General features: G+C 44.8%; 1 protein-coding gene across 1 annotated transcript; it reads left to right on the forward strand.

Moving 5' to 3' along the window:
* Positions 1-1,538: 1,538 nt before the first annotated feature.
* On the forward strand, positions 1,539-35,756 carry LOC145339318 (transmembrane protein 151B-like). Its single transcript, XM_080183744.1, has 2 exons — positions 1,539-1,625; positions 34,344-35,756. Exons 1-2 carry the CDS (start codon positions 1,539-1,541, stop codon positions 35,754-35,756), a joined length of 1,500 nt encoding a protein of 499 aa, XP_080039870.1.
* The last annotated feature ends 36,333 nt before the right edge of the window (positions 35,757-72,089 follow it).

The raw sequence follows: 72,089 nt of genomic DNA on the forward strand, positions 1-72,089 counted from the left end.
TATGTTCTTATGTTTTTACAACAATCGACAATGGTTTCATGGTCATCATTAGACCTTTTGAATTTATTAAATTCAAAATTCACCATCTGCCATGATGGGATTCAAACATGGGTCTATGGATTACTAGTCCAGCGACAATACCACTGCACCACTGCTAGACCAGTTTTATTGCCCATCCCTAATTGTCCTTGAGAAGGTGGTGGTAAGCTGCCTTCTTGAACTGCTGCAGTCCAAAAGATGGATTAGCCATGCTAAATTGTCCTTAGTATCCAAAGATGTGTAGATTAGATGGATTAGCCATGCTAAATGCACAGGGTTATGGGGATAAGGAAAAGGGAGGGCCTGGGTAAGATGGTCTTTCATAAAGTCGATGCAGACTCGATGAGGCGGATGGCCTCCTTTTGCATTTAAGGGATTCTTATGGCTCTATGGTTTGGTCCATATGGTGTAGGTACACATACAATGCTGTTAGGGAGGGAGGTGTAGGTTGTTCTTCCAGCAACAGGAAAAGAATATCACTACAGTTCCAAGTCAGGATGCTGTATAGCTGAGAGGGGGTCCTTAAGATGGTGCAGTTCCCATGTTACTGCTGCCCTTGACTTTTTTGGTGGTTGAGGTTTTTAGGGTTTGGAAGGAACTGTCGAAGAGCCTTGGTCAGTTGTTGCAGTACCTGTAGATGATACACACTGCTGCCACTGTGCATCAGTGGAGAAGGATTGAATGTTTATTATGGTGGATAGGGTGCTAATCAAGCAGGCTGCTTTGTCTTGGAACTGCCACTCTCTATCTGGGATTGGATCTGCTTGACCTTCCCTGACACTGCTCTATGTTCCCCTGTATTTGCTTCACATTCCCCTGTATCAAGAGGGCTGCTTCGTCCTGGTGTTGAGCTTCTTGAGTGTTGTTGGTGTTGCACTCATCCAGGCAAGAGGAGAGTGTTCCATCACACTCCTGACTTGCGACTTGTAGATGGTGGAGAAGCTTTGGAGAGTCAGGGAGTGAGTTATTGGCTGCAGGATTCCCGGATTCTGACTTGCTCTGGTAGTCAAAGTGTGGGTAGTCCAGTTCAGTTTTTGGTCAGAGGCAACCCACGTGTGTTGACAGGTTGACAGTGTTGGCTCGCTTTTTCTCCCATCTTCTCTTTTTCAGTGACTTTCCTCTCCCTCCGCCCCCCCCCCCCCCAACTTTGTTTTATTCTGCTGTCATTTTACTGTGCCTCAGTGTCCACAAGGGTGACACAGTGATTGAACTACATTAACGTGAAGTATATGTGTCCGTGTGTGAGAGAGAGGAGGAGCTGGGCACAACCCAAAGAGGTGAGGCTGCAATGAGAAAGGAGTGTGTGAGAGACACAGAGAGAGACCCTGCATACATGAAGGCGGCTTGGGACCACTTTGCAACCTTGGAGGAAACCTGACTGTAGGAAATCCACCCCACCCTCCCAAACCCAGCAACATGCAGCTGAACGGTGGCTCCGGGCTTGGTGCTGCAGTCAGCGAAGGTTTAGCCCGCCTGGGCTGGCCTTGAATCCAGCGCAAATGCAGCCGCAGAGGACGGTGTCGCTGCCGCCTGCAGCCAACGGCATCCCGGGCCAGGAGGATGCATCTGCGGAGGTCCGGGAGGAGGTGAGCCCAGGGCAGGACAAGGGAGTAGAGGGGAAGGATTAGTAATAGCCCCTGCGAGGTGCAAGCAACACCTGGGTGGATTTTATTTTTTGGTGTGGGGTAGGAAAGTTGCAATGAATTTTGTTAAATAATTTATTTTAAAATACCACACACAAAGCTGAATATATGCATATTCTGCAGATCATTATCGTGCAGGTGTACTCATCCAGGGGAAATGGGGGTGGGGCGGGGGGGGTAACTCTCCTGTCTTAAATGCAGTGTTTGCTTTAATTGTGTTTATTTTTTGTTTTGCTGAAGTGATTTGTTAAGTTTACGGCGGCGTTTCGGGTTTAGGTTAATTGCAAGCCTTTGTGATAATGGGATATGTGATTGGAATTGAAAGAAGGGAATGAGATATCCCCCTGCAGAGGGAGAGAGACAGAGACGAGAGGGAGTGACAGTACAGACCCAGAGAGAGAGAGAGTGTGTGTGTGTGTGTGTGTGTGGGGGGGGGGGGGGCGCAGAGACACTTGACATAGTGTGACAGCAATCCAGATGGAGAGTCTGAGGGCAAGAGATGGGTATAGACAGTTTGGTCGATGGATTGAATGCACCAGTCCCCAAATGGAGAGAGAGAGAAACGGAGAAAGCGAGACACGGAGAGTGTCTATTTCTCAGAAATAGTTCCCCAGCTATAGGAAGGAGAGACCTGTGTATAACCAGAAGCGGGAAGGAAAGCTTGGTAGGGAAACCCTGAGATTCCTCTGGGAAGAAAACAGCTAACATAGGTTAAGGAGGGGGACACTGACGGGGGAAACACCTTGAAGAGGCAAAGCGGAGGATGTTTACCTCAGTTCCAGGTTAAAAAGGTATGGGGAATGCCCAGGACGTGGGAATGTCAGAGACCCCGCGGTCTCCGAGTTCAGAGGGACTCCCCAGAGGGTCTGAAGCAGAGCGAGAGTAGCCAAGTTGGTGTGGAAGGGATCCTGTTAAAACGCCATCAGGGAGATAAGAGGCAAGAGCCCTGGTCTTACCGGTGACTGCTGTGAGTGTGTGTGTCAATGCCTCACTGTGCACCGGCTGAGATATGCCTGCCATGTGTCTGTGTGTTTTCTCGTACTGCAGTCTTCTCACTGCAGTTTAATGCAGGGGCCTCTGATGGGAACCGGTGAAGCGTTTAAAAGACTGGGATTTGTTGTCTGCCGCCACCACCAGCTGCTTCCATTTTAGCACACCTCAGATCTATTACCCCCCCCGCCAGGCAGTCGGCTGATATACCTGCGATTTAACTCATAGAGCCGGGGAGGATACACCATCAGGATGATGTCATTGAGATACAAGAGCAGAGCTTTTTGTTTGGACTTGTGTGGGGATTGTGCACTCTATCTGGGATTGTACACATTACCTGAGATTGTACATATTATCTGGGACTGTCCACACTATTTGGGATTGAATGCATTATCTGGGATTGTACACATTATTTGAGATTGTACACATTATCTGGGATTATACCCAGTATTTCATATTGTACCCAGTAACTGGAATTCTGCACACTGTCTGGAATTCTGCACACTGGGATTGTCTCAGTATATGTGGAAATGTACCCAGTATGCCTTTCATTATACCCACTATCTGGGAACATACCCTGTACCTAGATTGTAGCCTGTATATTGGATTTATCCCATGTGGGATGTTGGAATATCTTCATGGAATCATCAGCTGTCTAGAGGGTCATTCAGCCCATTCTGCTTGTGCCAGTTTTTTGAGTGAGCTGTGCAATTTAGTGCCAAATTCCAATTTCCTCCTGTAATCCTTTGAATTAGTCCTCATAACTATATGTCCAATTGCCTTTTGAAAATTCCTATGGAGTCTGATTCGATTACGTCAGCTGGTGTATGTGGATCCTCTTATTGTCCCTTGCATTTCTGTTTCCCATTATTGGAAGTATCTGATCACTAGTTACCAATCCACTTACCAGAAGAAACAGTTTCTCCCTACTTCCTCTATCAAAACCTCTATCAAAAAGAATACCTCTTTCAAATTTTCCCTTAATCTTGTCAACTGTCAGAAAAGTTCTACTTGCTCCAACTCTCCCCAAAACTGGAGACCATCAGCCTGGTAAACCCCTTTCCAAGTTTTTCACGTTCTTCTTAAAGTGTGGTGCCCAGAATTGTACACCATGTTCGAGCTGAGGCTTAAGAGTGGAAGTGTAAAAGTTTAGTATGACTTCCTTGTGTGCACACTCTCCCCTTCAACCCATCGCCCACAGTATGAAAGGCAACAATTCCAAAAGCTTTTCTTAACTGCCTTATCAACTTGCCCTACCATTTTTAATAATTTGTGAATATGCATCTCCAGCTGTCTCTGTTCTTGCATTCTTTAAAAATAGTACCAATTAGATTATATCATTTTTTCCACATTCTTTCTCTGAAAGTGTATCATTTCACACGTAGCAGCACTAAATTACAATTGCGATGTGTCAGCTCATTTTACCATCTCCTCCTGGAGTCGCCGACTATTCTGCTCACAATTTACTACATTGGCAAGTTTTGTATCATCTGTAAACTTTGAAACTGTACTCCTTATATCCAGGTCCAGCACATTTACATATAAAACAAAAAAAGCATTTATCTTACAATCAACCACAACCAGAGGAGACCTCACTCTGTAATCTTCCATAGTCAGAAACACACCCTTTCATTACTATTCTCTGTCTCCAATCCCTTAGCTAATTAACTATCCAAGTGACATTGTTCCTTTATTCCCACATACTTCCATTTTATGTATAAATTAATTATGTGGTACTTCATTAAATGCTTTTTGGAACTTCATATTTACAACAGCTAATCCACTACTGTCATCAACCTTCCCCGTTATTTAATAAAGAATTGTACTTACTATCCATGATTATTCCCCTTATCTGAATTCTGATTGGTTTTGGGGGATGTACTTGATATTCAGGATTGTCCTCATCATTTTAGACTTCACTCCCTACGTGGGATTGTTCCCAATACATTTTTATTTATTTGTTCATTGAATGTGGGCATCACTGGTTAGGCCAGTGTTTATTGCCCATCCCTAATTGCCCTTGCAAGGATGGTGATGAGCCGCCATTTTGAATCACTGCAGTCCCACAGTGTTATTAGAAAGGAAGTTCCAGGACTATGTCTAAGCGACAGTGAAGCAAAGGTGAAATATTTCCAAGGCAGGATGGTGCGTGGCTTGGAGGAGAACTTCCAGGTGGTGTTCCCATGAATCTATTGCTCTTGTCCTTCCAGGTGGTAGAGGTCACAGCTTTGGAAGATGCTGTTGAAAAAGCCATGGAAAGTTGCTGCAGTGCCTCTTCTACATGGTATACATTGTTGCTATTGTGCATCAGTGGTGGAGGGAGTGAATGTTCATTGTGCTGGATGGGCTGCTCATCAAATAGGCTGCTTTGTCCTAGAATTGCACTCTCTGAGATTGTATCTGCTCAACATTCCCAAGTACCTGTTCCACATTAACCTGTACCTGCTTTATGTTCTCCTGTCCCTGCTCCACAATCTCTTGTCCCCGCTCCACGTTCTCTTGTCTCTGCTCCATGTTCTCCTGTCCCTGCTCCATATTTCTCTGCACCTGCTCCATGTTCTCCTGTCCCTGCTCCACGTTCTGCTGCCCCTGCTCCACATTCCCCAGTAACTGCTCCACGTTCCCCTGTCCCTGCTCCACGTTCCCCTGTCCCTGCTCCACGTTCCCCTGTCCCTGCTCCACATTTCCCTGTCCCTGCTCCATGTTCCCCTGTCCCTGCTCCACGTTCCCCTGTCCCTGCTCCACGTTCCCCTGTCCCTGCTCCACGCTCCCCTGTCCCTGCCTCACGTTCCCCTGTCCCTGCCCCACCTCCCCTGTCCTTGCTCCACGTTCCCCTGTACCAGGTCCACATTCCCCTGTACTTGCTCCACGTTCCCCTGTACTTGCTCCACGTTCCTCTGTCCCTGCCTCACGTTCCGCTGTACTTGCTTCACTTTCCCCTGTACCTGCTCCACGTTCCCCTGTACCTGCTCCACGTTTCCCTGTACTTGCTCAGCGTTCTCCTGTACCTGCTCTGCATTCTCCTGTACCTGCTCTGCACTCTCCTGTACCTGCTCGACTTTCCCCTGTACTTGCTCCGCATTCTCCTGTACCTGCTCCACATTTTCCTGTACCTGCCCCACGTTCCCCTGTCCCTGCTCCACGTTTCCCTGTACTTGCTCAGCGTTCTCCTGTGCTTGCTCTGCATTCTCCTGTACCTGCTCTGCATTCTCCTGTACCTGCTCTGCATTCTCCTGTACCTGCTCTGCATTCTCCTGTACCTGCTCGACTTTCCCCTGTACTTGCTCCGCATTCTCCTGTACCTGCTCCACATTTTCCTGTATCTGCTCCACGTTCCCCTGTCCCTGCTCCACGTTCCCCTGTCCCTGCCCCACGTTCCCCTGTCCCTGCCCCACGTTCCCCTGTACCTGCCCCACATCCCCTATCCCTGCTCCACATTCCCCTATCCCTGCTCCACATTCCCCTGTACTTGCCCCACATTCCCCTGTACCTGCCCCACATTCCCCTGTACCTGCCCCATGTCCCTTGTCCCTGTTCCACGTTCCCCTGTACCTGCTCCACGTTCCCCTGTACCTGCCCCACGTTCCCCTGTACCTGCCCCACGTTCCCCTGTACCTGCCCCACGTTCCCCTGTACCTGCCCCACGTTCCCCTGTACCTGCTCCACGTTCTCCTGTGCCTGCTCCACGTCCCCTGTACCAGGCCCACGTTCGCCTGTACCAGGCCCACGTTCCCCTGTACTTGCTCCACGTTCCCCTGTACTTGCTCCACGTTCCGCTGTACCTGCTCCACGTTCCGCTGTGCCTGCTCCACGTTCCGCTGTGCCTGCTTCACGTTCCGCTATGCCTGCTCCACGTTCCGCTGTGCCTGCTCCACGTTCCCCTGTACATGCTCCACGTTCCCCTGTACTTGCTTCACGTTCCCCTGTACCTGCCTCACGTTCCCCTGTACTTGCTCCACGTTCCCCTGTACCTGCACCACGTTCCCCTGTACCTGCACCACGTTCCCCTGTACCTGCACCACGTTCCCCTGTACCTGCACCACGTTCCCCTGTACCTGCTCCACGTTCTCCTGTACTTGCTCCACATTCTCCTATACCTGCTCCACATTCTCCTGCAACTGTTCGACATTCCCCTGTACTTGCTGCGCATTCTCCTGTACTTGGTGCGCACTCTCCTGTACTTGGTGCGCATTCTCCTGTATCTGCTCCACATTCTCCTGTACTTGTTCCACATTCTCCTGTACTTGTGCCACATTCTCCTGTACCTGCTCCACATTCTCGTGTGACTGCACAACATTCCACATTCTGTTCCATGTTCCTCTCTTCCGCTTAATATTCCCATGTTCCCATTATCATTGAATCAGAAGAAAATACAGATCAGAAGTCGATTCGGTTCATCATGCCTGTGCCAGCTCTCTTAGACAGCTATCCAACTAGTTCCACTTTCCCCCTCAACTCCAGTTAATCCCACAAGTTTGTCCCTTTCAAATATTTGTCTGATTCCTTTGAACAATATTGTTGAATCTTCTTTCAACCAATGCAATGTTTTCTCATGTTGCATCTCATTATATTGACAATTACTCAATTTGATGTCCTCTGGTTATTAACCTTTCTCCCACTGGAAGTAACTCCTCGTTATTTACTCTGTCAAAACTGTTCATGATATTGAACAGCTCTATCAAACTTCCTCTGAACTTTCCCTGCTCCAGGGTGAACCACAGCTTCTCCAGTTTCTCCACATAACAGAAATCCCTCATCGCTGATACAATTCAAATAAATCTTTTCTGCTGCCTTTTTAAGGCCTTGAACTCCTCCATAAAGTATGATGACCAGAATTGGATACAGTACTCCAGCTAAGTCCTAACCTGTTGTAATAAATGTTTGGTATAGTTTCATTGCTTTTGCATGCATATGCCTATATTAATAAAGCAATGAATGCAGGTGCAGCAGGCAGTAAAAAAGGCAAACGGTATGTTGGCCTTCAAAGCAAGTGGATTTGAATGCAGGAGCAGGGATGTTTTGATGCGATTATGCAGGGTCTTGGTGAGGCCACACCTGAAATATTGTGCGCAATTTTGGTCTTCCTTTCTGAGGGAGGATGTTCTTGCTCTAGAGGGAGTGCAGAAAAGATTTACCAGACTGATTCCTGGGCTGGCTGGACTGACATATGAGGAGAGATGGAATCGGTATTTACTGGAGTTCAGAAGAATAAGGGGGCAATCTCAGAGAAAACATATAAAATTCTAAAAGGACTAGATAGGGTGGATGCAAGAGTATTCCTGATGGTGAGGGTGTCCAGAACCAGGGGTCACAATCTGAGGATACAGGGCAGAACATTTAGGACAGGAATGAGGAGAAATTTCTTCAACCAGACAGTGGTCAGCTAATGGAATTTTCTACCACATAAAGTAGTTGCAGCCAAACCATTGAATGTTTTCAAGCAGCAGTTGATATAGTACTTGAAGCAAAGGGGACCACAGGATATGGGTGTAAGGTGGGATCAGGCTGTTGAATTGGATGATCGGTCATGATCATAATGGGTAGTTGAGCAGGCACAAAGGGTCAAATGGCTTCCTCCTGCTCCTATTTTCTATGGTTCTATGGATCCCATATGTTTATTTTGACAGTTTTTTCAACTTGTTCTGCCAACTTCATAGGTTTGTGTATGTACACCTTCAGGTCTCTCTATTCTTGCACCTCCTTTAAAATTGTGCCATTTAGTTCTCTTGCCTTTCATTCCTCTTACCAAAATGAATCATGTCATACCTCAATGAATTAAAAATTCCATCAGTCACATGCCGCCCAGCTCACTCATCTGCCTATGACCTTCTGAAGTCTCTTCCCATTCTTCTAATTGTTCACTACTTTTGAACTCTGTGTCAGCAGCAAACTTTGAAATCATGTCCTGTATACTGAAGAGTGTGTTTTTAACCCAGATCAAAAGGACAATGGTCCTGAAGCAAACCCCTGGGAATCAAATCCCTTCAGTATGAAAAGCAGTGGTTCACCACGACCCCCCTGCTTTCTGTCCCTCAACCAATTTTGTACCCACAATGCTATTGTCTCTTTGGTCCCATGAGTTTTAATTTTGCTAACCAAGTCTTTGTGGTACTTGGACAAATGCCTTTGAAAGTCCATATACACATTATCAACTCAATTATCCTCATTAGCTCTTTCCATGACTTCATCAAATAACTCAATCAGTGTTCAGACATAATTAGCTTTTAAAATATCCATGCCAACTTTCATTTATTAGCTCATATTGTTCCAACCACCAATTCATTTTATCCTTGAGTATTATTATTACTGCTAAACATTTGCCCACCACTCACGTTAAATTGACTAGCCTGGCGTTGCTAGACTTGCCCTTCTCCCATTTTTAAACAGGGATGTATTTTTTGCAATCTTACAGTCTTTTGGGCATGCTCCAGTACTGAAGGATGACTGGAAGATCGTGGCCTGAATCTCCTCAATTCCACCCTTAACTTCCCCTGCAATTGTGAATGCATTCCATCCAGTCCAAGTGATTTTTCTACTTTGAGAACTGCTGACCTTTTAGTCACCTCCTTCTTTATCTATCTTTATCCTATTCAATTTCTCTACTATCTCTTCCTTTATTGTATGTTAGCAGCATCCTTTTGCCAGTGAAATGAGATACAAAAAAATCATTTTGTGCTTCCACCCTGCCTTTTGCCTTCATAGGAATATTTGTTTGATCCCTAATTGACCCCATCTTTCTTTTGTCTACCTTTTTAATTATAATATGTTAATGGACTTTTGGGATCCTTTTAATGTTAGCCAAAAATTTGTTCTCACACTCTCTCTGTGCCCTTCTAATTCCCCACTTCATATTTTCTCTGTTCTTTCATTAGTCAGCCTGGTCCTCTGTTTCATAAACATCACATTTGTCAAAAGCTTCCTTTTGTCTCATTTTAATTTTTATAACCGTCTGTCAGCCGGAGAGCTCTAACTTTGGGTGGCTTTCCTTGCCTCCTTGTAGAAATGTGCCCATTCAGTCATCCAGCCATCTCCTCCTCTTGTTCATTTACTGTCCCTGCCAGTTTTTGATTCCAATCCACCTGTGCCAGCTCTCTTTTCAACTCACTGAAGTTAACCTTCCTTCAGTTAAATCTTTTCACACTTCATTGCATCTTGTCGTTTTCTATAACAATTCTAAACTTGACGGACATGATCACAGTTTCCCAAATGCTTTCCTACTGAAATATGCTCCATTTGACCTACTTCATTCCCTAGAAGCAGATGCAGGCCTGTTTCTTTCCACAAAGGCTGAAAACATAACGACCAGGGGCGTTCTCTTGTGCACATTCCAGTAATTTCTCCCCTTCTTTACCCTTTGCACCTCATGTTCCCAGTCTATGAGTGGGATTTTCTGATCCTGCCTGTCACAGAACCAGAAATTACCACCCAAAGTTAACAGACATATTGCTGTTCAGTCAAATTTTCCATCTCGCCAGTGGTGGATGGAACAATCCCACCCAATTGAAGGCCCCCGTTATCACCATTTTGTAGTTCGTGTCATTTGGCTGATTATATTTGCTTGTCCATCTGGTAGCCCATAAGATACACCCAGTAATCTCATAGCCCCTCTCTTGTTCTTTAATTCGAGCCACATGAATTCTGTGCTTGACTTTTCACATACATAATTATTCTCAAATGCTCTGATAGTTTCTTTATCAGAACTGTCAATTTACTTTTCTCTATCCAACCTCTCCTTTGTTTCCCACATCTCTATGCACCTTATTTTTTCTCTTTACTGTTTCAAACTAATATCCACCCCACTGTCCAATAGTCCATACACTTTCCCAGAGCACAGATATCCTTCCCAATAGGACACTGCTCTTAGCTTTGGTGAGCTGAGAGCAATGTCCAACATCCAACTTGAAGATATTCTTTCTCCCCCTCAAAACTATTAATATCCAGGGATCCTGATTCAACTAATTCCCTCCATACACGCACACACCCACTCCCACACACTGACCCCCTCACTCCATATCATTTCTCCAGTAAAACATTAACATGTCCTATGTTACCATTCCTCTGCTCAACAGTGTGAGACACTGGGAAGAATCTGAAATTATCTTTGTCATATCCTCCTGAGCTTCTGATTCCTCTCTGCAAGACCTCAACCCTTTCCTTCCAATGGCAACAGATCTAACTGGACCATGTTTTTCTGGCAGCTAGCTTCTGCCCAACAAAATGTCTTGTGCAATGACATCTGATATCCTGGCATCACACTTCTAACTGGACTGAGGATAACAACAGCTTAGGAGTGCAAAAAAGGGCCATTGACTGAAGGGGAGGAGGGCACAGCAAAGTGTGATTGCAGCAGTCATTTTCCCCTCTGCTCACTCCCCCTGTTTACCTGCACCTGCTATGCCTGTTTTCCTGTGTCCGCTCTGCCTGTTTACCTGTGCCTGCTGCACCTGTTTTCCTGCACCTGCTCCATCTGTTTCCCTGTACCTATTCTGTCTGGTTTCCTGCACCTGCTCCGTTTTCCTGCACTTGATCTGTCTGTTTTCCTGTATCTACTCTGCCTGGTTTCCTGTACCTGCCCTGCCTGCTTTCCTGCACCTGCTGTGCCTGTTTTCCTGCCACCTCTTTTACCTGTTTAACCACACCCATTCATCGCATCTACTTTGTTTTGCCATGTCTGCTTCAGCTTCTCCTATACCAGCTCCATAATCTTTCTGCCTGTTCTGTGGTCTTCTAAAGTTTTAAAGCTTATTTCTTAGTGTCACAAGTTGGCTCATGTTATCACTGCAATGAAGTTACTGCGAAAATCCCCTGGTCGCCACACTCTAGGGCCTGTTCGCATACACTGAGTGAGAATTTAGCATGGCCAATATCCCTAACCAGCACGTCTTTCGGACTGTGGGAGGAAACCAGAGCACCCAGAGGAAAACCAAACACAGGAAGAACATGCAAACTCCACACAAATAGAGACCCAAACCTGGAACTGAACCCAGGTCCCTGGTGCTGTGAGGCAATTCTGCTAACCACTGTGCCTCCATGCTGTCCTGACTGCTCTGTGGTGATCTTATCCGCTCTGTGTTCCTCTGAAACTGTGCCATGTGCCTATATCTGCTCCATTCTTTTCTATTATTCATTTATGACATATGGTTTCACAGGCAAGGCTAACATTTAATTGCCCGCCTCTAATTGGCCTTGATATGACTGTGGTGAGCCTAATTTTGAAATGCTGCAGTTCATTTTCCTCACCTTCCTCTTTATCTATTTCATGTTCCCTTCTGTCTGTTATACTTTCCTTGTTCCTGTGTACCTGATTAACGTTGGTATTTTCCTGCTTTTGTACTTGCTCCAAGTTCCTTCTTCACATTTTACCATGATGTTCCATTTTTCTATAAATCTGCACCATGTTTTTTTTAAAATGGTTCTTGAGGTGTTAGTGTTGCTGGCAATGCCAATGTTTAGTGACGGTCCCAACTGAATGGCTTGCTAGACCATGGGGAGACCATGCAGACGCTATGACAACGGATGAACGAACACTGCTCGACAATCACCAGGCAAGACTGTTACCTCCCTCTTGGCGAACACTTCAGCGGTCACGGGCATTCAGCCTTTGATCTTCAGGTAAACGTTGTCCAAGGCGGCCTTCATGACATACGACAGCGCAGAGTCGCTGAGCAGAGACTGATAGCCAAGTTCTGCACACAGGAGGACGGCCTCAACCAGGATCTTAGGTTCATATCACACTATCTGTAACCCCCATGACTTGCCTGAGCTTGCAACATCTCATTTACTGTCCTGTCTGGAGACAATACACATCTCTTTAACCTATGCTTAATGCTATCTCCACTCACATTGTCCACACCTTTAAGACTTGATCAGCTGATTAGCTGTAAAGACTCACATTCTAATCAGTATTCTGTAAACTGTGTGTGCCTTTATATGCCCTGATTGTGATCAGAATTCCCCACTCACCTGATGAAGGAACAGCATTCCGAAAGCCAGTGGCGTTTACTACCAAATAAGCCTGTTGGACTTTAACCTGGTGTTGTGAGACTTCTGACTGTGCAGAGGTTCAGACATGGACTGATGAAATCTGCTGTCACTGGCACACATCTGTCCCTGCGCAGTGACACGGAGCAGCAACATGTGCCTGTAACAGAGGCTGCAGTTGCACACATAGCAATGGCTCAAGGATGTGCATTGCCCACAGCTGCACACTGACCTGCATAATCCGTGCCAGCATTTGTCATGATGGGTATCTCACACAACCCTAATCGGGTCACACAAGGCACCATGGATTGTGTGGTGTTGCCAAGTGGGAGTACTGGCCCAAATGAGGGATTGGAATGGTGCTGGGTTTATGCAGCCAATGATAATAGAACATAGAACATTACAGCGCAGAACAGGCCCTTCGGCCCATGATGTCGCGCCGACCAATTAAAAAAGCAATGACCCTCTAACCTAAACCAATCCCTTTCCATCCATAAACCTATCCACGGATCTCTTAAATGCCCCCAAACTAGGCGCATCTACAACTGCAGCAGGCAGGGCATTCCAATCCCTCACCACCCTCTGGGTAAAGAACCTACCTCTGACATCCGTCCTATAACTACCACCCCTTAATTTAAAGCTATGCCCCCTCGTGCTAGCTTTCTCCATCCGAGGAAAAAGGCTATCACTGTCCACCCTATCTAAACCTCTAATCATCTTGTATGTTTCAATAAGGTCCCCTCTTAGCTGCCTTCTTTCTAACGAAAACAACCTCAAATCCCTCAGTCTCTCCTCATAGGACCTTCAGAATTATAGCATAATCCATCATTCTATGCTCTTTCCAAACTCCACTGTGCAGATGGATCTCGGTTTGCTTGATTTGGAACTGGCCATTGTAGTGGCAGCAGGGGCAGAGGAGGAGGAGGAAGAGGAGGAGGAGGCAGCTCAGGACGTGCTGGGCGTGGAGAGACCACTGCAGGTGTACCCACTACCAGTCCCTCAGGAAGGAAGGGAGGGGGCTGCCGCTGAGGGTCAGGAGGTGGGCGAGCAGGCTCCCAAGAGAATGCACAGAAGGCAGAGGGTACCCAGGCCAAGGAGATACAGGCCCCGTAATTCATTCGAGGCCTTCTCAGAGTTGATTGCTGTTGCTGGCTGTGGCTCTCCAAGACCACGGTGTGACACCTTTGTGAGGTGCTTGTGCACCTGGCAGCTCAGGGGAAGGGCGGCCACCCGCTCCCTGTTGATGTGCAGGTTATGGCTGCCCTGAGTTTTTATGCCTTTGGCTCACTTAAGGCACCCAGTGGCGACCTAGTTGGGATCTCCCAGGCTCCTGATGTGCGCGGCTGGTCACAGATGCCCAGGCAAGTCACCATATAAATTTCGATGTGGGCCTTACACAGCACAAGGCCTGGACTATGGACTTCGCTTCCATTGCTGGGATTGTCAGTGTCCAGGGAGCAGTGGATGGGATACACATTGCTTTGCGGGCCCCTCATACAAGACTGCACTAAATTGCCAACAGGAAGGCGTTCCACTCCCTGAATGTTCAAATTGTCTGCGACCATCAAATAAAGATCATGAAGAGAGTGTCTATGACAGCTTTGTGCTCAGACAGTCAAGACATCCCTGGGTTCTTTGAAGACCAGCCCAGGCTCTCAGGATGGCTACTAAGCGACAGAGGTTATCCGCTAAGGTCATGGCTGATGATGCCTGTGTGGAGGCCTGAGGCTGAGGTGGAGACCCACTACAACGAGGCTCACGCAGCCACCTGGTTCATTGTAGAAAGGTGCATCAGCCTGCTTAAGATGCGGTTCCGCAGCTTAGACCGCTCTGGAGGGCCCTCCTGTATGATCCTGTGCTGCTTCGTGCATCATCATCATTCTGCACAGCACCCAGCAGCGGGGAGACCAGCTGGAGCAGGAGAGGAGATGGAGAAGGAAGAGCGGGATGAGGAGCGGTGAAGGAGCGAGGTGGACGTCCCACCATATGAAGAGCCGGAGGAGAGTGGGTGGCAGGGAAGGGCAGCGAGGGAGTCTTGATTGCAGCCCGCTTCACCTAGCTAGTGCTGGGCAGTGAGGAGTCTGCAACCACCACAGATCCACCACACTCCAGGAGCAAGTGCAGCCGCTATTCTCCCTCCAAACTTGGGCCCTTAAACTTCCACATCAACCTCCCCCAGCCTCTGTCATCCCACCACCCTACCCCCAGAAATATCCAAATCTGTTAATGGGCCTGAGTTGGCAATGGTTGTGTGTCTTGGTTGAAGGCTGGAGGATGATGATGACGACTCATTGTTTTGCACACTGGGATCCTGCCCCTGATGCCACTCAAGTCTGACTCCTACCTGTACTCTGAATGCATGCTGCCACCCTGATCCATGTAACTGTAAGGCTGGGGACACATGTTTTTTGGCCAAATGGGGCAAGGGGAGGGGGGCACTTGCATCAAGGGTCTGGTGGAAGTTGGGGAAGGTAGGACAGGCACACTCTAACATGTGGCTGAGTCTCGCAAGGCACAACAGACAGCACCTCGATGCTTGGGAATGGGAACCACTCAGCCTTGTCGAGGGGGGTGGGGGAAGGAATCAGAGACATATTAGTCACAGCTGTGAGGTGCAATTAACATTTTATTGTGTTCTTAACATTATTGATTAATATTGACTCCTAGTGACCTTCACCTGTGCCGTCTAGTGAACTACAACTTTCTTACTTTGTGCAGTCTATTGCTTCTTGTTGGTGCTACCCCAGAAGGCATATCAGAAGATATCAGAAGTGATGCACGCCCTGTTGCCTGTGATGCCCTTGCCAGACATCCCCTGGGAGGCTAGGACCCCGGCCAACTTGCAGATTGCACTGTTTTGGTGCCATCCTGTTCATCTCGCTGGCCCTGAGATGCCCCAGTGTGAGGAAGGGTGGAATTGGAAAGTATCAGAACTTCCGGGATCTCCTGAGTGGAAGGCCCCGGCATGAGCCAATGTCTGTGCTTTGCTCACCCAGTACCTCAACACTAAAGGTACCCACTGTGGTGACAGTCTCTATGTTGGTGGGTTTTGTTGTACATGCTGGCGCTGCTTCAGTGGTGCTGCCCTTGGAGGATTCCTCAGTGCCTCCCTCAGGTGTCTTCCAGGGGGTTGTGGACTGTTTGCTCCAGAGCAGCAGGGGCGATGGCAACACCTGAAGGGCCAGGTTCCTCTAAGTCCAGAGCTGCAATAAAAAACAGACATTAGGGGAAGGGAGGCATAACATTCTTTGCAGCATCACACTTACTTCAAGGAGGATCTAGGTTGAAGGTGGGCTTCTGCTCACTTGCATGCTGGACGCCGATCTGGCTGCCCGTGCTCAATTAGAAAGGCTCATCACCCCCTACCAGCTCCATGGCACGCTCCTCGATGCTGGTCAGCTGTTGCAAGTACGTAAGGCGACACACACTGGTGGGGCACACCCCCACCAGCCTGTGTTGCCTCGCGTACATTGTGAATATTCCTGTCGGAACGTAAAATGGATAGCAAGTATTAATATATTGCTGTGTCTCGGGCATTGTGCTGGCAGTTTCAGGGACAGTGGTCACCGCTGAGGGGGCGGGGAAGGGGTTAGATTCTGTTCCTGGGGGAAGGGTCACTTGTTGCATGCCCTTCAGGTGTCTAAATAGGGTTTGAGATCCATGCCAAGCATGTGCGGGGTTTCAAGTGGGATGCACACTCATACTTGCTGCTCGAAGAAGGTCGTACATTTCTTTCCGACACTGCCGGCCAGAGCACAGTGTCAGGCTTCTAGCATTCATCACTTCTGCCACCTCCTCCCACAATGCTGTGGCGGATGCACCCCTTGGGTGAGAGTCCTGGCTGGGGAAAATCCGCTCACGCCTCTCCTCCGTGGCATCGAGCAGGTGCTCCTGGTCGGCCTCTGTGAATTTGGGTGCAGGTTTGCGCACAGACATCTTTGTGGCATGACTGGCTTTGTGACCATCCATGAAGCTTATTAACAGCTCTGGCTTATTAGGGGAATGCAGGTTCAGTGAGTGTGGCCAATCAAGGGCCTGTTGGCAACCAATGCTTGTGAGAATTTTGAAGGCTGCATTCTGTTGAGTTTCATGCATCCCTCAGGGTGCTGATTGAATGGCAGCCAATAGGCTGTTGTGTTCAGGGAGGGTGCAATAGTCAACGCTCCCATTCAAGAGAGGGAATGCTCGCAAGTTGGGGTTATGCATGTCAGCACAACACAAGTTCTCTGCAGGGCAGCACTGAGGACAGTATGTTCAAGGGATGGAGGGATTGGGAACCCACATTATCCAGAACCATGGAGGCATGGTGTGAGTGGCAGCCATGTCTGTGTGTGAGGCAAGACAGGGGCTCTTGCCCCACATGTCTGTCGGGGGGGGGAGGGGGGACCCATCGCTGTCTGTATGGGGGAGGGGGGGGCAGCAATGTCTGAATGGGGGAGGGGGGGCAGCAATGTCCATATGGGGGAGGGGAGCCAGTGATGTCCGTATGGGGGGAGGAGAGCCAGTGATGTCCGTATGGGGGAGGGGAGCCAGTGATGTCCATATGGGGGAAGGGGGCCAGCAATGTCTGTATGGAGGGGGCCAGCAATATCTGTAAGGGAGGGAGGGGGCCATCGAAGTCTGTATTGGGGGGAGGGAGCCATCAATGTCTGTACTGGGGGGAGAAAGCCAGCAATGTCTGTACTGGGGGGAGGGAGCCAGCAATGTCTGTAATGGGGGGAGGGAGCCAGCAATGTCTGTACTGGGGGGAGGAGGCCAGCAATGTCTGTACTGGGGGGAGGGAGCCAGCAATGTCTGTACTGGGGGGAGGGAGCCAGCAATGTCTGTACTGGGGGGAGGGAGCCAGCAATGTCTGTACTGTGGGGAGGAGGCCAGCAATGTCTGTACTGGGGGGAGGGAGCCAGCAATGCCTTTATTGCAGGGAGGGAGCCAGCAATGTGTGTATGGGGTGGGGAGGGAGCCAGCAATGTCTGTATGGGGGAGGGGGGCCAGCAATGTCTGTATAGGAGAGGGGGCCAGCGATGTCTGTGGGAGGGGTTGTGGATACCAGCAGTGAGGCCAGTGATGTTTGTGTGGGGGTGTTGTGAGGGCCAGTGATGTCATTGCAGGGTTGTGGGGGCCAGTGATGTCAATGCAGGGTTGTGGGGGCCAGTGATGTCAATGCGGGGTTGTGGGGGCCAGTGATATGTGTGGGGTTTGGATTGCAGTGATCTGGATGCTGGGAGGTCTTTTCAGCGATCTCCAGCGATGTGCACATGCACAGTTCCCGCTCATCCCACTGATTTCAGGCTCTTTAGTGTGAATAGGCCCACCCCCTGAGCTTTTAATAATATTCATGATTGTGACCTTTGCATTGCACAAAGTGGGGAGATTCGGGTCTGATGTTGCACTGAAAAAACAGTTGTGATCGAGACCAGTTTTCCCACCAATTCAGCACTTTGGAAGAATCGCCCCCAGGTCTCTGGAATTTTCATCTGGGCTTCTTGGATCGTTGGTCCAATAAAATTATCACTTATATAACATCTGCCTGTATACCTGCTTCATGTTCCCCTTTACTGACTCCATAAGAATAAGAAATGGGAGGAGGCGTAGTCTATTATTTTTTCAAATTTGCTGCTCCATTTATTAACATCATGGCTGATCTTCTATTTCAAATCCACATTCTAAAGATTCACAATCCTCTGAGTGAAGATATTTCTCCTCACCTCAATCTTAAATGGCAGCTCCCTTATTCTGAGTTGTTGTCCAGTTTTCTAAATTCCGCTTCCAGGGAAAGCATTTTCTCAATGTTTACCTTATCAAGGCCTTTAAAATTTTATACATTTCAATTAAATCAACACTCACTCTTCGAGTCAACCAATCTCTCTTCATAGGACAAACCGTCATCATAACAACCAGTCTACTCAATGTTTGTTACACTCCCTCTGAGGCACATATGTCCTTACTTATGTAAGGAGACCAAAATTGCATACAAAACTCCAGGTGTAGCCTGATCAATGTCCTGTAGATTTATGCTAAGACTTCTTTACATTTATATTCTAATCCCCTTGTAACAAAAGATAGAATACCATTTATTTTGCTGTACCTGCAAGTTAGCTTTTTGTAATTTGTGTGCACGGCTGTGCAAATTCCACTAAATGCAAACATACTTTCGTGCTTTGCCACATTGTATTCCACTGCCATGTTCTCGTTCACTCATCTTACCTATCTGTATTCCTCTGCAGCCACTTTGTGTCCTAGTCACTTACTTTTTCACCTAACATAGGCAAACTTGAATAAGCTCCAGTCAGTCCCTGTGTCTCAGCCATGAATATCGACTGGAAATAGCCGAAGTGCAAATATTGATGCTTGGAATTCCCATGCTGTTATGTACAGCTGAACAACCTGAAAATGATCCCATTTGTTGCTATTTTGTTTCTGCCCATTAAGCAACCCTCAGTCTATGTTAATTCATTACCATCCTCAACCTGCACGCCTCACATCCATCCCCCCAACTCCCAATCCCATGAGTGTTAATTGTGTAACTATCTCTTATGTGGTATCTTATCCCATGCTTTTTGAAAATCCGAGTGCACCACATCCATTGGTTCCCCCTTATCAGTTTATTAGTGATATCCTCAAAAGACTCCAACAGATTTGTCAAACATGATTTTCCTTTCATAAATCCCTGTTGACTCTGTTTAATCACTGGATGATTTTGTCAGTGTCCTGTTACCACATGCCGAGTAAGTAACCAGCATTTTGCCCATCACTGATGTTATGCTGACTGCCCAGTAGTTCTCCATTTTCTCTCTTCCTCCTTTCTAAACAGCAGGGTAATGTTTACTTCCTTCAAGAGGATTTTTGCACGCCATCCCATTAAATATTCTTTGTTTACTTTCACAGATGTCATTAAATTGCACATTCCTGCTGGACCCTAGGTTTCCCCACTATTTTTAGAATGTTGCTTCTGTTTCTACCATGAGGTCACATACAAAGGGATTTTCCAGCCTCCCAGCAGTGTGTTTTTGAGCGGCATGGCTGGCTCGTCATTGGTCACTGACAGGATCTTCCAGTCCTGCCAATGTCAACAGCATTTTGTGTGGTTCACCCATCTTGATGCTGGAGAATCCGCTGCTCAGGGTCCATCCTGCTGGAAAGTCCTGCCCCAATTATTTTTTAATATCTCTGCTATTTCCTTTTTTCCCTGTTATACTTTAATCTCTCTCTGTTTTGAATAAACCCACATTTACTATCACCAGTCTCTTCCTTTTTATCTTTATTTTTGTTTTTATTTCTTGCCAATCCACTCACATTTTCATTTTTTCTCTTTCCTTACTAATGTTATAGTCCTCCTTAAAAGACCATAAGATAAAGGGGCAGAAGTAGGCCATTTAGCCCGTCAAGTCTGCATCACCATTCAATCATGGCTGATGGGTTTGAAAAACCTATTCTCCTGCTTTTTCCCCGTCACCCTTGATCTCTTTACCAATCAAGAATCTCTCTCTCTCTGTCTTAAATGCACTCAGTTTGCTGAATTCAGACAACCTATAATCTTTAGGCTTGCTATTCTTTATGACAACATTATAAACATTTCTTTTGATTTAATACTACCTCTAACTCTTTTTAGCCTTAGCTGGACCACATACTGAATAAATGATTGTTGCAACTTGTGTGTTAACTTGAAGTGCTAGCCATTGCTTGTCTGCATTCATATTGTTCATGTTCCCCTGCACCTGCCCCACATTCTCCTGCACCTGCTCCACATTTCTGTAAGATAGGACCATGCTTCTGTGAAACCTGAAAAAAGTATTGCTAGATGAATATGTACAGGCAAGACATCTACCCACTTCTAATCAGCCTTCAGTTACTAGTTGTGAAACTGCTTTTGATATGATGTTGTCCATTATTCTTCTCCCGGTTCCTTATTAACCACTCCTTTTGTTTCATCTTCTCCACATTCTCCTGTTCCAATGTATCTACTCAATGTTAACATTTACCTACCCCATTTGCTTTTCTACAGGTTGCATGCTCTTCCGTAACATTTCCCTTGGGCCTGCTCTGCATCCCTTGGTATGAGCATTGCTGTCCACCCATACCTGCTCCACATCACTTGGTACCATTTTGCTGTCCACCTGCATCTGCTTCACAAAGCTCTGTACCTGATCCAGGTTCACTTGAACCTCTCTGTCTTCACTTGTTCTTGTTCCATCTTGCTCTGTACCTGCAGCGATCTCCTCTGTACCTTCTCTATATTATTCACTACCTGTTCCGGTGAGTGTGTATATGATCAGTGTTTCCTGTACCAGCTTCCACTGTACCATGTTCCACTCTGTTTGCACCAAAGTCCTATTTACGTGTTTCATGTTCTTCACTATCTCCTCACCTGCTTCATGAATTCCCTTACCTCCTTCATGTGTTGCTATACTTTTTTCATATTCCTCCATGCCTGCTCCAAGTTTATCTACACCTAACCCACGTTCCCTTGTTCTATGTTTTTCTGTGTTTTGTGTTCCCATTTATTGCTCCAAATTCCAATGTTCCTGATCAATGCTCCTGTGTATGTGTTTCAAATTCCTCTTGATTTGATTCCCTCTACTTGTTCCGTAATGCCCAGAGCCCTGCTCTATGTTCATTGATACCTCCTCCAGGAGCAGCACTGGGCATACATTAAAATCAGGTGGCAAATGTTGAACCAACAACACAAATATACTAAACAGCAGAAGCAGCATGCTGTAGACAGAGTTAAGTAATCTCAGAATCAACTGATCAGATTAAAGTCCTACAGTCCTGCCACACCAAGTCATGAATGGCGGTGGACATTTAAATAACTCACTGGAGGAGGAGATTCCACAAGCATCCCTATTTTCAATGAAGGAGGAGCCCAGCACATCTGTGCAAAAGACAAGACTGAAACATTTGCAACAATCTTCAGCCAGAAGTGGCCAAGTGGATGATCCATCTTGGCTTCCTCCCGAGCATCACAGAAACCAGTCTTCAGCCAATTCAATTCACTACTGATATCAAGAAATGGCTGAGCATATTGGATACAGACAACTTCCCAGCTGAAGATTTGTGTTCCAGAACCATTCGCATCACTACTCAAGCTGATCCAGTACAGCTACATCACTTGAAACTACCCAACCATAATGAGGAATATTTCCTAGGCACTTCTTCTCCACACAAAGCAGGACAAATCCAGTTTGGCCAATTACTATTTATCAATCTATTCTCAATCATCAGCAAAGTGACGGAAGGTGTCATTAACAGTTCCATCAAGCAGCACATACTCAGCAAGAATGTGCTCAACGATATTCACTTTGGGTTTTGCCAGGGCCACTCGGTTCCAGCCCTCATTATAACATTGGTCCAAACATGACATCAAGCAGCCCTTGTAAAATTGGAGTCATTGGAAATCAGGGAAATTCGCCACTGGTTGGCATCATACCTAGCACAAAGGAAGATGATTGTCGTTGATATTGCCCAGTCATCTTGGCTCCTATACAGAGTTGCTGGAACTCCCCAGGATATAATTCTAGGCCAAAAAATCTTCAGCTGTTTCATCAATGATCTTCTCACCATCATAAGAAACGAGGATATTCGCTGATGGTTGTGACTGTGACTTCATGCATTTAGGGTATGCTGCTATATGGAAAGCCACTTTAACATCACAAAAGTGCTGACTACCCAAAACCTGTTCACCACTTACAAGACAAGATTGTGATGGAATACTCTCCACTTGCCTGTATGAGTGCAGTTCCAACAATACCCAAGAAGCTCGACACCATGGAGCATGAATCAGCCGAAATGATCAGCACCGTATCCAACATCTTAAATATGCATTCCCTCCACCATTAACTATCTTGCTATTGCTTCTTCAGCACCATCTTCTACATCTGCAAATTCTACTATATTTAAGAACAAAGCCAGTATTTGTATTGGGAACATCACCATCTACAAGTTCCCCTTCAAGCTACATACCATCATGATTTGGAACTATATCACCATTCTCTTACTGCTGCTGGGTATGAGTCCTGGAACTCTCTCCCAGTAGCATTGTGATTGTGCTTATATCAAATTGACTGCAGTATTTCAATTAGATGGCTAACCACCACCTTCTCCAAAGAAATCCCATGGAATAGATGTAAAAAAAGGCCTCTGGCCCTGCTCCACATTTCCATGTGGATGCTTCACATCCTCCTGTATCTGCTCCACATCTGCATCCCCCTGTATCTGCTCCACATCCACATTCCCCTGTCCCTGCTCCGCATTCCCCTGTCCCAGGTCCACATTCCCCTGTACCAGGTCCGCATTCCCCTGTCCCAGGTCCGCATTCCCCTGTCCCAGGTCCGCATTCCCGTGTACCTGCTCCCCATTCAGCCATATTAATGAGGTGGGACCATGTTTCTAAGAGAATGTTGCTAAACAAATATGTAGATTTGCAGTTCATGGAACTGGCAGAATTCAGTGATTGTTTCACTAAAAGTTTTATGTAAGTAGTTATGTAAATAGGGGAGGTCAGGATAAACAGGCAATAGGGCAGTAAAGGAACCTTTTGTTTAAGGGAGGTCCCAAGAAATGTCCTGTTCCAATGAGATTGCACCATAAGTTCCCACATTGCAGAATACAGAGATGAGAGTCATTGAGGTTTACAGCATGGAAACAGGCCCTTTGGCCCAACTTGTCCATGCCGCCCTTTTTTTTGAAACCCCTAAGCTACTCCCAATTGCCTGCATTTGGCCTATATCTCTGTATACCCATCATATCCTGTAACTTTCTAAATGCTTTTTAAAAGACAAAATTGTACCCGCCTCTACTATTACCTCTAGCAGCTTGTTCCAGACACTCACCACTCTCTGTGTGAAAAAATTGCCCCTCTGGACATTTCTGTATCTCTCCCCTCTCACCTTAAATCTATGCCCTTTAGCTTAGAGTCCTCTACCTTTGGGAAAAGATATTGACTACAGTCTATCCAGGTTCTCCTTATAACTCAATCCATCAAGTCCTGATAGCATCGTAGTAAATCTTTTCTGCACTCTTTCTAGTTTCATAATATTCTTTCGATAATAGGGTGACCAGAACTGCACACAGTATTCTAAGTGCGGCCTTACCAATGTCCTGTACAACTTCAAAAAGACGTCCCAACTCCTGTGTTCAATGTTCCGATGAAACCAAGCATGTCGAATGCCTTCTTCACCACTCTGTCCACCTGTGACTCCACTTTCAAGGAGCTATGAACGTGTACCCCCAGATCTCTTTGTCTGTAACTCTCCCCAGTGTCCTACCATTAACTGAGTAAGTCCTGCCCTGGTTCTGTCTACCAAAATGCATCACCTCGCATTTGTCTAAATTAAACTCCATCTGCCATTCATCAGCCCACTGGCCCAATTGATCAAGATCCTGTTGCAATCGGAGATAATTTTCTTCACTATTCACTATGCCACCAATCTTGGTGTCATCTGCAAACTTACTAACTGTGTCTCCTATATTCTCATCCAAATTAGTAATATAAATGACAAATAACAGTGGACCCAGCACTGATTCCTGAGGCACACCACTGGTCACAGACTTCCAGTTTGAAAACCAACCCTCTACAACCACCCTCTGGCTTCTGTCAAGCCAATTTTGTATCCATTTAGATACCTCACCCTGGATCTCAAAATTGATGAGCTCTGGGGAAAACACCAGTAATGAAAACTGGGAGATAACATCACTGTCAGCCTTGTGTCAGTGGTACCATTCTCTCCTCTAACTCAGATGATCATGAGTTTGAATCTTATAAGCAAGATTTAAGCATAAAATCCCACTGGCACCCAGTGCAATAATGAGCAAATGTTGCCATTATTAGAGCTGCATTTTTTCAGATAAGACATTAAACTGAGGCCTTATCTACCCTCTGATATTGATGCCAATGATCCTGTAGTGCTATTTGTAGAAGAGCAGGCGAGTTTTGCCATCTCTGGGACTTTGTTGTGTGCAGATTGACTGTGTTGTTTTCTTTACTAGATAATGATTGCACTTATTAGTAATTGATTGGCCGGGATTTTCCCTTCCCACCCACAATGATTTCTGGCAAGACTGGAAAACTTGGAAAGCGGGAATGGAAAACTCTGTCCATTGTCAGTAATTCACATTGGAGTGTAGTGAAGTTACAAATGGTGCTTTGAATGGAAGTAGATGAAGAGGGCTGGCTGGTAACATCCCGCAGTTTTAGGGAGGAGCCACCCTCTCACTCCTTTTGCAGGCAGTTTGGTTTAAAATGGTCCCTTTAACAGCCACTGGTTTGGCTCAGAATTCTGAAAAGTGATGCAACCTGATCTAACAGTTCTCCAGAACTGTCCATATCAAGATAAATCTCTTGAACACTGATGCAAGCAGGGGAAAGCCATAAGGCCATTAAGTCTTTATCCACTTTCTTTGATATTTTTGTCTGTCAACTTATATGAATATTGAATATGAGAAAATAGTCTGTTTAGGTAGAGCAATTGAGGCAGTAGATCATGTAATAATATTTCCAGGAATAAATCCATCCAGAGTTGGCAAGCCTATTCATGATGTCAATGTCAGATATAAACACGGCATTGAGCAGCCCTTTTTTATTGTGTTAGCTTGTCAGGCCTCAGCAGACTGGTTTCCCAATGATTAAAGATAAAAGTAAAAGTAATATTTGTCTTTCCTACCATATATTGCGCTCACAGCCCCAGTTTTGCAACCATTAAAAGCTGTCACATGATTGAACTATCTCACCGTGCTCCCTTTCTATTAATTTGGTTTTTCAATTGCTAACTTTGCAGCATTGAGTAGCCTGTGGAAAAACAACATGATTTAATGTGGTTCAGAGCTACTGCGTAGCCAACAACTTAGCCTCTATTTGCGGCCTTCATCTTGTGACTAACCTTCTTTAGTTTATTAGGGCAGCAGGTGTAATAATGTGACTGGACTTGTAATTCAGAGGCCTGGACTAACACTCTGGGGATATGAGTTCAAATCTCATCACAGCAGTGAGGAGAATTTTAATTCAATTAATAAATAAATTGGAAATAAAATGCCAAGCCCAGTAAAGATGATTATCAAATTGTTGTTAAAACTCACCTGGTTCACAAATGCTATTTAAGGAAGGAAATCTGCTGTCCTTACCAGCTCTGACTTATTTATGGATCCAGACCCACACCAATTTAAGCAGAAATCAAGCACCCAGAGGAAACCCATGCAGAAACAGAAAGAATATGCAAACTCCACAAACACTCACCCAAGGCTAGAACTGAACCTGGGTCCCTGGTGCTGTGAGGCAGCAGTGCTAACTACTGTGCCACTATGCCATCAAAAGTTAAAGAAGAATAAAACTAGAAGGACTAAACTGGGCATTAGAAATGACTAAGGCACACCCTTCCTGGTTGACCCTGCAGTCTTTTTCACCAGCATCTGGGGCCTTGTACCAACAGTAGGGGAGCTATTCCACAAGTCAGTCAAGCAACAGCTGACATAGTCATATTGACTGAATTATACCTTGCAACCAAAGTCCTAGACATCTCCATCACCATCCCTGGATATGTCCTGTCCCACTTACAGGACAGACCTTCCAGATGTGGTGGTAGAGAGGTATACAATTGTGAGGGAGTTGCCCTGGGAGTTTTCGATATTGGCACAGAACCCCTGAAGTCTCATGGCATCAGCTCAAACACAGGCAAGGGGACCTCCTGCTAATCACTGCCTATTATTCTCCCTCAGCTGCTGAATGAATACTCCTCTATGTTGAACACGATTTGGAAGATGCATTGAGCAAGGGGGCAGAAAGTGCTCTGGGTAGGGAACTTCAATGTACACATCAATAGTTGGCTTGGTAGTATTACTGCTGACTGATCTGGCCAAGTTCTCAAAGACATATCTGCCACACTGAGCCCGTAGCAGGTGGTGAGAGAACCAACAAAAGGGAAAAACCTAACTGACCTTGTCTTAATTTGTCTACCTGTCACAGATATATTTCTCCATGACAGTTGTGGTAGGAATAAACATCATACTGTCCTTTGAGGTCCCATCTTCACGCTGAGGACGCCCTCCATGTTGTATGGCACTATGAGAATGCTAAGTGGGCAGGTGAGCCACCATGAGACATTATGGGCCATCAGCAGCAGCAGAATTCTATGCATCCACAATCTGTAAGCTCACTGTCCAGCATATCCCGCACTCTACCATTACCACCAAGGCTTGGTCAAAGTGGAGTGCAAAAAAATATGCTGGGGTAGTGCAAGGTGTAACTAAAATCTGATGAAGCTACAGCACAGGTCTACGTGCATGCTAAGCAGCAGAGGCAGAATGCTTTAGACAGCTTAAGTGATCCCATGGCCAGTGAATCAGTTTTCTGCAATTGGTCATGAATAGTAGTCGACAATTAAACAACTCTCCTGAGGAAGAGGTTTCTCAAATATCCCCATTCTCAGTATCCCCACCCTGCCCTGATAGGGGAACCCAGCACATCTGTGCAAAAGGCAAGGTTGAAGCATTTGTGTCCATCTTTAGCCAAAAGTGCTGAGTGAATGATCCATCCCTTGAGATCCCCAGCATCATAGATGCCAATCTTCAGCCAACTCAATTCATTCCTAGTGACATTAAGGAACAGCTGAAGGCAATGGATACACCAAAGGCTATGAGCTTTGACAATATGCTAGCTGTAGCACTGTTGTACAGAGGAACTTGATACATTCCTAATCAAGCTGTTCCAGTCCAGACCAGCTGAAATATTTATTATCTACCCAAGAATGTGGAAAGTTGTCCAAGCAAATCTGGCCAACATTGTCCTATTAGTCAACTCTCGATCATGGGTTAAGTGATGGAAAGTATTGTTGATTGTGCCATCAACAGGTGCTTATTTACAGGATTTGCTCATCGATGCTTAGTTTGAGTTTTGCCATGGTCACTCAGCTTGAGATATTCCAGAGATGAGGTGACATCAAAGCAGCATTTGACTGTGGCTTTAAGGATCCCAACAAAATTGAAGTCAATAGGAATTGGTAGAGGGAGGGGAGGAGAAGGTGAGGGGTGGTGTAAGGTGAGGGGGCCTGGGAGATGATGGACTGTTCTGTGGAAAATATCCACTGGTTGGTGTTATACCTGGAACAAAGGAAGATGGTTGTAGTTATTGGAAGCCAATCATCTTTGCCACAGGATATCGCTGCAGGAGTTCCTCAGGTAGTGTCCTAACCTAGGACCAACCATTGAGATGGTTGGAATTTCATTCAATCTCACTGAATAAGCCCTGAAGTTATGATATGTGTCCATGGAGGAGGAGCCTGTCATCCTTTCTCAGGATGACACCATTAATCCTTCCCACCACTACCACATTGCTAGTTCCCTTGTTATCGCCTGCCAATCAGCCAGCCCGGATTGTTATCACCCATATCGAGATGGTACAGTCTGAAGTTGGGCTTTTTAGGCTCAGAGCTGCTTGAAGGTGTCCTGTAAGGCCATCTGCAGTCACTTCTAATGAACCTCCACCAGCAAATCATAGGAGTGCTAGGGCAGTTGAAGCCACCCAGGTACCAGTGGAATGCACATGGGTAATTAATCGTCATTTGCATGTAATGCCACATCCTTAGATTTATAAATTTGGTTTGGAAATTTTATTTTAATGGCTTTATTTTAGCCTTGTGGCCAAACAATGTGACAATCAGTAGCCAGGAATTTAGTACTGTTTTGGAATGGAGAATGTTTACCAGTACCATAGTTCAATGAGTTATTCAATGAGATTGAATGAGATTCCAACCATCTGCTCTTCATGTTCAGTGGCATTACCATCGCTGAATCGCCCACTATCAAAATTCTGGGAGTTACCACTGACCAGAAACTAATTAGACTAGCATATAAATGTTGTGGCTACAAGAGCAGGCCAGAGGCTGGGAATTTTGTGGAGAGTAAATCAGCTTCTGACTCTCCAAAGCTTGTCTACCATCTACAAGATGCAAGTCAGGATTGTAATGGAACACTCTCCACTCGCCTGGTTGAGTCCAATAACACTCAAGCTCAACTTATTAAGAGCCTGATTGATTGGCACCCAATGCACTATGCGAGCGAATGGGATGCTGATATTACTCTGTGTTGTGCTGACATTATATTGTGCTAGTGAACAGGATGCTGACATTGCTCAGTGCTGGTGAAGAGATGCCTGAAAGTATACATTTGCAGGTTTAGAGATAACTGAATTTACTTTTGAGTGTAAATGTAGGATACCAATCAGTCACACACTCCTAACTGTAGCCTGAACCCTTGCATCACTCAATTAATTGTATTGACCACAAGTCAAGGACCTGAGGGATTTGTGTATGATATGCTGAGTCAATACGATAGTCCCCTGATGAATAATTACATGTACAAATGATACATTTTGATATATTATTCCCATTTTCTATTCGAGACTATTAGCTGACTGCCAAACTGATAGCCTGAATTTGCTTTGATATCTGAAAGCCTGTTTTCTGGCTGACAATTTCACAATGGCTATCTCCTTGGAATTAGCAAAGCTGAAATATAATAAATTTGCAAAGAAAATCTTTAAAATTGGATTTTTATTGCTGTCCAAATGTAGAAATTTAACGTCTTTATGATCTCAGTAAATACCAGTAACTTTTTAAAAGAAATTTGATTTCCATATCATGAACTGAAAAGAATGTGCAACAGGAATCCATGGCCAGAATTTTACATGGGCGGGTTCTAAAGCCGACAACTCTCCAAGGCAGGACTTCCTTCCAAGTGCGTAAATGAAATGGCAGCAGACTTGTCGGAGCCAGCAGGGATGTGTTCCCCACTGACTGTCTGGATAACAGGTGCCAAGCTCCTGCCATCCTGAAAATTCAAGCCCATGTTTTAATGGAAAATGTTTATTGTGACAAACAGTAAAACAAAACAAGCACTCCCCACACCCCCACCCACTTCTTGCCTTCAAACAACTGCATGACCTCAAACAGACCACTGTCCACAGCAAACTACCCAGCCTTCAGGAGGACAGTGACCACAACATCACACAACTCTACCACAGCAACCTCTGCAAGACATGCCGAATCATTGATACGGATGCTATCATCTCATGTGACAACACCATCCACCAGGTATATGGTACATACTCTTGCAACTCGGCCGACATTGTCTACCTGATATGCTGCAGGAAAGGATGTCCCAAGGCATGGTACATTGGGGAGACCATGCAGACGCTACAACAATGGATGAATGAACACCGCTCGACAATCACCAGGCAAGAGAGTGTTCTCTTCCTGTTGGGGAACACTTCAGCGGTCACGGGCATTCGGCCTCTGATTTTCGGGTAAGCAATCTCCAAGACGGCCTTCATGACACACGACAACACAGAGTCGCTGAGCAGAGACTGATAGCCAAGTTCCGCACACATGAAAATGGCCTGAATCGGGATCTTGGGTTCATGTCACACTATCTGTAACCCCCATGACTTGTCTGGGCTTGTAAAATCTCACTAACTATCCTGTCTAGAGACAATACACATCTCTTTAACCTGTGCTTAACGTTTTATCCACTCATATAGTCTGTACCCTTAAGATTTGATTACCTGTAAAGACTCGCATTCCAACCATTATTTCGTAAATTGAGTTTGTGTCTTCATATGCCCTGTTTGTGAATAGAACCCCCACTCACCTGATGAAGGGGCAGCGCTCCAAAAGCTAGTGGCTTTTACTACCAAATAAATCTGTTGGACTTCAACCTGGTGTTGTGAGACTTTTCACTGGGGAATCTAGAACCAGGGGACACAGTATCAGGATATGGGATAGACAGTTTAGGACTGAGATGAGGAAAGATTTATTCACTTAAAGGGTAGTGAATCAGTGGAATTCTCTACCATGGAAAGTTGCAGAAGCCAAGTCACTGAGTGTATTCAAGAAAGAGATAGATAAATTTTTAGATTCTAGCGGCATTGAGAAAGCAGGAGAGTAAGCAGGAATGTGGCATTGAGGTAGAGGATCAGCTATGACGGAGCGGCTCGACTGGCCAAAAAGCCTATTTCTGCTCCAAGTTTTTATATTTCTATGTGCATGGATATGTTTGCTCAAAGCAAGCTGGTTTAACAAAACTTGAAAAAGGACTAAGTCGGAACACGTTGGAAAATCTTTGATATGCAAAGTGGTCAGGTTACAATTGAAGTTCCCTATAATGGTGTGAAAACACCATCAGTATTAAATCTCCATCATAATCTGATATACTCATGGCCTCATTCTGAGAAACAGGGTATTAATAACCACAATCAAACACTAAACACCTCAGCTAAATAATTCACCTGCTTTACAACACACATTCTCCTTTGGAAGGCTCAACCCTTTTCAATAACTAATGGAGCTGATGCAGCACAACAGACAACATGAACAGACATCCCTCGATGGACCATTCAAGCAGATAATCACTTTTTAACTGCACAATTTACTTGGAAAGCTTACAATTTCTGTCTGACAGGGCTCTCAGACAAAAACAAGCTGAAAACCTGATCAGAGTCGGCAGCATCTAGTGGAAGATTTCAGCAATTACATTGTCACACAGAGGTGAAGACCTAGTAGTTTGGCTGCTCAAAACCACTTTCTCAGGTAATTGGTGGCCTTGTAAGCCTCCAGTATCGTGGGCAGGAAGCAGTGTTCATTATAGGTTAACTGTGTGCTGGCTGCATTTTGATAAATATCAAAAGATTGATGTTGTGTCCATACCTGAAAAGAGGCATTAACTTCACTGAATATACAAATAAATTGGGAGGTTGGTGGGGCTAGACCTATTTGAGGCCCCTCATTCAAAGTCTGATTTACCCTGAGGCACTCAAGGAAGCAGATCCACATGTGACAAGTAGCCCATGAGGGGGATAAAACCAGCAGGGATGATTTTCAAATATACTCACCTGAACATGGAGCCACAGGGGCAAAGAAAGGCTTCAGATCTTGATTCCACATTCAAAGACCAAGGGGTCATTGTTGAACACTGCTTGCCGCAATCTCAATTCCCATCCTTGACTGATTATTTTATTGTGGCTGCTATATCCCTTCCTGATTCCCTCCCTCTTCACAGTCATCATACATTCTTTATTTATTCCACCATTGGTGTCCCTGTCCTAGTCTTAAACTCTGGAATTCTCTTTCAAATCCCTGCCTTTCTTTCCTCTAAGATACTGTTTAAAACCTACGTCCTTTGCCAGGCTTTTAGTCAGCTTTCCTGATTTCTACTTTTGACGTTCAATGTCGAATTTCAGTTGATAACTCTCTTATGAAGGACCTCAAGACATTATGTTATGCTAAAGCTGTAAGTTGTTTTGTAGTTCATCACATTAACAACACAACCTCTGAAACACTAAAGAAAACCTACATGAGAGAGACAGGTTTCTAATCAAGTGGACATCCAAGAACCAATTGTTCCAACGTTCACTGCCAGTGAGGAACCTTGTCCACTGCCAGCGAGGAACCTTGTCCACTGCCAGCATTGGCAAACCACTGACATACTCTCCACCACGGGGTATGTCGAATCACTTTAATGGAGTGGGAAGTGTTCATTACACATTGGCATTAGGTAAAGGTTGCCTAGCAATAGGACAAGCTGAGAAAATGATTCCTCGGAAAGTGTTCTCTCTTCATCATTAAACATGCTCATGGTGGGACCCCCTTGTAAGTGTACCCATGCCTTCCTTTCCATTGATGTCCAATCCACTGAATGTGATTTATGCAGTGTATCTGATGGGATCCGAATCCAATGGATGTCTACAAATTGAGGTCCAGATATGAGACCACGAGCAACAGGTGAATTCTCTGTTGCATAGTGGTGCTGATCAAGCCTTGAGGTGAAAATGCAGCAGAACAGGATTCCATCCCAATTCCTAACCCCTATGTTGCTTCCATACCAGTACAGAACACCAAACGACTACCTCTTATAACTCTGATTCAACACATGACTATTCTCTGTGCTTTTGTCTCCCTGTCTTCTTGGACAGACAAGGATTAGAGATTTTCTAACATAATGGGTGTGAGGGGCCCTTTGATTACATTGACATGCTACTGAATTACTTATTATCTACAGTGTATGAAGAATTGACGTCAGGCCATGCAGGACTACAGAGAAAGCATATCAAATAGTTGGACAAGAAATTAGGAAGTAAATCTTTTCAGAGTTGGTGTCCCCTGGAGCAGCTTACACAAGGTAACTAAGAAGCTTAAAAAGGCAACTTAATAGCTCTTGAATTAGTCATAGGTTTTTATCTTCTAGCTTTCTGATCTCTGAAAGTAGATCCATAGCAAGCAATTGGCTCCATGGTGTGTTGGTCATACCATATCTAGAATGGGTGAGCTCAATAAGCCTCCTCGTCCTTCCTTTTGTATGTTTATGTGTACATTGACATAAAAACTCAGAGTTACCTTGGTTTCTAAATGTCCTACCTTCTCCCCATGGAAAATGCCTCACTGTCCAACCCAAGCTCTATGATAGCAGCTCAAAGATTGCAAATTTGGTATGAAGAAAATGGGTGCAAATCCACTTACATTGTACAATTGGTACTGGAAATGAAGAAGGAGGAAAAGGACAGGAAGAAGAAACAGGTGACAAATAATGTTAAAGAGAAACTCAGTGAAATTAACTTAATTTAAATTTTTTAATAAACTGCAAAGTGATGTATAATGGCGAGGTCAGCAGACTATTAAATGTGTGACTCTGGGAAGAACAAAACATACAAACTCAAAACCCAGACCAAATAAGAAATGAAGCTGAATTGACCTTTTGCTCAACGAGAGGATGGAGATGGAGAACAAACTCAAAAGCAAATGCTGGTTCATTGGATTATATGGATTGATATAGAGAGAGATAATCAAATGTAGAGTACCTGTTCTGATGGATTTATTTATTAGTCACAAGTAAGCTTACATTAACACTGTAATTAAGTTACTATGAAAATCCCCTCGGAAGATTATTGTTCTGAAATGTTAATGCTCTTTCTCTCTCCACAGACGCTGCCAGACCTGCTGAGTATTTACAGCATTTTCTGTTTCTGTTCCAGATTTCTAACACCTGCAGTATTGTACCTTCTTCAACCACATCAGTATAACGACGATTGCTGAGTTCTGGGGATCTGGGACTATGATTTGGTTAGAAGGCATTGGGTTAAGAATTGATAATTTAGGTTGTGGCATTGGATGCTGATACTGCCTTCTGCCAAAGTCATCTTTGGGAGTAACGTTGTCCAATTCTTCTTCAGTCAGCTCTGAAGATTAGACAGAGATCATAAGAGAATGGGTTGTATAACGACCAATAGAAAAGAGATCAATTGAGACAGAGTCTACGACAGATTAGGGAGGAGATGGTGAACTGTGAAAGAAGGTTGAATTGAGTTGAGTTCATGATGAAGCAAATTGTACACGCTTAGTTGAAATGGAGTTAGAATAGAATGGATCATAGGTGGAATCTGGTGGATGAAATCGGCAGATTGCACGTGGCTACAGGAAGAAATTAAATAGGAAAGAGCAATAGATGAAGTTTTAGGCATGGCCTGTGGGAGAATATTAAATGGACTTGAGTCCAGAATAGAGGGTTTTCTACAAAGTCTGGAGAATGAGTGAGCTTGAGGTGCTAAATGTTCTTATTCCATGGTACATGAACTTGGAAAAAGTTGGTTACCACTGACTTTAATAACTCTGCATTTCTTGTTTCCTTTTGCTTCCTGGGATGGATTACAAGCAGCAGAGACCAGCAAAACAGTCGCTGAGTACTTCAGTTTGCCGGGAGTCACATTGGAAGTGTCTGATCCTCTCTCTTCTGATGTATGGATGTCTGGGGGCTATAGCATGGTGCCAATTAACCCGAGTCACCAAACTCAGCTTCGACAGCTCTCTGAAGGGCAAGTCAATGATTTACCATGATAGTCCCTGCTCCAATGGATACGTTTACATTCCGCTGGCCTTCCTGGCGATGCTCTATATGGTCTACCTGGTTGAATGCTGGCACTGCCACGCTCGGAGTGAGCTCCAGTACAAAGCAGACATCGATAGTGTCTACGAGCGCATAGGCCGCATGCAGCAGGCCACGCCCTGCATCTGGTGGAAGGCCATCAGTTACCACTTTGTGCGGCGCACGCGCCAGGTGACCCGCTACCGCAACGGTGATGCCTACACCACCACGCAGGTGTACCACGAGCGGGTCAACACACATGTGGCCGAGGCAGAGTTTGAGTATGCCCGATGTGGTGTACGTGATGTGTCAAAGGAGCTGCTGGGTCTGGAGCACTACCCAGCCACCAGGCTGCGTTTTACCAAGTGTTTCAGCTTTGCCAACACAGAGTCGGAGAACTGCTACCTGAACCAACGAGCACACTTTTTCAGCGAGATCGAGGGACTGGATGACTATATGGAGGCTCGTGAGGGGATGCAGCTCAAGAACGTGGACTTCAAGGATTACATGATGGTCTATGTAAATCCTGATCGCCTCCCATGGTATATTTCGCACTACACCTTCTGGGTGGCAGGCTTGCTCATGCTATCTTGGCCTCTCAGGGTCTTAGTGGAGTATCGGACTGCCTACGTCCACTATCATGTGGAGAAGCTGTTTGGGCTAGAGTATGTGGGGGTGACCCCAACTGAGGAGACCGGCCAGTGCTCTCCTGTGGCCCGAGTCGGCACTGTGGACAGCACTGAGCTCGAGTGGCACATTCGCACCAACCGGCAGCTCATCCCTAGCTATTCAGAGGCTGTACTGATGGACCTGGCCTCTTTGTCAATCTGCAATGGCTACTCGGCTTGCGGCATTGTCCGCACGGACTGCGACGGGAGGTCCAGCAGCTCCTCCATCTTCTCCCGCAATGTGTGCCGCAGCCACTCGCGCTTCTCCCTCGACACCAGTCGTTTCTCGCTCTGCCGTGTGCACGGCTCCCGCCGGACCGGCCTGTGGCACAGCCGCAGCAGCAACATCAATGAGCGCTGCCGTGATGACCAGTGCCGCTCCTACTCCAGCCAGCTGGCGGTCAGCGAGAACCCGCCAAACTACCACGATGCCCGCTTTTTCCCGGTGCTGATTGTTCACCGGCCCTGTCAGGGTCGCGAGGGGGAGGGGCGCAGGTATTATATCCGAAGAAATTCCTGCCTCGAAACATCTTTGTGACCTCTTATATTCAGTTCTGACCTACGTTGAATCCTGTCCTCCCATGTCTCAAATTTATAATCCTCGTCCTATTGTTCAAATCCTTCCACAGCCTTGCCTCCCCTCTATCTCTCTAAATTCGTCTTCTAATTCCTACAAGCCTCCATGTTCTCTGCGCTCCAACAATTTTGGTCACTTGTGAACTTCCTTCCTTCCGCCATTCCACCATTAGCTGCCCAGTCCCTAAGTTCAAGAATTCCCTCCCTGAACCTTCCCAACTGTCTCTCTCTTGTCCTTTGAACCCCTCCTTAGAACCTACCTCTTTAGCTAAAGTCTGTCCCACTACAGCTTTTTGTGGCTCAGTGTCAAATTTTGTCTGATTACATTCCTGGGCAGATTTTCCTAGATCAAAGCCGTTACAGAAACACAACTTGTTGTTGATGCCTCCAGGACCAGCGAGGTTGGGCCAACCTCCAGGGTTTGTGATCTTCTCCAGATGGCAATGACTGTCAATTACACTCCCTATCTGCAGCCTGTACCACAGGCTGAAACCTCAAGAAGTGGTGACAGCCAGTGAGGTTTTTTCTGAGTTGCCTTTAAAAGTGGTTACCAGTTAGCTCATAAAAGATTCTAACACTTTTATTTTCCCCATTTCAATCGTTTTGAGCAATAGATGACTGTGGGAAAAGGAGGGGAAGAAGGAGATGGCATGGAAAACTCTTTCCCAAACCTGCAATGTGTGTGTACACTTCTGAATTTGGAGGAGGAGCAAGTCTTGTACAAATGGGCGTGGACAATAAGCATAACCTGAACGAGCCAAATTAGCAACACACATTGAAATTAAACACAAGGCCTGATATTGGTCTGGATTCAACCTTTAGAACGGAATGTATATCCCACTGAACAACTTAATAGCCCCAGGTACTATCGGAAGTGTCTAATATATGGGGAGAAGCTACTGGCATCTTGCAGTTGTCTCTTGTCACACAGTTTAGAGCAGCTGGTTGGAGACCAATTGGGAGCAGCCACTTTGTACAGAGTTCCTTCCTTTGACCATCGGCAGATGTTGAGGGGAGGATGGGGTTTGGATTGGGGGAGGGGGCGATGGTCATTGTCATGCTGTTGTAAAAATCCTCTGTCCATCATTGTACTGCCTGTATTAAAGTATACTGATTTCACACATGCAATTCCACCGCAGCTGAATGGAGACACTGCTGATAAAGCCAAGAGGTGACACTCTCCAGGAAGACCCTGCATAAGATGTTCGCCGCCTGGGCTACCTCCAATCAGCAGTTCAGCATAGGGAAGGGCACGACAGGAAAGAATTCCAAGGCCCATCTCAAACACCAGGTGGCTGTAAATCCTATCCAGATCTCTGTTTAGATCTTTCCACACCATCTCTCTCTCTGTGTAAAGTAATTAAATCTATATTGCCTGTGCCCCAACCATCTTCTATTCCTGAGTCTATGTCTCATTGTCCTGAAGTTTATGGTAATCTCAAAACATGTGGAATTTATGGAGTTCAATTTGTAATTCTTCAATACTTGAGTAAAATCTGTATAAGAATTGGATATAAATTTGAAAATAAACATTTGCAGGGCTTAGGGTTAGAGCAAGGGAAGTGGGACCAATTAAAGAGCTTTATTTAAAGAGCTAGCACAGACAATGATGGACTGAATAGCCTCATTCTGTATTGTAAGATTCTATAACTTTATATTTTACAGGCAAAGAATAGTACAAATCAGAAACATTCTCCCCTTGGAGCTAATAGGGCTAATTAAATTGAAAATGTCCAAACTGAGCTTGCTAAACTTTCCATTAGACAAGATTATTAAGAGTAGGGGACTACGGTGAGTAAGTAGAGTCAAGGTACAGCTAAATGGAGATAAAATACTGCTAAAAGGAATTAAGATATAGATCATCAGTGATCAAATTGAATAGTGAAGCTGGCTTGAGGGGCTGAATGGTCATTTCCTGTTCCTATGCTTTTGACTGAACAATTCAAAGCTGGAGTAAGAGGTGATGGAGAGGCACCAGGAAGTGATTGATGCTGACCTTACAAGACTGGGTAAGTACATAGAGTACATTCCCCTTTTAACTAGACCATTCAAACAATTGTTTATTTAGAGAGACCAACCACATCCTTAACATCAGGTGAGGTTCCCATTCCTGAGTGCTGTCTCACTGAGACGTTCTGGTTATTGACCCTCTAGGGTTGCCCTGAAGTCTCCAGGAATTACAGGTTAACCTCCTGAACACTGCTGTGACCCAACCTAGCAGTAAAATCATTGGGGTACTGAAATAAATTATACTTTTACGACTAATAAAGTGACCAAAGGAATTGAATAAAACTCGTTAGGCTGCAAATTGCTTCCAATAGAGCTGCTTTTAGTGGCTTAGGGAGTGTGTGGGGGGAGGGGGTAGCGCAGAAGAGTAGGTGACCTGACTGCACAAGGTTGATAGTTGGATAGCAGTGGCTGTGCAGAGGGTTGGAATAGATGTTGCAAGAGGCAGCTCTGCAAAATGCCCATAACAAAGTTGTACCTGAATCCTCCATGATCCTTGCTTGTAATAAGAAGCTATCTGGCAGGCCAGCTAATGTATCCAGCGCCTCACTGTGCATTCCAGTCAGGTCCCGCTTGCTATCCTATCAAGGCCCTCCTCATAGCCCACTGCAGCAGAGTAACTTTGCAATCTTGGCCTCTAGTGAGCTTTACCCCTGACCTGGCTGCAGCCCACTTTTGCTTGCCGACACATGCTGATCCCAGTGACATAGTACCATTCACGATAAGCGCTGGCGTCCAAGCTGATGGCTGTGAGTGTCAGATTGGGTGATGGGGCTTCTTTATCAATGCTATGCCTGTTATTCCCTTTTCTCCTCTTGGGGTTTCCATGGCTGGACAAAAGGCAGTCCTTGAGCATCTGAAAGCAGGAACTCAGAAGCGGAAGGTTAGTGTGAGGGAAGGGGGTTGGAGTGGGAAGCAAGTGATTTCATGATCGTACCATCAACAGCTTTCTCATCATGGTAGATAGCAGGATGAGGAGCTGCTGAGGATTGTGAAGGACATAAGACAAGAACATATAGTTATCCTCAAAGTTCTCAGAGATGTTAGATGGCACTGGCTCTGTAGCAGCCAGCCCCATGATGCTGAAATACCTACACTTTGTAGGTATTTGAGTCCTCCGCTGGTTCTGTTCTGCACCCTTCTTTCTTACTTTGCAAGAAAGAGAAAAGAAAATGTCAGTGATTGTGCTGTGTTTGGCTAATGTGCTGGCCATGGATAACTAGCTGGAAGTAGCAAGAGATGGGTGTGAGACTAGCAGCATTAGTAGGCATGCAAAGGTGAGGTGAAGCAGCTGGATGTTAGGCATGGGCCCAGAGTACAGGGATTGCCGATAGATGAGTGCAAGTGTTTGGTGCATTGAGTAGTGTGAGGGGCAGGTGCTGTGATGAATAGGAAATGTCACGTGAAAATGCATTCACTGACTTTGAACAGCGGGGTGAGGTCATGAGAATTCTTGCGGTACTGCTGCCAGTTCGTCAGGCCCAGACTCCAGAAATTGGTCATCTTGATCACCTGCTCCCACTCCCTTCTGCAGGTGGCCTTGAAGGTTTTCTGCTGCCCACATGCACCACCAGGATCATATTTGTCACTCTCGCTGCCTCCATCTCCCCTCCTATTCACTTCCGAATGATTTACATTGCACAATATTTTTTGTGCAACTTCCCTTTGAGCTTCAGTCTGCCTTTCAGAAGGACAGTCTGTTTGTATCTCGGGATTAAGTAAACAATGCTGCTGGGGCCTCCCACTGTGCACAGAGGCAGCTTGGCAGTGCAGTCAGAGATGGAGCCTTTCATGCAATACCACAATCATGCAGATGAAGTGGCTGCATGAAAATTACACGATGCCCACTTTGTTCTGGATGAATTTGGAAGTTGTGAACCATGACTACCTGTGCACAAAAATCAATGCAACACAAATTTTAGCTCATAACTTTTTTAAATGTCCCTTTGATTTTTTTTCTCCAGAGTCCGTTTACAGTGGTGATCAGATTATGGGGACTCCAGAACAATCCTGCAGTATTGGCAACCCGGGCTGGAGTGGAGTGAACTGAAGGGAACAAATTTAAAATTGATTAGAAATTCATTGGTGGCTACAATTCTGTGCTTCCTGGCCACACTGTAATCCATAATGCATGTTGTCATTGCTGCAGGACTGTCCTGCAATTTCTAGGAGCTAAAATAAATCGAGTGGGGAGAAAAGTCAGAGGGGTATTTTTTAAACCAAAGGGCTTGTTTGCTTTCCAGTTGGTGAGGGAAGGTGGAACTCTGCAGATGGGCATTTCAGGTAACCATTTTTTTTAAGCTCTATCCAATTAAAATCCAATTCGAAGTCTCAACCAGTGAGATGTTACAGATCCAAGCTGATAAGACAGGCAAGTCTCTTCCTGTCTTGGACTTGATCTACATGACCCAAGTTGATAGGAACAGGCATTGCAGCTCCTCCAAGGCTTGATCTCATTAGTCAAAAGACCATTTAAAAAAATTGCTTCAAATGAAGTTCTATCAAGTGCACGACAGCTAAACTTCACTTGATTTTAGCCAAAAGGCCGAGAAACATTTCAGGTAGCCAGTGGCGAGAGTGAGGCTGGGGTGGATGGAGGTCACGTGAATACACCTCCTAGCACTGGTGACCCAACAAAGCACCTTTACTTTTAGGTGGGGATTTAACAATGAGTTGGTTCATGTCGTCCTTCCTGTGAGCACATAACCATTGAAGACAGAATGGCCGTTAGATTGTAATCAAAATAAACAGGACATTTGTTTTCGGTGACTTTGAATACAAAGCTGAAAGTTTCCACTGGATGCTTAAGGATAGTTATCAGGTCCTATTGACATGAGGGATAAATTACAGGTTCCAGTGCTAGCTAGGCCACAGTTAGAGAATTTTGGCTAAAATTACTGCATAGGTTTGAGAGGCTGATAATTGCACTAGGATCACACTGTGTTCCTTTCTGCTTGGGTGCTTAGGGAGGTGAGATTGACACAATGGCTGGCTCTGGGCCTCCTGCACCTGGGGTGCTGTTGCAAACTGCATATTATTAAGGATAGCTTTGGATGGAGAAAGTCCTTCTGCCCATTCAGTGGTATCCTTTTCAAACATCGATCTGTCTCCAGATGTTAACTATTATTGAGTTGGTACACCTTGGGTCAGAAGGTTAAGGGGTGAAGTTTCAATGTGGAAGGTTGAGCATGTAATTTCAGCTGGGCCTTCAGTGTCCTGCTGAGAGAGTGCTGCATTGTCAGAGGTGCTGGCTTTTGCATTAACTGCTCAATACATCCATTCTGGTTTGTCACTAAGGCCAAAACAGGAACTGGGGATGACCAATGGAATACACTCCTTGGTATGGTTTGGAAATACTGTCCCTAGACTGGACAGAAAGCAGTGCACAATTGGCACCATTAATCATTTTGCTCTGTACCTGACCTTTGAGCTCTGAGAAAGACAGACAAATGTGCATTTGCCTAGCACCTTTCGCAACCTTAAACAGCAATGTGATAATAATCAGATAACCTTTTTAAATAGTGTCGTTGAGGGATCAGCATTGGTCAGGACACGAGTGTAAATTTCCCAGCTCCTTTTCAAAATAGTGTTAGGGAATATTTTACATTGAACAAGGGCAGACAGGGCCTTAGTTTAAGATGACATTTGCAGGACAGAAATAAAACAGAAAATGTTGTAAAAGCTCAGCAGGTCTGTTAGCATCTGTGGAGAAAGAAGCAGAATTAACATTTACAAGTCCATATTCAGAGTTATATTGGATTTGAAACATTAATTCTCTTTTCACTTCATAGATGCTGCCAGATCTGCTGAGTTTTTCCAGCACGTTCTGGGGCAGCACAGTGGTTAGCGATGCTGCCTCACAGCACCAGGGACTGGGGCTCAATTCCCACTTCAGGTTACTGTCTGTGTGGAGTTTGTACATTTTTCCCGTGTCTGCATGGATTTCTTCCGGGTGCTCTGGTTTCCTCCCACAGTCCAAAGGTATGCATATTAATTGATTGGCCATGCTAAATTGCCCCTTAGTGTCAGGCGGAGGAGATAGTAGGGTAAATACATGGTGTTGTGGGGATAGGTGCTGGGTGGGTTGTGGTCGGTGCAGACTTGATGGGCCAAATGGCCTCCTTCTGCACTGTAGGATTCTATGTTGTGTTTTTATTTCAGTTTCCGGCAATATTTTGCTTTTATCTTGAAGAAAATGCCTGCATAGTTTCCACCTTACCTTGGTGTGGCATTGGGACTGTCAGCCTCGATTGTGTGTTCAAGCCTCAGAGGTGAAATTTGAACCCTCCCCCGCCAAACCCAGCCAGGTGAATCAAAGGCAAGACTGTTACCCACAGAATCATTCTGAATATAGTAGGAGATTTCCTTGAGCTGGCTTCTTAATAAGCTGCAGATTAGACGCCGATCTCTGCTGCAATTGCTTTTAGCCTGTTGGTGGCTAAATACCAACTGCTCGGCACAACATTGAGGGCCGAAGGGCCTGTACTGTGCTGTAGTGTTCTATGTTCAATGATAAAGACTGGGAAAGGCAGAGATTACTGTGCCTGTTGTGTTTTAAATAGCTAGGGGTGAAGGAGGCCAGGAATTACCTAGAAATTACAACACAGAATTGGGGCATTCATTCCAGTCAGTTATAGCTGGGCTGATGGCACTGGTACTGCAATTGGCTCATTGCCCAGAGAGAGATTGTAAGTGGAACAGGATACTTGACTTCGGTCCAGTGACCCGACCTTTGTCAGAAATGCACCTGTGGGAAGATCAGATCAGGACAGGATAGGATGGCCATGATGCCTCCTGTAGTGGAATAGTTAGCCACTAGTCTAGGCTCAGAATAGACACATAGCCCCTGTGGCATCACATTCCAGCAAGGGTCAAGAGTTTCCAGGAGGGAATAAAAGGAGTGTCATGAGAAATCAAATCTAGACTTCCGTGAACTTACTCAACTGGTGGAATAAACAGAAGACGCTTGGGATTCCTCAAGTGGCATTTGCAATACCTGAAGGTGTTGAAGAGTGAGCTGTACAAGTCCCTCTGCTGTGGGCTAATTTCTGACTTTGGATCTTTTGCTGTATCTAAATGTCATCTCATTTATAAGGCCCTAATATGTTCTAACTGCGAACTTGGTGGAATATTGCACTGGGACTAACTATGCAAATATTACAAAAAAAACCCCGCTACACTGGCTCCTTTGTAAGTCGAGGCTGTTAGAGGTGGGAGTGTGGAAGCACCCAGCCCAACTCTGGAACATCTGAATGTATTTGTGTGTTGTCTCTGCCCAGCAGTGTGGACCAGTAGGTCTCTATGTCTGTCCATGACCCAGTGGGTTCATCGTCTTCCTGCTAATTAAGCACCCCTCCCACCCTCCTGAACCCTTGGCGTACGACTGTCACTTTCTTATTCTGATACTTTTTTTTCAATAAAGAAAGTTTGAAATTAAAGTTTGTGTCGCCTCCTGTTGTTGGAGTCATAGGGGTTATCCTTGTGTCAGAGGTCTGGGTGTTGCCGAGTCTCAAGGAATTGGGGGGAAAGCTTGACTGGAAGTCCAGAATCATCAGATCAAATAAGGAAGAGCCCGTAGGGAGATGGGATGACGAAGATTGGCATGACTGGCGACCAATGGGGAGAGTTGATGACAGGAGCTCATGTGACGAAACCTCCAGCGCTGGCAAGCACTGAATTCCCACAATGGGTCTAGACAATAGGGTGAGAGATGGATAGGGTTATAGTCGACATTGGAAGCACATTCAAAAATGAAAATGTAGGTTTATACTACGTCGGGGTGGACTGTCAAAGAGGAAAGGGAATGATCAGATATTAGTGGAGGTGTTTGGAATGCCATAGGATTTCAACAAGATAGATTAAGACTCTTTCCTATGGTACTAGGAATTAAATGGAGGGAAGGGCATAATCTTCAGTGGAATTTTCAAATGCTGGTGTGGCTGCTGCTCCCATGCCATGGTGAAGATTGATTGCTGAGAAATGCTGCTGAAGATAAGTGAAATGCCAGAAAGCCAGAGTGGCTTCCAAAAAGGTGGCAGTCACCTGTCAAGCAATGAATGCACCCCAAGAGAAGAAGCGCTTCGAACAATGGTCTTTCAATGGCCATGACTGAAGCTCTTCAGTGCAACTTATCAAAGCTTCCCAGCCTGTCCTCACTTCAATGACCCTGGCTGTGAAATCTAGGATTGAAGGTTAAAACAGTTTATTGTTAGCTTTTTAATTACCTGAATTACTTAACTGATAAATTTGAGGGGGATTCCCACTCAGCTTCAATACTGGTTCAGTGAAACCTGGAAGAGGGCAGAAAGACATTGGGAGCCCAACCCATCATTACTTTCGGGAGACTTAACTGCCTTCCTTTGTCTATAAAATGTGTTCCCTATAATGTAGATTCTCCACAGATGCTGCCAAACTTGCAAAATTTTTCCAACATTTTCTGTTTTGATTTAAGATATTCAGCATCTGTAACATTGTGCTTTTCTGGTGTAGAGTTTTTGTTGCATAGGGCTACTGGGGTCTGGAGTTCAGATACAGGTCAACTATAGCAGAAATAAAGGGCTGAGTGGCCCCCGTTCTCTAATATTATCAGAGGAGCAGCCCCTTGTAGCCTGTTTCTGACCAGAACAGCTTTGTTGAGCAGACACATCTTGTAAAATTGCAGAGATGCATTAATAACCTTCTGTTAGGCTGCGACACCCATTGCCTCCATTGACAATCCCATTCTCATCCAGAAAATAATTGCAAAAACAGCTTGAGATGGAGAATTAGAAATGTGCCTGACAACAGGTGGGTTTGAACATAAGAATATAAGAAATAGGAGCAAGAATAGACTATTCAGCTGAAGGAACCTGCTTTGCCATTGATGGCTGATGTGATTGTGGCCTTAACACTACTTTCCTGCCCACCCTCCAAGAAACTTTCTCTTGTTTGTAATCAAAAATCTGTCTAACTCAACCTTGAATATATTCTCTGCTGCTCACAGGGGGAAAGAATTCCAAAGAACACCAACCTGAGAGAAGAAATTCATTCTCATCTCCATCTTGAATGATGGACCCCTTATTTTGAAACTGTGCCTTCGATTCTAAATCTCCCCTACAGTGGCACAGCTGTTCCATTCAACTGTGGTTCTGGAGAGATTACAGAGGTGAGGCACAAAACATTAAACATTAAACTTAGCCTATTGCACCAATACCTGCCCTGGCAATGGTCAAAGTAGGGCTGCCAATTTAGTCCAGAGGTTCAGCTGGTTTATACATATATCATACTATATAGAAACATACTTCGACAGTAGAAGGAGTAGGCCTTTCGGCGCTTTGTACCTAATGACCATGGTCGATCATCAAATTCGATGCCCTGATCCCATCACAAACACAAAGGGTCACAAGTTCAAGGTAAGGGGGGCAAGGTTCAATACAGATATGCAGGGGACTTTTTTTTATATACAGAGGGTGGTGGGGGCCTAGAATTAACTACCAAGCAAGGTGGTTGAGGCAGACACACTAGGTCATTTAAGGCTTATCTAGATAGCCACATAAACAGATTGGGAATAGAGGGATACAAACGGATGGTCTAGTTAGGAACACATGATCGGCAGAGGCTTGGAGGGCCCTTTATCCCCAAGAACTATATCTAATTCCTTCTTGAAATCGTTCACTGTTTTGGCCTCAACTATTTTCTGTGATAGTGAATTCCACAGATTCACCACTCTCTGGGTCAAGGAATTTTTCCTAACTTAATCCAAAAAGGTTTACCTCTTCAAACACTGACTCCTATTTCTAGACTCAATACTATTGCAAACATTCTTTCTGAATCTATCCTGTTAAATCCAGTTAGAGGTTTATAAGTTTCTATGAAATCCCCTTTCCCTCTTCTATACTCCAATGAATATAATTCCAGTTGACTTAAGTCTCTTCACATATGACAGTCTTAGCATCCCAGGAATCAGCCTGGTAGACCTTTACTGCACTATTTCTATTGTGAGAACCCCCTTCTTCAGATAAGGATACTAAAACTGCACACAATATTCCAGGTGTGGTCTCACCGATGCCCTATACAAGTGCAGTAAAACATTCCTATTCTGATATTCAAATCCTCTTGCTATAAAGGCCATTTGCCTTCTTTACTACCTGCTATACCTCACACTTACTTTCACTGAATGATGCACAGGGACATCAAGGTCTCGCTGAATATCCACCTCTCTCAGTTTACATCCATTCAAATAATGATCTGGCTTCCTATTTTTGTTACCGCACTGGATAACCTCACACTTATCCACATTATACCGCATCTGCTTTGCAAATGCCCAATCACTCAGCCTGTCCAAATCACACTGAAGCATCTCTACATCCTCCTCACAGCTCACCCTCCCACCCAACTTTGTATCGTCTACAAATTTGAAGATGGTATATTTAATTCCCTCATCCAAATCATTAATATTTAATATAAACAGTTGGGGCCCTGTGGTATCCCACTAGTCACTGCCTGCCAATTGGAAAAAACATATGCATTGTTGGGCTTGGCTGTACCATATTGAAGGTAACGATGTTTCTGGAACCTCCTGCTACATTGTTTAATTGTCCATAATTATTCACAACTGGATGTAGCAGGACTGCAGATCTTTGATTTGATCTCTTGTTTGTGGGATTGTTTAGCTCTGTCTGTCACATGCTGCTTCTACTTTTTGGCCTGCATGTGGTCCCGTGTTGTTGCTTCACTGAGTTGGCATCTCACTTTTAGGCGTACCTAATGCTTCTTGTGGAATGCTCTCCTACACTCTTTGTTGATTCAGGGTAGGTCCCCTTGCTCTTCTGATAAACATAGAGTGAGGGAAATGCCGGGCTATAAGGTTAAAGATTGTGTTTGAATACAATTCTGCTGCTGCTGATAGCCCACAGCATTTATATTCTAGTTTTCAGTTGCTAGAACTGTTCTGAATCTGCCCCATTTAGCAAGGGGTAGTGCCACACAACACGATGGAGGGCATGTTTAGTGTGAAGATAGTACTTCAACTTCACAAGGACCTTTTGGCGTGTACTCCTACCAATGTTGCCATGGACGGAAGCATCTGCAACAGGTAGACCGATGAGGGCAAGTTCAAGTTTTTTTTCCCCCTCTTGCTGTTTCCCTCACCACCTGCTGCAAGCCCAGCCTGGCAGATATGTCCTTTAGCTCTCGGTCAGTAGTGGTGCTAATGGGCCACTCTTGGTGATGGACATTGAGTACATTCTGTATCCTTTTGCCCCTCAGTGCTTACTCCAGGTGTTCAACATGGATGATTACTGATTTACCAGCTGAGGGGTGGTCAACAGCCAGGGGTTTCCTTGCCCACGTTTAACCTGATACAATAAGACTTCATGGAGTCCAAGGTTAGTGTTAAGGAACCCCAGGGTGTCACCCTCCTGACTGTATACCACTGTGCCGTCATCTCTGTTAGGTCTGTCCCACCAGTGGAGAGGACATACCCAGGGATGGCGATGGAGGCTTCAGGGGTAATGGCTGTAAGGTACAATTCAGTGAATATGACTAGTAGGCGCTTAAATGATCCCTCTGTTAGTTCTCCCAATTTTGGTTTGGCTCCCTACATGTTATTGAGGAGGACTTTACAGGATCAACTGTGTAGGGTGTGCCTTCATCACTTCCTAGGTATACACTAGATAGTCCTTCTGGTTTTATTCTTATTTAACCTTTCTGTTCATAATACTGCAAATATGGTTTAACCAAGGTTTAATACACGGTTCACGTAACATCTCTACTTATCAGTCCCATCCCTCTAAAAACAAACTGTCTTACTTGATGGACTTTTTATGGCCTTATTGACTTGCATGCAACTTTTAGTGATTTGTCAATTTGTGCTCCCAGATCCAGAGGCAGACTTACACTTTGTGGGCCCCGCACTCTGCCTCAGTACTGGGATCCCTCCAATGGTGTCAAGACCGCCCTCCCACCCCCCCGGTGACATGGCACACCATTCTTGGTAACCTCATGACCTACTTGCTGGTGATGTCAGGCCTTACCCCAAATAACATAATTGCTTTCCTGAGCACACCCACCCTTAGTTCACATGATGCAGGCCACAAAAATATAGAAAAGTAAACAAATTACCGCCTCAATGCTTTTTAAACTTATGAAAACAAGCCTGTAATTGATTAATTCAAATCTGTAATGCAAGCCACAAGAACCCAAAAAAGAACAAGTACACAAATCACTGCTCACTGCTTCAGTGCTCTGTAACTGATGTAAAGCCTGTAATTGATTAATTCAAATTCAAATTGACATGCCACAGAAAAACAAAAAAAACACAAATGATAAATCACTGCTTAACTGCTTCAGTACTTTTCAATTTATGAAAACAAGTCTGTAATTGATGAATTGAAATCCAAGCCTACCTGTTTTCAGCATGACAGTAGAGATGATCAATGTTGTGATTTACGTGTCTTCAGGCAAGCAAACATGGAACTAGTCGACAAGCAACAAGGTGGAGAAATCAGCTGATGATATGACTACAGCACAGTACAGGCCAATGCAGGACAGAATGAGCCAGAATAAGTCCAATAGAGCAAATACTCCAGTGAGTCCAAGTTCAACATCAGTGGCTTTGCTGGCAACTGTCTGGCAGGATTCCGTTCTTTGTCCAAAAGAGACTTTCTGAAGGCCAGTATTGAAATTGATGGGAAATGGCGGTTACTCACCAGTTATAACTGTCTGTGCGTGACAGCCATGATATCACACCTGCAAATAGTGACCCTGTTTGAAAAACAGAATTTAAACAAGAGAATATTAAAGAGGGACATATCTTTAAGGTTTTCTTCCTTCATCAGTTGTTTGCAATCCATCGCAATTTAGACAGCTTTTCTTCATAGAATCATTGAAACCCTACAGTACAGAAAGAGGCCAGTCGGCCCACCGACTCTGCGCCGACTACAATACCACCCAGGCCCTACCCCCATATCCCTACATATTTATCTACTAATCCCTCTAACTACACATCTCATGACACTAAGGGCAATTTTAGCACCGTCAATCAACCTAACCCACACATCTTTCACACTTTTTCTTCACAAAATCATCAATAATGTCATGATAAGTAAAATCTTGTGAGATTGCATTTTCAATTGTCAGTATTGCTGAGCTTGTCAAACGTTCCTGATTCATTGTACTTTGCAGATAAAGAATGTTCACCAGAAACATAAGTACTGCTAAAAATATTTTCAGTATTCTTTCCATATTTGGAAAGATTTCCTGCAAACCATTACGTACAAGTTTGTACAAATCACTTGGCAATCCCAAAGCATAGAGTTCATAATTATTGAAATGAATGAATTGTTTCACTTCATCTTCAAAACAATTTGTGTCTGTGTCCTCCTGGTAGAATTCAATTAAGTTTTACTGCAATGGCTCTTAGTATTCTTACCCAAACTTCCTTCAAAAAACATGGGAAATAATTCAACAGTTTTCTTCATAGATTTACTTCTATTCTGCAATTTTTGCACCACTGTAGAAACATAGAAACTAGAAGCAGGAGTAGTCCACACGGTTCTTTGAGCCTACTCCACCATTTACTTTGATCAATATCCTGATTTCCCCCTCCCCCTCCATCTCCTTGATCCCATTAGCCCCAAAAGTTGTAGGAACAACGAAACTAGAAACAGGAGAAAAGTTTGACACCGTTTCTGCCTGGTTATTATGGTGTCACAGGTAACATCGACAGTCTAAATGATGATCTTCTCTTTCCCTCTTAAAGTGATTTTATTATCTCTAGTTTCACTTAAAAAAAATATTGCGTCTTGTATGCTTTTTATCATCCGAGGGACCTGTATTATTTGTTAATGCCTCTGCTTCCACTGAAATATAGTCATTTCGAGCTTCTAGCTGAGACTAACAATTGTGAAGCATTCAATAAAGTTGTCTCAACATTTTGCAGTGATATGCTGATGGCATTGATTCTTTGAAGTAAATGGTTGCACAAAACAATAAAAGCTGCAATATCTTATCTTTCAAACTTCTCTGCTAAGGATTTTGCTGCAGCTTTCACGTGCTATGAATTTAATGTGCGATGTCTGAAAAGCATCCCTTTACGCTGACAAACTTTAGTTTAAAAGCCAAAATGGCATGTGCGTGAGCAGACCACCTGGTATCAAAAATTCTATTGACTGTCAAATGTTTCCAAATGCCTGCTAAAAATGTGATTGCAGCAAATTCCACTGATGCATGGAAACCAAAAAAATGGCATGCAAGCTTTGAACAAAATTAAAAAAAACATGGCTGCCTTACATGATGGGCTTGCATTGTTTAGTCTTCCTTGCAAACTTGAATATTTTCCTGCCATATTTGCAGCATTATCGAAGCTCTGCCCACCACAATTTTTGATGCTCAAACCTAAATTTGCAATGATTTCCAAAGCAGTTACTTCCATGCAGTCAGAAGTATGGGATTATAGCTGGGCAAAACAGAGAAACCGCTTTATAGCTTGACCATCACTGGTCACATATCTGAAAATGAATGTTAATTGGTCCAAACTCATATCTGTTGTTGAATCAACTATTATGGAATAGTATTTGGCAGTTTTAACTTCATTAATGAATTGATTCCTAGGCGCTCTGCCATTATGGTGATGGCGTCATCTGTGCATTAAAAAGCTGGTCTTCCCTGAACTACAACATTGGTAGCTTTTTAAATGCTCTTTGAGAAGCTCGTCAAATTCACTAAGATATTTAGGGCAGGCTAAAAAATTACCTCATCATGTCCTCTTGAAGGAAGTCCCAAGGAAGATAGCAGTTTGACTGTGGTAACAACACATCTTGGCACTTTTCTCCAGGAAGAACACTCCTTTTCAAACAGCCGATAATGCAGAATCAATTCTTCCAGATAATTTACATCTTTTTGAATGAATGCACAGATAGTCTTAATGTGACTTTTTGAAGTTTCATGATCAGCAAGATCTCTTCCACCATTTCTCCAGTTAGAATACCAATTGACAAATGCATGTTTCCCTTTACTAGGGTTAGAGAATAATTTGCAAACAGAACAGTGAACTGCCTTAGTGGTTTCTAAAAAAATAATCAATTTCTTCTTTCCATTATGCTATTTCTTTGCACCTCAGAAAATGGACTCATGATTGCTTCTAAACTGCTTTCAGCTTCCAAAATCAAACTCTTTTTTTCAAATTTTCCATATTACTTTTAGCTCCATTCCCATTTCAGACTCCACTTCTTCTTGTTCATGAACTTCCTATTCAACATTTTCAGGCAATGTGGTATCTCCTGAAATCAGCAAGCCAATAATTCACCCATACTTTAAGTGGATAAGGATGAATGTGCAGTTTGTGCACTGCTCAATACTTCCAACTTTCTGAAGCAAAATGACAAACTATCTTATTGTCTAGCTTCGTCCCCTTGCCTCACCTTCAATATTCTGTACTTTTGACTGCCAGATAGTGTTGCTTCATATTGACTGATCTTTCTTAATTTTAAAGAATGGGTTTTCTGAAAATAGCAAGCTTTCTTAGCCGCCACTCTGCCCAGAGTTCTGGTCGCCTCTGCTCACTCAACAACCTTGATGTGCTGGTTCAGTAGCTGCCTGGCTATGGTATGGCCTCAGCCTTGCCCTCGCCTGCCCGTTCCTCTTCAGCCCTGGCTAGGATTCAAGTTGCCCTTGCACATTCAATGACATTGCAGTTCTGTTGGCTCAGTGACTGCCTACGTGGCTATCTGGCCTTTCATCTTGCCTAAGGCTCGATGCCCACCCCTCCTCAGCCCTGCTAGCCTGTTTGAGTGACCGCACTGCCTCTCTTGACATGTGACAGCACCTCCTCAACCTTCCCACCTCATCTCTGTTCAACAGTGACTTTGGGAATTATGCTGACTCACTCACTCACTGGCTGCTTTGTCTGCTGCCAGGCCTCACCTCATCTTGCCTCACCCTCAGTTCATTGCCCACCAGCTCTCTCAGCTTTGCTGTTGGCCTGGTCAGATCACTTACTGTTCCCCTCGACAATCTTTGGCGCCTCCTCCTCAGCCCTTGTACCCGTTGCCTCAGGCTGTTCTGGCCTCCTTAAACCCTTGGCCCTGATAAGGAATTGGCATGCCTTTTTTCATACTTAGGATGCCCACCCACCCCCCCCTCAGCCTTGGCATAGGGGTCAAGAGTCATCCCGGTGCTCCACTCGACAACTGCCGGCCAGCACCTGCCCTCCTCACTTGGCACCTGCCCTCCTCACACTCCCCAAGATAAACTCATGACCAGACATCATTAAGAAACCTGGGCTACTGCTGTTCTAAACAATAGTTTTTTTAGAGATCCTCGTTACTCTTGCTCTCTCCTCCAAAGTCAGCAAACTCCCAATGATCTCGCACACTGTTTTCCCACTCTAAGGGGTTTTCACCAATCAAAGCCCAACATTGCTTTGCATTGGTTATTGATAGGCTCATTTATATTTCTTGTGCCTATCAGCAAATTCACAGATCTCAGACTCTGATTGGTGTCCCAAAGCCACCAGCCTGTGCCTGGGCATGATGTGTTTCATTGTAAGTCCACCTCTGCCTAGATCCCTTTGCTCCTCCATCCCATTTAGATTCTTATTTTCTGAGTAATATTTGACCTTTTTTTCTCACCAACCCTTTTCTGAGTTGAAATTCACTTGCCAGTTACATGCCCATTTGGTAAGTTTATTTATATCTTTGCGTAATTTGTTGCAATTCTCCTGTGTTGATTATTCCTCCCAAGTTGATGCCGTCCACAAATTAGAAATTGTGCTTTGGGACCCAATGTCTAAATCATTGATCTGAATTGTGAACAACAATGTCCCCAACACTGATCCTTGCGGAACTCCACTTCCGCTAGTCTGAATAGCTATCCTTCATCCCTTCTCTCTGTTTTCACCCAGCCATCTATCCAAACTGTTAAAACACTCCTCCCACACAGCAGGAAGATTAGGCAATGAAATTCATGGATGAGTTTAAACATAGCGAGGGGGATTGAATATAAAAGTAGGGAGGTCTTGCTGCAGCTGTATAGGGCATTGGTGAGGCCGCAGCTGGAGTACTGTGTGCAGTTTTGGGCGCCGTACTTACGCAAGGATATTTTGGCCCTGGAGGGGGTGCAAAGGAGGTTTACTAGGCTGATACCGGAGTTGAGGGGATTGAGCTATGAGGAGAGGCTGAATAAACTAGGCTTGTACTCGTTAGAGTTTAGAAGAATGAGGGGAGATCTCATTGAGACGTATAAGATGATGAATGGGATGGATAGGATAGAGGTGGAGAGACTCTTCCCGCTCAAAAAAGACAGTAGGACTAGGGGGCACAGCCTCAAGATAAAGGGGAGGCGGTTTAGAACGGAGTTGAGGAGGAACTTCTTCACTCAAAGGGTGGTGAATCTCTGGAATTCTCTGCCCGTTGAAGTGGTGGAGGCTGCCTCGCTAAATATTTTTAAGAAGCAGGTTGATGGGTTCTTGATAAGAGAGGGGATTAAGGGTTATGGGGAGAGGGCGGGAAAGTGGAACTGAGCCACGACAGATCAGCCATGATCTTATTGAATGGCGGGGCAGGCTCGAAGGGCTAGATGGCCTACTCCTGCTCCTATTTCTTATGTTCTTATGTTCTTATGTTCTTATGTTATGGGGAGAAAGCGGGAAAGTGGAACTGATCCACTTCAGATCAGCCATGATCTTATTGAATGGCGGGGCAGGCTCGAAGGGCTAGATGGCCTACTCCTGCTCCTATTTCTTATGTCCTTATGTCCTTATGTCCTTATGACCTCTGAAGTGACAGCATCACTAACTGAGTCACATCACCACCTACATTATAAATTGAAGTTCATTTAAATTTCTTCACTGGAGTTCCCCCCGAAGCATTGACCAATATCACTTTAAGAATAGGTTATTAGGCCATTGCTTGTGGGGCCTACTGTGTGCAAATTGGTTGCTGCCTTAGGTGTTTCCTAAATCTTAAGGATATGGTTTACTGGCAGTCACTTTGGTGACTTGGACCACCTGCAGCAGGTACATCAAAGCACTGGTGAAATACCATCTGCTGTGCCTTCACAAGAACCTCCAAATTCAGTGGCAAAAAAGACAGCCCAGCATTGAGACGCTAATCATGCGAAACCATTTCCGTAAGGCAGGGCATGTCGTTCGTATGCCTGACACCAAACTCCCAAAGCAACTGATCTACTTGGAATACAGTCATGGAACAACACACCCAGGAGGATAACAGAAACACTTTAGCGATGTCCTCGAAGTATCCCTGAATAGGTCAAACATCCCCACTGACTCATGGGAGTCTCTGCCTTGTGATCAACCAAAATGGAGAAGGTTAATTCAGGAAGACATCAAAAAGACTGAGAGGCTTGATTGGGAACACACATAGAGATGAACCAAGGTATCAGAAAGAGCTTACAAACCTCCCAACAATACATCCAGGTGATCCTTCAAGCACCACCTGCCCCAGATGTGGCAGAATCTGCCGGACACACATTGAACTTAACAACCATCTCAGAATCCATCAAATCAGATTGGAAGCCGGTCATCCTCAATCCTGAGGGGCTGCTTAAGGAGGAGGAGGATAACAGTGACTACATTTCAAAAATATTTCATTGGATATAAAGCACTTTTGGGATATCCTGAGGCTGTGAAAGACAGTACATAAATGCAAGTCTTTTTTTATTTATTGTTCCTCTGTCCTCAACTGTACAAAATTCCAAGAAAGCATGGAGTCTGTCCTCTTGTGCATTTCTAGCTCCTTCCACCCCAATACTTGCAGATGTGCCTTCAGTCATCTAGCCTCCTTGTTTTTAGATTTCTTCCCTGAACCTGCTCCCCCTCTCCTTCCTCCCCATCTCTCTTAAGTTCCTCTCTAAAATGCATCGTTTTGACCAAGCTATTGGTTATTGCTTCTGATATCTCCTTCTCTGGCTTGAAGCCCATTATCTTATGGTTATATCTGCATGGGACTTTTCTTGAAATACTTGGAAGGCTGCTACATAAATACTGATTTTGTTGCTGAACATTGTTTAACACAGGCAGCACAATGAGTTCCATACAATATATTCTGTGGTCAACACTAGACTTGGCCACAAGGTGGCAGAAGGAGCCACATTAGGCCAATTGTAGCACAGCAAAACTGATGGCAGTCTCTGCATCATCAAATGCATATGACTATGGTTAATAGGGCATTAATTATCTCGTGGCTCTGTAGAGGCAATAGGAAAATGACTTTTGCTCTCATAGCGAGGATAATAGCATCCCAGAATGAGTCCCAAGCAACAAAATAATGACTTGATTTTATATATTGCCTGTCAAAAACTCAGGAATTTCCAAAGCATTTTCTGGCAACTAGGTACTTTTGAAAACATAGGAAATATTTGCACAATTTGCCCCCAGCAAGTTCCCAGTAACAGCAGTGAGGTAATGACTAGACCATCTGATTTTTAGTAATGTTGGTTGAGGAGAAGATTTGGTCGTGACATGAGAGAAAATTCCCTGGTCTTTGTAATAGTAAGAAGTCTCACAACACCAGGTTGAAGGCCAACAGGTTTATTTGGTAGCAAACACTACTAGCTTTCAGAGCACTGCCCCTTCATCAGGTGAGTGGGATTTCATATATGCCCTGTTTGTGAATTGAAATCCCACTCACCTGCTACCAAATAAACCTGTTGGACTTTAACCTCGTGTTGTGAGACTTCTTATTGTGTTTACCCCAGTCCACACCAGTGTCTCCACATCTTTGAAATAGTGCCATGGGATCTTTTCATCCTCCTGAGCAGGCAGATAATGCCTTGTTTCAACATCCCATCAGACAGACGGCACCTGCAACACTGCAGCATTCCATTAGTAGTTGAGCCCATCACCTATTGGAGACCAGGTGGTCCTGGGTTTGATCTCAAGCCTGTGTTGAGTTAGCTGATCTCAATTGCGCAGCTGAGGTCAATGAATGTGAGACCCGAAGAAGGGGAACATTTCCACAGGGTTCCCAATCCCACTTGTTATCCACCAACCCTTCTTAGGACCTCAACTATTTACAGTCTACATTAATGACAGGTGAAGAGGCAGAGAGTAATGTTTTCAAGTTTGCTGATGGTACCAAGCTAGCTGGGAAGATAAGCTGCATGGAAAGGCTGCAAAGAGACAAAAGCAGATTGAGTGAGTGGGCAACAGGATGACAGACGGAGCAGAATGAAGGGAAATGTGAAGTTATTCACTTTGGATTGAACAGAAAAGCAGAATAGTTTTTAAAAGGTGTGAAACGTGTAAGTGTTGATGTTCAATGAGACTTGGGTGTGATTGTACAAACAGCATATAAAGTTAGCATGCAACAAGCACTTAGAGAGGCAAATGTTGGCCTTTATTGCAAGTGGTTTGGAGCAAGGAATAAAGAGCTGCATGCACTTAGAATACTGTGTGCAGTTTTGGTTCCCATATTTAAGAAAGGATATTGGAGGTGATACAACAAAGATTCACTAAATTGACCCCTAAAATGAGAGGATAGTCCCACAATGAGAGGCTGAGTAAACTGATCCTATATTATCTAGAGTTCATAAGAATGAGAGGCAATTTCATTGAAACCTACAAAATTCTGAGGAGACTGGACAGGGTAGATGCGGAGAGATTGTTTCTGCTGGTCAGGAAATCTAAATCAGGGTGATAGTCTCAGGATAAGGGCTGATCATTTAGGACAGGTATGAAGAGAAATCACTTCACTGAAAGGGTTGTGACTGTTTGGAATTCTCTACCCTAGAGGGTTCTGGATGCTCTATAATTGAATTTGAGGGTTAGTTGGATTTCTTTGATCTGTGAGGGAATGAAGGGATATGGGGAGTGGGTGGAAAAACAGAGTTGAAGCCCAAGATCAGCCCTGATCATATTGAATGGCAGGACAGCCTTGGTAGACCATTACATTGTCTGGACCTTTAAAACTTGATTAGCTGTAAAAACTTGCATTCTAATCAGTATTCTGTAAACTGATTGTGTATCTTTACATCCCCTGTTTGTGATCAGAACACTCCACTCACCTGATGAAGGGTCAGACGCCCGAAAGCTAGTGGCTTTTGCTATCAAATAAACCTGTTGGACTTCAACTTGGTGTTGAGACTTCTTACTGTGTTTACCCCAGTCCAACACTGGCATCTCCATATCAGGCCATGTGGCAGGACAGACTTACAATGAAACACACTGTGCCCAGGCACAGGACCCCAATCAATGACATGGGGAGGTGCAGCAGGGTCACAATGAGGACACAGTGTGGATGAGGCAGGCTGCTACAAGGACCCTGGGTGAAGGAGGTGAGGGGTGGGGGAAGACTGTAAGGAGGTAGAGAGAAGAGTGAGGATGTAAGGGGAGAGAAAGTGTATGAGTGGGTTGCAGCGAATGAATATATGTGAGGGGATTGGGAGAGGGAGAGTTTGTGAGGGGGTGGGGAAGGGAGAGTTTGTGAGGGGCTTGGGGGAAGGAGAGTTTGTGGGGGAAGGGAGAGTGTATGAGGAGTTTGGTGGAGAACAAAGAACAACACAGCACAGGAAACAGGCCCTTCGGCCCAATGAGCCTGCGCTGCCATTTTAACATTGCGCTTTTCCTCTTCCATCCTTGACCCATGTGTATGCTTATGGCACCCACATTGGAAACCAGATTGAAGGGAGAATAATTTAGGGACAATTTGTTACACCAATCAACCTAAGAGCACATCTTTGGGGTGTGGGAGGAAACCGGAGCACCCGGAGGAAACCCACACAACTACGGGGAGAATGTGCAAACTCCCACAGATACTGGCCCAAATCCATGTATCTGCACAGCAAACAGTGATAGTCACTGAGCTGTCGTGGTGCCCATCTGCTGGTCCAGTTTAAGCATACACAAATGACGCGAAGTACTAGGCTACTCTCAAAACATCCAAGAGCAGCCCACGCACGACCCACCGCATGTATGCCCCTCGTTAGACAACAAGGTGGACCGACGCACCTGTGGAGTAAAAGAGAAAAACATCAACACATGTAACAGTTGATTTCCAGGAACATCCCAAGACTCTGATCCTTATTTAAAACAGTCTCCTATATCCCTCCATCCCTATTTCGCTCATATGTCTATCGAAGTACACCTTAAACAAGTCCAGCGTGCCTGCCTCCACCACCTTACTTGGCAGTGCATTCCATACCCCCACAACCCTCTGTGTGAAAAACCTCCCTCTAGCATCCAAATTATACCTCACCCCCCTCACCCTAAGCCCGTGGCCCCTCGTGATATTTGTCTCCAATCTAGGAAAAAGCCTGCCACTGTTTACTCTATCTATACCCTTCATATTCTTATACACCTTTATTAGATCCCCCCTCAATCTCCATCTTTCTGAGGAAAACAGCCCCAATTTACCCAATCTTTCCTCATAACCCAGTCCTTCCATACCAGGGAGCATCCTGGTAAACCTCCTCTGCACTCTCTCCAGGGTCTCCACGTGTTTCCAGTCATAAGGCGACCAGAACTGGACACAGTACTCCAAATGCGGTCTAACCAACGTTCTGTACAACTGCAGCATTAGACGCCAGCTCTTGTACTCTATACCCCTTCCTATAAAGGCTAGCATACCATAAGCTATCTTTGCAACCTTCTCCACCTGTGTTGCCACCTTCAAAGACTTGTGCACCTGCGCTCCCAGATCCCTCTGCATTTCTATACTCTTATTAGGTCTACCCTTTATCACATAACTTCCCTCTACATTATTCCTTCCAAAATGCATCACCCCGCATTTATCAGGATTAAATTCCATCTGCCATTTATTTGCCCAATATACCAGCCTATCTATATCCTGCTACGTTGCCTGACACTCCTCCTCACTGTCTGCCAATCCTGCCCTCTTTGTGTCATCTACAAACTTGCTGATCACACCACGTACGCCCTCTTCCAAGTCATTTATATAACGAATAGAAGAGGTCCCAGTACTGAGCTCTGCGGCACACCACTAGTGACAGACCTCCAGCTAGAAAAGGACCCTTCCACTACTACTCTCTGTCTCCTGTTACCTAGCCAGTTCTCAATCCATCTAGATACCTGTCCTTGTATCCCATGAGCCTTAACCTTTTCAACCAACCTACCATGAGGGACTTTGTCAAATGCCTTACTGAAATCCACATAGACAACATCAACGGCTCATCAATTTGAGGGGTTTGTGGGGAAGGGAGAATGTGTGAGGGGGCCCTTTAACCAAAGTCATTGGACACAGCATCTGGTCATTATCACATTGTTGATTTCTGAGATGTGTCTTCACCAAAAGTTGCTGCCTTATTTGTTCTTTAATGGCGAACAGCACTATTGGCCCCACCATCAGTTCCGCAACAAATTTCAGGCCAATAACTACGAACCAATTTCCACATATGCTGGTATTTATTTTCTCAGAGGAAATCCATCCGAACAAGTGGCATATTTAAAGTTAAAAAGAGTGAGTCACTCCCACTAGCTTTAGCCTGAGAGGGGAAAGCCCCATTGGCCTCAGGTTAAAAAAGCAGTCGGGGCTCCAATGACATTGGAATTTGATCTGCATATTTGAAAATTGCAGTGGATCAGATAGGACTGGGAGGGGAATGCGCAAGTCCACCCACCCACCCCAGGCCACCTGCACCCCACCGCATCACTGGACAGGGGGAATATTACACTAAAGGGAAAGAAACAAAGAAGTAGACAGTAAGAGAGTGCGAATGGGTGAGAGAGAATGATAGTTAGAGAAGGAGAGACAGAGATTGCAGGCAAGAGAAGAGAGAAACAGGATGAAGAGGGAAATAAGGAATAGAGCAAAACTGATACTAGAAAATTAAAATAATCAGTGATTTTGAGAGGACTCTCATTAAAACAAATGGGGTTGTGCTAATTTCCTTTGAAGTGCCGAGCAGAGTCATTTTCTACTTGAAACGTTAAAGCTCTGGGTGGAATTTTCTTGTACTGCCCGCCACAGGAATCATAGCAGGTGAGACAGGACCATGCAAAAGTCCGTTGACCTCGGGTAGGATTTTCCAGTCTTGGGGTGAACATTGCTGGAAAATCCCTCCCTCTTCGTCTCTCTCCCTAGATGTTGCTAAATCTGCTGAGACTTTCCCTAGCACTTCCTGTTTTTACTTCAGATCTCCAGCATTCGCAGTATTTTGCTTTTTATTGCTCATCTCTTTCACTTATGGTTTCACAGTGAGTACAATCCATTATTCACAAGCTTATTATCTGCATTTGGAATATTCAGAGCTAGGAATACAGCCTTTGAAACTCAGGTTCTGAGGTCAAAAGAGCAAATCAACAGCATTTTAAAAACCATTGACGGTAAGGGCAAAACTACGAACACACTTCCCAGCAAAGATGTTTAAAGGTTACTGATGACTCATAAGTGAGGTGTTTTCATAGCTGCAAGATCGCAGACAGGTAAAGCTTTCAATAAATCATGCCACCTTTAAGCCAGCAATCAAGATTTTGATTGATGCCAAATCTTACAAAGGTATTCAAGGAATTTACTGCAGCAACACCCTCAACGTTAGACAGTCTTAGACATTAAGCAGTTTGTACTTCAGCGGTGCCTGCTTTGTGAAGATGCTTTATATATAGAATAATGGGTATCCAGAAGTGAGGTACAGACTGGAATCAAATTGAGGGGTTCAGATGCTTTATATATAGAATATAGAAACCTGGGAGTGAATTACAGACTGGAATCTAATCAAGGGATTCAGATGGCATGTATATAGAATAATGGATACCTGGGAGTGAGTTACAGACTGGAATCTAATCCAGGGGTTCAGATGGATTTTATATAGAAATACCAGGATTGTTTTGAAGATTTAAAGACTAACCTCCTGGACATGAGCAAACATCGGAAAGAAATCACAGTTAAAGTACATCTAGTGGGTTGTTTTTGATTTTCTTTGAATATTTCAATTTATTAATTGTAAAAATATTAAGAAGTGTTGCAAACAGCTGTTTGCCAGGTGGGGCAGTGGGAGGTGGAGAGTCAAATAAAACAATCTCCAGGAATCATCTGGTCGCAGTTGGCAACCCCGGTGTGGGAATGAATTTTTTTGTGCTGTCAGCTCCCTTTGAGCTGTAACATTGTTTACTAGCAAGCTTTGTCTGTGCATAAAACCCCCAAGAGATTTTTAAAAATCTTTTGAACAAGCAAGGGAGATGTTAACCCAGTCTCCCTGCAGTATTTGATGCTATCTATTAGCCAGAAGAGCAACTGGAAAAACAGGGATCTCCCATTTGTTTTTTAACTGTGTCATCCTCATCTTGTGGGTGACAGGTGTCTACCCTGATGTCTGTGGGACTGGATGGAACCAGTCCAAACTGGACTGAATGACGTAGTCCAAACACAACAGGGCCACTAGGCCTGGCCTTCCACAGTGACTTGAGACAGCTACTGTGTTTTAGATTACTGGCAGCTGTGAATGGAAGACGGAAGAGGGGGAGGAGAGGGCGTGAGAGCAGAAAGAAAGATTAACCCTTTCAAACACCAGCACATAGGAAATATGTTTGATGATGAATCTTGGAATGAGGGACACAGGGTTGCCTTGGAGTTTTCAGGAATTAAAAGTTAACCTCCAGGACACTGCTACTAGTGAAAAAAAATCATAATTTCAATAAACCAAATTGTGTTTTTGTTTCCACTTGTTTTGATTTATTAGTTATAAATATATTGGAAATTGAGAATTAAGGCTGCTGGACTGGTAGTAAGGAAGTATCTAATCAAGTGACGGAGGGTGGATTCTCCTATCTGGGGGTTAAGTCTCATGGTGGAGAAGGGGAGCATTTTCCGTTGTGGAGGTCAGTATGCCAAATCATTTTGCCTGATGTGATTAATTATGCATCTGGGGGTTTTGTGCTGTCTTGCGGGGCAAGCTTGATGGCATCCCACCGCTATGTTCGAACAACATATTTAAAAGGCGCTTAAACATCCACAATGTCAGACGAAAATTAGGGAGATGTCTGCAAGGTCATCTGCCGACCCTGCTCTGAAGATCAGTGGCCACTGTCTAAATGCTCTTCTGGACTACGCTGAGACATGTAGGTGGCCAAGCAAGTTCAAAGCTGCAGGGGCGCAGTGGCCGATTGCATCAATGCCCAGAGGATGCACAAAACACTGGCAGTACAGTGGGAGAGGATGAATGACTTTATTCACTCTGCCAGGATAAGTTTTATCAATTATCGCATAATCCACACAGACTCCAATATGTCAGGGTCCAAGGACCATGAAGAGAAACTTGGTTGGACTATGAAGAGAGACTAAATAGACTGGGTCTGTAACTCATTGGAGTTTAGAAGGATGAGGGGGGATCTTATAGAGACGTATAAGAAAAGGGATCGATAGGGTAGAGGTAGAGAGATTCTTCCCGCTCAGAAAGGACAGCAGGACTAGAGGGCACAGCCTCAAGATAAGGGGGGGGGGGGGACGCAGTTTAGAACGGAGTTGAGGAGGAACTTCTTCACTCAAAGGGTGGTGAATCTCTGGAATTCTCTGCCCGTTAAAGTGGTGGAGGCTACCTCGCTAAATATATTTAGGACACAGGTAGACAGGTTTTTGACAGACAAGGGAATTAAGGGTTATGGGGAAAAAGCGGGAAAGTGGAACTGAGCCACTTCAGATCAGCCATGATCTTATTGAATGGCGGGGTAGGCTCGAAGGGCTAGATGGCCTACTCCTGCTCCTATTTCTTATGTTCTTATGACCAGTGAAGTGGCATGTCCTGCCTCACTTCGGTGCATCCAAACCTGCGGTGAATTGTCCACTCTGCCTCCTACACCCTTCAGCAAGCATTGGAGACTCTATGGAAGGGGAATGGGGGTTAGGGGGATTGTGGAGGGACCTGGCATAGGCTTAGAGGAACCAGCAACCTCCATGAATCACATGCATGTATGAGCCTTACCCTTGCATGTGGATATGCTCAAGCACTTTGCAGGGAGCTGGTACACAATATTTCTATCCAGTTCACACCAGAGATGACCTGCCACACAGAAGCAGGCTATCTTATGAAGGGAGAAATGAATCGAATACCAATGCTACAATTGATGTAACATGTAACTTCTCTCAAACATGTTCTTTGAGCAGGAGAGGATCCTTTACAACTATGCTGAATGCTAAAAAAAACAGGGTGCTGGGAGGGGAAAACCATTCGTGAGGGCTTTGCCTGAATTTGAGGAGAGGGTATTTGAGCACGACAAAACCATTAGCCAGGAAGAACTCGGCCTTGTGCATCCACTCAGGAAGGATTCATCCATTCAATGCAAACCTGAGGGTTGAATGATGGAGGCAAGCTGATATTATCACTTGCACTCTACTCTCCTTCCTCATTTACAGATGCCTCCAAGAATAGACCAAGGTCTGAGAAGGACTCCCTATTGAGCTTCAGCCCCAACCACAGCCCAGGGATGAGCTTGGAGGAAGCAGAAAAAGAGAGCTCCATACTTATCACAGTGCTCAGTTACACCCTCCACCAGCTCAAGAGCACACAGCTCAGTGGGTTTCATTATCTAATGGTCACTGCATAGACACTTGAGCACGACAGGAGGAGGCAAGCCGGGTTACTAACACTCAGAGGACTGTGGGGAAGAGGCACCAGTGAACTTCAAGTCCAATGATAAGCCACTGGAATCAGCCTTCCAACTAATGTTGAAGAGTCAGCAAGAGGCAGGGCAACATCGAGCAGAGTTGTTGGAAGCCTCAACAGAGAGGCACACAAGTCAAACAAGTTTGTCTACCTTCTCTCTAATGATGTGGTGCCCACGTGTGCACACTTCAAGGTTTCTGTGTGGAGAATGGCAGATGTCATTGAGACCTGGTCCAGAAGAACGCCCAGTTTCAGCCAGAGATGCACGCAGACCTGCATTCCATCTACATTGCCAATGAGGAAGTTCGTGCAGTTATAGCATGAGAGGTAAATGGGGCACTTTTACCATCCCTCCAGGAGTCCCTTCCCTTTTCCATTGAGCGCCCAAAGGGCAGAGGAGCAGCTGCTGGACATCCCTGGATCATCCTCTCAGCACTCTGAGATTGTCCACTTCCTTTGAGTGCCCTTAGCCTGTGACCCCTTCAACCTCATCTTCTGTCACCACAGAGAGAGCAGCTGGCCTACTGGTGGCAAAGGTCATTTGGTTTCGGATACAAAGTTAGAGTGTCTGACATGGAGAGTGAGGACCATGCACATGGTGGCTTGCACTGGATAGGAGAGTACTGCACCCATGGTCAGTGCTTCATTATAACATGTTTGTCCTTTCTTGATAGGAACAATGCCAGATGGTGTGCCAGTGGAATCCACAAGCAAGCCTCATACCATCTCTTCTGATGGTGTGACCAGTCCAGTCTCAGAGGCCGCACCATCACATTATTCCCCTTCAGTAAGCACCAGCACAGACATACTCATTTTGTGCAGTAAGTGCACACATATCAACTCAGATCAGAGATGACATATGCTGACAGCCAAGCCAACTAGTGGTTGAAGGTCTGCTGGAGGTCAGGCTCATACTGTGCCCAGGTTGATAATGGGCCTTTGTTGAGAAACACACTCAGCCTGCTAGAGGTAAAGAGACAGATGAGAAAATCTGTTGAGTTGAGCCGGCATGTACAAGCAAAGGCAGAGTTAACCCAGGCCCTGAGCTCTGCCATGTCTCAGATGAGCTTGTGCATTGCTCCTTCCCTGGAGAGATTGGCAACCATCACAAAGAGGCCTACCCAGGAGGCCACACAGTGGAATACAGATGTTAGTGTGAACCTGCAGACCATCATAAATGGCACAACCAGAGTGTTGCAATGGATCATTGAGAGATTGACGTGTCCCTGAACATCCTGCCATCAGCACCCTCCATCTGTGGGAAGTGGTGAGGTACCATTCTACATCAAGAGGAGTGAGGAGCTGCTGGCTGAAAAATCCAAGGGTACCTCTCATGCTACTCTGAGAACTACCAATAGTTCCCAACTTCTTCCAGTACCCAAATATTTCCAGTGGCAACAGCCACATTGGAGGCTCCTACACTGGTTCAGGAGCTTCCTACTTGCCCAGGTCCATTCAAGCTTGCAGCACAGAGTGGACAGCTGCCACAGCCACCACAGGCCACAGAACACAAAGTGCAGCAGGCTCAAAGTCAACCTCAGATGCTGGAGACCACTGTGCCACAAAGCTCTTCAGCATTTTGAGATGGACGCTTAAACTTACCATCAATGAGTCTGCAATGGGTATGGTGTTTGACTGCCTCAATGGGTGTGAGCATCAGGTCAGCAGGACTACGGGTGATACGTACATGAATAACATTTGATGCCAGTGGTGACCAAGGAAGACCTTTGCCCGGCTGGCCTTCATTTCATAACAGGGCACTGGAATCAAGTGAGGATATGGTTTTCTTCTGCCTCCCTTGCATTGATTTCCATCCTTTTGGCATCTGCATGATGTGAATGATGATGTCCCTCTCCCATAGCCATCTTTTCCTCTTCCTCATCTTCACCATGAGATGAGGGCTGTGCCACCCCTTCCTCGTCAGGATTCAGGCTTTCTCTCTTTTGTATAGTTAGTTTGTGTAGGGACCAGGACAATGAGTGAGACCCTCTCTAGGATATCCTGAAGAGTTCTTCCTGACCAGTCCAAACAGCAGAAATGCATTTTCAGTAGCCCAACAATCCTCTCCATGATGGCTCGTGTTGGCATTGTACCTTTCTTTGGCACCATTGTGAAGGTTTCTCACAGGCATCATGAGCCAGGAATGGGAAGAATATCCCCAATCCCCAAAGATCCATCATAGCTACTGCCTGGAAACACATCTGAAAATTTTATTTCCAATTGTCTCTCACTCCCTCTGCATGTTTAAAGAGTTGCTGACAGCAGCTAGTTGGTCTAAGGGTTCCTTGATAATCACATCATATAGTAGTAGCACCTGGAAAATCTATCGTGGCTGCAAAACCCATGGACCACTAAGCCTGACGTCCTCATTTGTCTGATACTTTATAAAGATAAGGCTTTTTAAAAGCGTGTCTGTGACCTCCTTCAAGCAGCAATGAGTAGCTGTCTGGGATATTTCTCACAGGTTCCCAGTTCAGCCCTGGAAGGAACCTGGAAGGTCCCAGTGATTCATGACAAGCATGAAGTTTCCACCACAACCCTTGGTTGAAGGTTGGCCTACATTAGGGCAAAACGTTCAGTCATTGTCTCACAAGAGAAGCAGAGTCAACTCTGTCACTGCCTCTCAGCCACTTATAGGTCATTCAGCCTATTGCAGAGCACTATAGTTTAGGTGAGGCACTGTCATTGAAGGGCTGAATGGCCTACTCCTGCTTCCAGTTTTTATGTTTATATGTGCATCTGTCCTCGTGCCTGGCTATTTGGTCTTACACTTCCTATTCCAATGGCTACTGAGGAGTCTGTTACACTGCCTCTGTATTACTGTGTTCACACGCATTGCAGTCACCTTCAAATTAAAGTGTCTCCAGCATTACTGAGTATAAATCCCATTGTAAATCCCTGTAAAGTAACCTCTTGCCTTGGAACTTTAAGAGCAAGAACTCTGCTCCTCCAGTGAGGGTGGCCATTTTAAGTGCCTGGCCCTCTGACAGCAAAGGACAGTTCTGTGTGAGAGGCTCCACCCCTTTCACACCTCAAGTCAGTCCCTTCAACTTCCAGAGTATTTTGCCTGGATTCAAACATAGTGATCAAGTCAATTCTAATACAGGCCAGCTCCAAAGTCACATTAGCTCAGGCAAACCCCTTTATAACCTTCAGTTTGCACTGGGCGGGTTTCAACCGCCACAAGAGAGCCATGGGCTTTATATTAAGTTGCAGAGGAACAACTAAATTGTGTTGAAATCAGGTTTAAATTCATTAAACAGCTGCATTAACGAGCCTAAGTTCTTTCCCACAGCCAGCAGTTGGATCATCAGCTCCTTCTCAACTCTGACTTCATTAAAGGAGGTATTTCCATCACTAGCAGACTGATGTGGAGCCTCCAACATGGTTTGGTCAGACCAGCCACCGTGTTGCCTACTGCATCACATTTTAAAAAGGATGATACAGGTATATAAAACATTTGGAGGAGATTTATAAGGATGGTATAGGATTGTAGGTTCCAGTTACCGAGGAGCTGGAATAAGCCAGGTTGGTTTCCTTATGGTAGAATAGGTAAACCGCAGATTTGACTGAGGTTTTCAAAATCATGAAGATTTTTGACACAGTAGATAAGGAGAAACTGTCTCTCGTGGGAGAAGGGTTGACAACAAAAAGACACAGGTTTAAGGTAAGTAGCAAAGGAATCAGGAGTGGGAGATGAAGATTTATTTTTTAAATTGAGCAAATTATTGTGCTGTGGAATGTACCAGAGAGGATAGGTAAGAAGATTCAAGCTTAACGTTCAAAAGGAAACTGGATAAATACTTGAAGTGTATAAATGTATAGTTCTCAAGGGAAAGCAAAAGAAAATGAGGATAATTGGGTAGCTCTTTCAAAGAGATGGCATTGGCATAATAGACTGAATGGCCTTTTCTATGTTATATTGTTCTATGACTGTATGAATAAAGCCACATCTTCAAGTGCCTACTGCTCTAGCATTTGTCTCAGGGAGCAAACTTTAAAAAGCAGCATGGCTGATTAAGAGTTTAATCAAGTTGCACATTCGAAAAAATCCTGACAATTATTTGCAGTATTATTTTTCATGTGCTATGTAACCTTTCCCAGTCCTCTGCAGTGCTCTTTCAATTCTGGTTTCTTATGCATTCCTGATTTTCTTTGCTCTACCACCATTAGCCATGTCTTCAGATGCCCCAGCCCTAGTACCTGGTATTCTCTTCCTAAACTTCTCTGCCCTTCTACCTGTTTTTCTGATGCACCTTAACACTTAGCTCTATGACCAAATGTTTGACCAACCTTTCCTAATTGTGGCCCCAAAACATTAGTTTGGTAACACTGCTGTCCAGTAGAAGGAAGTCTTGTGGAGTGGTTAGGGATAGACTTACAATGAAACACATCATGCCCAGGCACAGGGCTCTGACCAATGGGTGGCCCTATGCTGGCCTGTGGCTTTGGACGACCACAATCTGAAAGCTCCGAATTTGCTGATAGGCTCATTTGTATTTCTTGAGCCTATCAGCAACCAATGCAGAGCATCCTTGGGCTCTGATTGGTGGAGACCCCTTAGAGCGGGAAAACAGGGTGCGAGATCATTGAGAGTTTGGTGACTTCAGAGGAGACAGTAGCAGTAATGAGGATCTCTTAAAATATTTTTGACAGCAGCAGCAGCTCAGCTTTTTTAACCAGGGCTGAGGAGGCCAGATTGCCAGGTAAGCAGCCTGGGCCAACCTGAAGATCATGAGCTTATCTTGGAGGATACAAACCTGCCAGGGCTAAGGGAGGAGGGCAGGCTCTGGCTGATAGACATCAAGGGAAGCAGTGAGGCAACTCTTGACCCCATGTCAAGGCTGAGGAGGGTGGGCACGCAACCTCAGTATAAAAAAAGGCAATCCAATTTCTGACCAGAGCCAGATGTCTAAGGAGGCCTGAGCCAACAATGAGCTTGCCAAGGAGGAGGCCTAAGGTTATTAAGGGAATAGTGGAAAGGCACAATCAGCCAAGCAGCAAGGCTCAGGAGGCCTGGTGGGCAGTGAACTAAGACCAAAGCGCAGTGAGGTTAGGCCAGGCAGCAAGCAAAGCAGCCATCACATTTCCAAAGGCTAAGCAGAGGTGAAATGCGAGGGCCAAGCAGGCACCCATGGTTGTTGAGGGGAGCAAGAGGTGACTTGACCAGGCAAGCAGCAAGGCGATGAACTGAGGCGAGGTGAGGAGGCCAACCAGGCAGCAGATGAGGCAGCCAGAGAGAGTGTGAGCATGTTTCCCAAGGTTGTTGTTGAGCAGACATGAGGTACATTGACCAAAGAAGTGCCAGTGGTTGTCAAAGGGATCAATGTGGCAACTTGATCAGGCCAGCAGGACTGAGGAGGGCTGGGAGACAAGCTGAGAGTGAGGTAAGGAGGCCAGATAACAAGTCAGGCAACCAGCGAGCCAGGAGAACAGTGAGGCCATTGAATGAGCACAACAATATCGACCATCGCTACCATCATGCTGACAACAGGTTGGCTTGAATTTCAATTGACTAATTTATAGACTTGATTTCATAAGTTAAAAAGCACTAAAGTAGTTAAGCAGTGATTAGTCATTTGTGTATTTTTGTGGGTTGCATTGTCAAATTGAATTAATCAATTACAGGCCTGTTTTCATAATTAAAAAACACAGAGGCAGTAATTTGTATACATTACTGTATTTTTGTGGCTTGCATTGAGAGCCAAGTGTGGGCACGGTCAGGGGCAATAATGTCATTTGGGGATAGGGCTTGTTGTCTTTTGGGACAGAGCCTGACATCACCAGGGATGGACTGCCATGTCACCAGGGGGAGGGTGGGCTATGGCATTAAGGGATCCCCAGCATGGAGGCAGAATGCGGGCCCCAAAAGTGTAAGTCTACTTCTGGATGTAGTGGGTAGCAACCCTATCACTGGGCCAGAATCTCCGATTGATGTCCCACTTCAGGACTTGATGATAACAAAATAACATGGCCAAACAGAATAATTATCAGCCAATAAACCCTTACAATGTGCCTGATGACAAGCAGTAAGAGTGGTACAGTTTCTGGATCAGCCACTGCAGAAGGCAATGGCAAACTATTGCAGTAGTTTGCCAAGCATCATTCTGGATGAAGCCCAGGGCGTGGTACCTGGAGGAGGGCGGCTCTGGTGCCTTTGCATGTTTTACAACATTAATGGTACCATCATAAATGCAATTTATTCCACAAAAAGTACTGTGTGAGATGACTATTAAAGCCTCCAAATGCTACTGTACTTGATTTGATTTTTCTGTGGAGAAAGTGGGCCGATATGAACGGATAACACTTGGCACAGACTCAATGGAACAAATGGCAGCTTTAGCCTATAATTTTTCATGATTCTTCAATCCTCGTTCAAATTCATCCTGCTGACTGAGTGGAAATTCTTTCATGTTTATGCTGTAACACTTACAATTTACAGCAACAGTAAATAGTTACAGTTTCAAAACAAACATAGTTTACAATGAGCCTATCAACCTCAGTCTGTTCAATGGATTGGATTGTGCACGGCATATGTGTAAGTAAAAAATGTAGGCTGCCTGATGAAGGAGATAAATAACTATTGTATCAATATAAATGGCAGTGTATCAATACAAACTCCAATGTGTCGATACAAATTCTAATGTATCAGTTTAAACTCCAGTGAATCATTGTGAACTTTATTGTATCAAAATGCGTACAGATGATGAATCTGCTAAACAGAGCAGCAAAGAAAATTTAATGTGTGGAAATTCATTGCGGAGGGGTAAGGACATGTTAAGTACTTTAAACCAAAAAGCAACAATGAAGAAGCAAATATATTAATCAGACAGATTAATTAGATCTAAAGGGAATAAAATTTAAAATTAAATTGAGCAATGATAGGCAGTCTGGGCTTGTGAGTGAGTCACATGAGTGGTCTTTCTTCATCTCAATCGGTTGCAAGATTGAAATTGAGCATATGGACCCCATGAATAAGTTTAACACACACCAAATATTTCATAAGTTGTAGAAAATGCTTAGTCATTCATTATTAATAGAACTGTCATCAACTTCAAATCATAAAAACAAAATAAATATTTATGCTTTTATTAGACGTAAAGGGAGCACCCAGCTCTCCCTGTCAATGTTGTGTGAAGTCAACACAGACATCACTTCACATGCCCTTGTTTTACATACATATCAATTCTACATGGACAGAAATTAATGGAATGTGGCAAACATGCATGTGAACAACTGTCAACAAAATATATTTGGGGCCATAGAACCCTGATGGACCACATGTGATCACGCCCCTACACCCCCAGCCCCAGGTTGTCCACCACTGAAATAAAGGCTACCAACATTAAAGGGGCCAGAATTGCATTAAATAAAATCTGGTATACATAAATAATTGAATCATGATAGGATGGCTGCAGTACATTCATTGCAATTCTTGTTCCATGTGGCAGCTCTGGGATACTTCCTCTGTCCTGGACAACCACATGTGCAGAAAGTGCTTTGAAGACAAGCACAGGGTATCTGAGGTTTGAGGAGTGCTGGATCAACACAGATCATGTGGCAGGCTGAGGGTTCCTGGAGATGTTTGATTCAGCTGAGAGAGAGTTCAGAAAGAGCCATTCAGCAAGGAAACAAAAAGCCGGTTAGCACAGGAATCTTCTGAGATTGTGCCTTAATTGATTTTTAGTGCTGAATACCTACGAGGCTGATGGTGGGCTATCTTGATGGCACTGTGAGGCAAACGATTACACAGTGTGTCACAACAAAAGTGCAGAAACGCAGCGGTCACAAAGAATGCAATAGTCATGGGATAGACAGACGTTTATACAACTGTCAACATGAGTCCCACATCATGTGTTACTTCCCTAATGCCAAAATAAAGGCTATCACAGAAAGGATATTGAGCTCACTGAAGGGGTCAGCAGAATGTGGTCCATGAGAGAAACAATGACAAAAAAAAGAGAAGGGTTGTGATCCTGAGATCAGAGAGCTTGGGAAGAAGTCGAAGAGCAAGAGTTCAAAGGTACATATCTCTGGATTATGCCCAACGACAGAAGCTTGTCACTATTGTCAATAGTAGGATAAAACAGGAGGGAGAATTTCAGGTTCTTGGGCCCTTGCTACCAGTTTGGGAGCAAGATAGACCTGTTCAACATGGCTAAGACCAATGCCCTAATGGTGCAGAGGGTAGGATTTAAACTAATCCAAATCAAATTACTGCAGATGCTGCAAATCTGAAGTGAAAACAAAAAAAATGCTGGAAATACACAGCATGTCTGGCAGCATCTGTCGAGAGAACAACAGTTTAATGTTTTAGGTCAATGATCTTTCATCAGAACTTGAAAACCAACAGATAGCACAACTCAAATAATCATTACTTGGACTGCTGCAAAAAGAGACAAGCTTTGAAGCTTTTCATCCTTCACTTATCAGGACAGTTCACAAGAAATTACCAACAGTAAAGGGAGCAACAATTTATAGTGGTGAGACAAGAATGTTGAGTGGTTGACAAGTGGACTCTGATTGGTAGAGTAATTGCCATGAGAAGTGCAGCAGGGAAGTTAACTGCCAGGTTTTTTGCTCAGATTCAAACCAGGCAGGTTGACTCTCCTCTTGGCAATGCCATAACCAATGAGCCAGGGAATGGCTGACCCCCATCCCCAGCTTTGTTTAGTTGAACATGTTCTTTCTGCTTGAAAGGGCAAGGCCTAGTATGCAAACACATGTGGCTTCTAGC

Source organism: Carcharhinus amblyrhynchos, unplaced genomic scaffold, assembly GCF_965287045.1.
Source record: "Carcharhinus amblyrhynchos unplaced genomic scaffold, sCarAmb.v2.hapA scaffold_401, whole genome shotgun sequence".
Taxonomy (NCBI): Eukaryota; Metazoa; Chordata; class Chondrichthyes; order Carcharhiniformes; family Carcharhinidae; genus Carcharhinus; species Carcharhinus amblyrhynchos.

Bases quoted from the DNA above. Each gene is read 5' to 3' on its own strand.
- LOC145339318 (XM_080183744.1), top strand. From the start codon at position 1,539: ATGCAGCCGCAGAGGACGGTGTCGCTGCCGCCTGCAGCCAACGGCATC. The intron at 1,626-34,343 runs GTGAGCCCAGGG...GATTACAAGCAG, and splicing joins CTGCGGAGGTCCGGGAGGAG to CAGAGACCAGCAAAACAGTC.